General features: G+C 52.2%; 1 protein-coding gene across 2 annotated transcripts; it reads right to left on the reverse strand.

The window, feature by feature from the left end:
- Window positions 1-6089: 6089 nt before the first annotated feature.
- TUNAR (TCL1 upstream neural differentiation-associated RNA) lies at window positions 6090-51234 on the reverse strand. Of its 2 annotated transcripts, XM_066274089.1 has the most exons (3): window positions 51014-51234; window positions 50339-50659; window positions 6090-8525 (listed from the first exon to the last, which is right to left on the reverse strand). In XM_066274089.1, exons 2-3 carry the CDS (start codon window positions 50348-50350, stop codon window positions 8340-8342), a joined length of 198 nt encoding a protein of 65 aa, XP_066130186.1. In that variant the 5' UTR covers window positions 50351-50659; window positions 51014-51234; the 3' UTR covers window positions 6090-8339. The 2 variants fall into 2 exon arrangements, with proteins under 2 accessions (XP_066130186.1, XP_066130187.1); XM_066274090.1 differs by lacking the exons at window positions 50339-50659; window positions 51014-51234 and adding an exon at window positions 46459-46505.
- Between the last annotated feature and the right edge of the window lie 20257 nt (window positions 51235-71491).

Raw genomic sequence — 71491 nt, forward strand, 5'->3', positions numbered from 1 at the left:
CCAGATGCAGGCATCCAAAGAGCCCCATCTGGCTCGCGAGCCATAGGTTCCCGACCCCTGCTCTAGGGAAAGGGAAGGAAGGCTCTTTCAGGATGAGGGAATAACATGGGCAAAATCACAAAAGACTAAACTAGTGCTGTCCCTCTGCCCCATGCACACTGTATAATGGTAAAAGGAACAAATACATTCCTTACTATGTTTCAATCTCCATCCTAGGTGTTTCACATTTATAAACTTAATTCTTATAGCAACTCTACATAACAGACATTTATTATTGCCATTTGACAAACGAACAAACAAGGATAGAGATGTTAAACAACTAAGGACATGGCAGAGATGGGATTAGAACCCAGACAGCCTAGCTCCAGAAGCCGGGGACCCTATTCCTGCAGCAAATAGAACCTGGAATGGGAAGCGATCAAGAAACACCTGTCCATTCTGGGATGGTGATGGCTTCATCCAAGGCATTCAAGCAGAGTTTTAGAAATGAGGTAGGTTTGGGTTTAAATCCAGGTATTTATTTTCTCTGGTCCTCATCAGAGGATAAGAGACAACCTATTCTATAATATTAATTGAGATGGCATATAAAAAGATTATGTGGCAGGCACATAATTGCATGGGAAGTGTGATTTACCTTAGTAATTGGTCACTGCATGTTGTTGGGATGTTTGCAATAATGTATGCAAAATGTCTCACTTGGGCTGCTTAACAATCGTGCTAAAAGGTATTTATTGCTGTGCTAAGAGCTAACGTTTATTGAGTCATTTCTCTGTGCCAGACATGACTCTAAAGACCTTTCATATACAAATAGAGTTAATCATCAGAACAACACCACGAGGTTGGTCCTGTGTTGACTCTATTTTGTGGATCAGGATTCTCAGACATTTTGAGTAACTCACTTGAGGTCTACACAGCTAGGATTTGAAGCCAATGTCCTTCTTCTGGAAACTGCATTCTTAACCATCCTACTATTCTGCATCTTGCTGTTCAATATGAGTCCGACTGTTGTGACATTGTTGCTATTATATTTTCTATTATTATTCTTACTAGGATGTTTCCCATCAGTGAACACTAAACCAACAGTGATAGATTTTCAACAATAGTCTCATTGTAACTGGTATTTCCCTGAAGTTTTTTGCCTGCAATTTGGGAGTATTACCATCATGTAAGCAGCGAGAAAGGAGGAGAGTCCTTGATGGATTCTCTTCTTGGAACGCACGTGTGTTTCCTCCAACTGTAGATGCTTGCTGCAAAGATGTATCTTCTTGACATAGGACAGAGGCCTCAGCTCTCATAAAACAGGTCGGCACCACGGACAGCTCCTTCCAGCCACCACAATGGAAAAAGGGCCTGTGGTCGTTAATGGCAGTGAAATAAAAACTCTGGTTCTATCATAGTAAAAATATCAATTTATAGAATGACTTCTATGTGTCATACACTTTGTATCCTTGATATTATTTAATTCTTACAACTACTCAGCAAGGTGAGTGTTATTCCCAGTTTGCACAGAAGGACAATAGATTTCAGAGGTGAAGCAACCTATTCTTGGTCACACGGCTAGAAAGGAAGGAAGCCAGGGTTAAATTGGGTCTTTTCCTTTCAAGTCCTCTCTGCTTCTTACACTAGATCATGATGCTTCAAATTGTCCTGGGAAGGTTTCACCCTGCCCCCCTTGTGGAGAGCCACACCTATGGGAACCATCCTTAGCTATCTAAGCCAGAATGGGGTTTGCACTGGTTCTCCTGCCATTCCCATCTGGGCACTCACCTGGGCTTATCCTCAGGGACACGGTTCCCCATGAGAGCGGATCATGCATCTATGCTATTTACTGGTGTAGCCCTGGCCATGTTCCAGCATATAGCAAGGCCTCAATAAGTACTTGTTGAAGGAATAGATGAGTGAGTGAATGAATGATTTGCCTTCAAAAGCTCTTTCCCAAAGGTTTGGCCCTCAGCTTATATATATCCCACACTCTCCTCTTTCTTAGCTTTCTGACATCCTGTTTCCTTTATGGGAATACTATTCCCTCAATCACTTAGATGCTATACCTAGACAAGCTTACTCCTCCTTCAGGTAAGGAGTCAGAGAGTCAGAGAGTTCCTTCCATGGGAAAAATATCTTCTAACTTCCTGGGACCCCATGTTGCCCTTGGCCTTCCTCACCTTTCTATTTTTTCACACTCTGCAGTGTGATTTTCAGCATCCTTGTTTACATTCTCTCCAGGAGATGAGAGTGGGGCGGATGATGGTCCAGATATAGTTGATGACACTGTTCTTTCATTTTTCAGTAACTACAGTGCTCATGACTACTCAGTTGTCACCCCACAGTGTCCAGCCCCCAGCAGGGAGGTGGGATGCTTTGACTATCTGAACAAAATGTTGAGTTGTGCTGTCCCAGGTAGTGAGGTGAGGTGTGCAGACCCTTTATTACCTCACTGGGAAGACATCCATTCATGACTCTTATCTTGTTCTGCAAACGTTTCCCATGATACTCTTCTAGAAATAGTTAGCAAGCATGCCTTTTACAGAGTCTTGTCAGAGCAAATTTACATGTGTTATGTGATCTTGTCACAGCAGTATGTGGCCCTTCTTCTGCATGAGTATACACAGTTTTGTGCAACTTGTTTACAAACAATGGAAAATACTCACAGTCTATTCATTCCATCTGCTGCCCACGAGAGGAAGGAATCATTATATAGTGATGTCAGAGGATCTGCCAGCCCACAAGGGGATCTTCCTGGGGGTGTCCCAGGACAGAAGTCCTGCCTTTAGGAAGGTGGAGGTCACAGGGTCTTCCAGAAGAGCTCTCTCAAAAGAGGAATCAGAAATTTGGTCTCTACCAATGCGTGGCATGATCATAGCCAGTCTGGGCTCCTGATAGCTACTAGGAAAGTGCTTAGAGGGGCAATGGAGTCATTCTGTGTAAGAATAATGGAACGAGGGAATGGGTCAGCGGACTGGTGTTTTGCAGGCAGCTGATGGGAAAAGGGAGCCTTACAACTCAATGTGGGTGATGGAAACATTCAAAGGAAAGTGAGCTGAGGCCCTGGTGCTTAGTGGAGAGAGAGAGGGAAGAAGGGAGGGAGGGAGGGAAAGAGGGAGAGAGGGAAGGAAGGAGAAGGGGAAATGTGGGAGAGAAAGAGAGACAGACTACAAGATTTCCTCTGATCTTGCCATCCAGAGAGAGCTCACTTGTTCCCCCAGGCTTTCTGTTGGGAGCTGTGCCTGCATGGTCTCATTTGACTTTCACAGTGACCTGGATGCACACATTACTGTCAGCTTTTTGTAGTTGAGAACACCCAGGCGAAAGAGACGTGTGTTTTCTCCGAGACCATCACCTCTACTGGAGTCCCGGGGTCTCAGAATCAGGTTCCTTCTGGATCAACACTTCCAAGTCTGCCTGACTACCTGCTCCAGGGGCCTCGGAAGGTGTGTTTTTAATAAGCACCCAGGGGGTACCATCACCAGTGTGGTTTGGGAAACGGTGACTTACCTGGGTACTGTCCTCGAAGCTTATTGTAAAAAACAACCCCTCCGACCACTCTAAAGGGTCCTGAGGATGGAAAAAGCAATGCTTTGAATGCTTTAAAGAGCAAAGCCCTTTGGTCCACAGCAAATATGGACCATAACCTAAGGTCCAACAGTAAAAAAAATAGGGAAACACATAATGCTGCACAATTCAAAACACTGAAAACCAAACAGCCTTTCCGAATGCTTTGCCAAAATAGATTCATTGATATGGAAGTGTATTCATGATTGTCAATGAAAAACTATCTGTTCCTAGCATGGACATTATATGAATATTATATTGTGTAAATTATAATATCCAACATGCCGGTTATGGGGAGGTGACTGAATGTCCAGTCGAGGATGGCCATCTAGAATGTCTTTGGATGCAGCAAGTAACAGAATTGAGGGAAGCCGCCCACGATAACAGGTTACGTGGGGACAGTGACCTACAGAAGGTGCCCTGCCTGAAGGCAACAGAATTTTAAAATTCCAAGGAAAATGGTCCCACCAAGCAGATATGCAGGCCACGTGGTTTGTCATGTGCACACTACATATGAATCGTGGTTGCTTCTGGTTGGCGATATTTGAGGATTATTTTTAGTTTTTAAAAATCACATAGATTAAAAACAATTGTAACTCTTTTTTCCTGCTGTGATGATGCGTGTGTGATTTATGAAAAGACAGAATGAAAGAGGAGAAGTCAGTGCTGGGTCAATGGGGCTCTTTTCATTATTGGCCAAAAAAGAAAAGAAAAGGCCTCTGTCTGGGCCTACATGTGACAGAGGGCACCCCCAAAACTGTGCTCTTTGGAGGCAGGGTCCCACCTTCCTGCGGGGGGCGGCGGGGGCGGAGCTCCAGGTTCTGCGCTAAGACACTGGTTCTGCGTAGAAAGCCGGAAGCTCACGGGGGAAGGAGGCCTGCGGTCCCGCCCCCAACAACCACAAACCAGTGAAAAGAACTCAACGGGCTCCTTTTCCCAGACTTCCCCGAAGAGCTCCACACTACCTGGGAGGTCCTGGGACTACAGCGGGGCCTCCTAGTTGGCTGGCTGGTTAAAGCACGACAACACTGTGAGGAAAGGAGCCCCCTGCCTTGTCCACACCTTGTGCACGCCTCTCCGTCTCTGTCGGGTCTGCCTCCCTTGCATTGCACACGACACGCTTCAGGCGTTCTGTCTCCTCCAGGGAACCGCAGACCCCACGGCACTCTTTGTTTGGGGACTTACTTGTCACGCTTAGGTCGCAAAGGTGAAGAGAACAGCGCCTGGAGCCTGGGCCCCACTCCTCACCCTGTGACTTCATGGTCTGGGGCCTTTCCCCAGTCAGCTCGCCCTTCCGGGATGCATGTTCTGCATCAGGTAAGTGGGTAGAAATACCTACCTGATGGGGTGTGGGGCCACTTACAGGTGCCCCGCCACCCCCCATTACAGGCCAAGGAAGCCCACGTTCACAGAGTTGTCGTGACCTGCTCTTGGTCACCCAGATATAAAACACAGAAATCATTTGAGGCCAGGTATTTTCCGGCCATAGCGAGCACGTTGTAGCCCCAAACTACTCGACCTCACTGCCCTGGCCTGCCTGGCCCTCTGCTGCCAGGACCTGGCTCTCTGAGCCTGTTTCCCGGGGCAGAGGTGACATGCACTGACTCCACCATGCTCCCCGGGGCCAGCTGGACTGCGGTCCAGGAGAGGCAGGGGCGTGTGTGTGGGTGGGTGGGGGGGTGCTGTGCACCATGAGACTAAACTAGCCTCGTGGCTCCAGCTGAGCTCAAACCCACAGCCTGGGCCGCGCAAGATGCCAGCGGCACGTGGACCTGTGGCCAGAAGGTCTGATTCCGTGAACGTGGCAGGCAGTTAGCCTTTTTGAGCCTTTCCCCCCATCTTGTAAAGTGGGGATAAGGGTACAGGTCTAGTGAGGTTGTGGCAAAGGCCCCACATGTGAGGTAGTTGCTAGAGTCTCACACATGACGTAGTTGCTAGGGTCCCACACATGAGGTTGTTGCAAAGGTCCCGCACATGAGGCTGCGTAGGCCACGCGGGAAATGCTGGTCCTGGATCCGGGCCTGCTGCCGTTCTGGGCACTGCGATTGTTGCCACAGGGGGCCCAGCCCACGTACTCCGAAGACCCAGGGCCCCTGCAGCCTCTCCCTTCCCCGTCTGCTCAAGATGTCCCTGGACCCTGGGTTTGCCTGGTGTGCGCTCTGGGGCTCTGCTGCGTGACAACGAGATAAGTGGGGTGCGGAGCTGCGGGCAGAGGTGGCTGCCTTGCTCCGTGGCCGCTCACCGGGCAGCTCTCCTTTGGCCCGTGGTCCCGGACAACCCGGGAACTCCTCGGGGGGCTGTTCGGAGGATTGCGAGGCACTTTGTGCCCCTCCATAAATGTCAAATTAGTACATTTGGAGAACCACGGGGGCTTCCTCAAGCTGAATAAAACAGACTCAGTTTAACAGAGTCATGTTCAATTTTTTAATAAAATAAAAAACAGATATAGGCAAAGGAATGAGGCTGATGTTTTAAAATACCACAAAGTTGAAAAAAAAAGACAGTGACGATTTTTTTTCCATTGCACCTTTATTGATCACTCTGTTCACTGCTCAGAATTTCTGTACAGTCTTTCCACAGTCACATGGAACCCGTTAGCTCCTCCCCCTGACATTCCGTTTCATTTCTGACCGGCCTCCTCTTGCCCCTCGTCCTTATTTGTATGAGATTCTGCCAGTGCTGAAGGAGTTCCCGAGTTGTTTATTGCGGGGCGGGGGCGGGGGCGGGGAAGAGAGGTGTGCAGAGGTGGCCTTCAGCAAAGCCATGGGGTTTGTGGGCTGACCCCCGAGGGCCCTTTCCTGGGACGGCCCCAGGCGTCCTCTCTCTCTCTCTTCCCAGAGGCCTCCAGGCCCGCACTGGGCTATGGAAGACAGACAGTGAGTCACCACGAGGAACCACGTGATCCCAGGGAAGTTTCCTGGCCTCTCCGAGCCCTCCTTCCCTCGTCTGCAATGTGGGGAAAAAACTCCCTCTCTCACGATTACTGTGAGAATTCCATGTCTTGAAGTGGAGACTCCGAAGTGCCTGGCACGCAGCACACCCTACATGCTTGTCAACTTCCTTCCCTTCTGGTGGGGAAGACATCTGAATTTCTGTCACAACCGGGTACTCAAGGGCATTTGCTTTATAAAGAGTCTGGTCCCTTATAGGAGAGCCCAAGAAATGACTCTCTCTAATGGTGGAATTTCAGACACCAGACCTAAGTAAGGACAGATCTGGCGGCAGAGACCTCTGGGCATCAATCAAGTCCATCTAGGCACAGGGCAGGGCTGGCGCTGGAATGAGGAATTCTGACCCTCCTTTTAAGACCATGCCACCGCAGCCAAGCAGAGGCTCATCTCAGACAGCCTGGGAGCAGGGCAAACTCTTACTTATTTAACCGTCCCTGCCAAGGAGAAAGTAGCTGTATGTGGGTGTAGAGCAGGAACTTTAAAAAGCACAGCAATCCTTTAGGGCGATCATTACCTCCCTTCTAGTGCCCCTGAAAAGTCACCTATCCCACGGGTGTCCTCACAGCCTGGACTGAGCTCTCATGGTGGGGCGTCCATGTGTCACGGACGCCCCACCTACTTAGAAAAGGATCCCAGGTGGCTCACGTAGGAAGGGACTATGCACCTAATGCTGAGCTCCTCCCCTCGTCCTGTCCATCTTTCAAGGGCACACGGCCACTAAACTCAAAACCTGATCAACGAATGGTCACAAGAATGAAGTAAGAACGCCGTCGGTGAGCTGACCCGCCACACGCAGCCGCCCTCCTCCTCAGAGCTTGCCCTTGGCAATTTTTTAAGCTGATCTATCACTCAGCCTTTGTTCATGCATAATTCTCAGTAAGGGTACAGTGCATCCAAGGTCCACATGCCCACGATCATTTTATAACTCTGGCGGAACGACACGGAGCCGCTCCACGGACAATCTCAAGACATGCACCGACCAAGACCACAGCTCATATGACAGAAAAATGTCCTCCAGACCAAAGAGAGAGAGAGAGAGAGAGAGAGAGGGAAAGAGAGAGAAGGTCAAAGATTCAAGAACCGAGAAACAGGACTAGAATGACTACGCCACGGGGCGTCTGTGCTCGAGGGGGGCGAAGCAGAGAAAACCGAGGAGAGCTTGGCGAATCCGGGAGCGCCTCTCCAAACATGGGCTTCATGCTAAAAAATAGAGCACATTTATTAAAAATATATATTTATAAACCTGGATAAGAACAGATACACACGTCAAGCCAATGAGAGGGGGGAAAAAAAGAAGAAAGAAAAAGAAGTTATCTCCCCTGTATCAAACAGACACTTCGGATGAATGGGATGCCTGTCAGCTGCCCCTGTGGCTTTTCATACTCAACAGCAGCTCGTCAAGCCGAGATGAGACGCAGGTCGCGGGAGACACACCGGCGAGCCGCGTCCACCCGCCCCGTTCCTCCTTCCCAACGTCTGCGTGGCATCTCGTCAGCGACCTGAGGCTCTGAGTTTCTGCACCCATCCGCCCCCGGACAGCTCGGGAGGCTGGTCTTCCAAACACTCCTCCGGGCCCCCTGCCAGAGGCGCTGAGTTCCTTGCCGTGTGAGTGAGTTGTGTTGGATTCATTGTGCTTTAAGTGTCTGCCCCTGGCAGCAGGGTCGGTTGGTTTTTATGACCTTTGATAAAGTTCGAAGGTGCATTGGATCCACTGGGGTGTGTAGGTCAAGCCCGCTTTGCCTGCGCGACGTCAGGTCACTGGCTCGTCGGCACACGGGACTCCCGCCTCTCCTCTCGGCCACCCCGAGGCGTCGGGGGACCGGGGGACCCTCGCGCTGTTCACAGCGTGGTGTATATGTATACGAATATGATCACGACCAGGTTCAAGATGGTCCCGATAATCCCCAGCATTGCCAAGACGCTCTCCTCCTTGCTCTCTCTCTCTTGGCCTCCTCTGTCTTCATCATTTCCACTCGTGATTACCATCTTGGTTGCAAATGTCTTTATCTTCCTCCCCAGGCTAACCTGTAATCGGAAGGAGGCAGTGTCAAGGTTATCGTTCATAAGCGCCCTGTCCCTAGCCAGGCAGATCTGGTGGGGTGGTGATGTCATGCGGGAGGGAGGGAGGGCAGATGGTGGGTGGGTGCGAAAAATCACCCATGGATCTAATCTCGAGACACATTGCTCTTGGCTGTAGAGAAAGAGCAGAACATGGCGTGTCAATGTCAAGGATGAATGTCCCGACTTTGGTATAAAGAGATTAGCCCGGGAGTCTAGCCTGAGTGCCACCCACTCTATTGAGCTTGTTTATCTCTCTTCCTTGAAGCGGAAATGAAGACAGCTGCACGGCAGTCAAGCTAGAACATGTGAGCTCTCCCAGGGCAGTGGGAATTTTGGACGCATCATGTATCGGGTCACACCAGGGAATGTGCTGTCCTGCATAGGCATGAAGTGTGGAAGAGGGCGTCACCATTGCACCCGTCTGAGCATGGATTGCAATACAGGTGGGGGGGATGGGACCCATGGAGGCAATTTACTGAGACCTGGGAGGACAGTAAGGGTAGAGGAGGATACCATAATCTGTAGCAAGAGTATACACTGATACAATCATTCTGGAAAATTCCTTGGTATTACCTGGAAAAGTGAAGAATATTCTCTACCACTAGGTGGGGCACCTGCTCTCCTAGGTGTATACTCTAGAGCAGGGGTCCCCAAACTACGGCCTGTGGGCCGCATGCGGCCCACTGAGGCCATTTATCCGGCCCCCACCGCACTTCCAGAAGAGGCACCTCTTTCATTGGTGGTCAGTGAGAGGAGCATAGTTCCCATTGAAATACTGGTCAGTTTGTTGATTTAAATTTACTTGTTCTTTATTTTAAATATTGTATTTGTTCCCGTTTTGTTTTTTTACTTTAAAATAAGATATGTGCAGTGTGCATAGGGACTTGTTCATAGTTTTTTTTATAGTCTGGCCCTCCAATGGTCTGAGGGACAGTGAACTGGCCCCCTGTGTAAAAAGTTTGGGGACCCCTGCTCTAGAGAAATCCTGCACCTGCAGGCACCTGGAGACATGAACAGGAATGGTCCTACGAGCTCTGTTCATGATAGCAAAGGACAAGAAGCTATTCACACATGCACCAGGAGCCGGACTGATGGACATGTGGTGGTCTGAACAATGGACACTCCCATACTGTGGAATACTCTATAGCAGTGACGTGAGTGGACAGTTTTACTGCGGAGGGGCATTTGCTTTGCTTCCAGTTTGAGGCCATTATCCTGCTATGACCACACTTGTCCATGTCTGTTGCCAAACATACGTATATGTATGGCCCCCTGAGTTTTATATGACGTATTAAAACATACAGCAAAGCTGAAAACATTTTACAGTGAGCCCCCACACAGTCACAGTCAACCTCTAAATCCCACAGTTAACGTGTTCAATGTTAACTACACTTGCCTGATCAGATCACTCTCCATGCGTCTATCCCTCCGTCTTCTGTTTTGGGTGCATTTCAAAGTAAACTGCAAATGTTACTACTTCCCCTTAAATGTTGCAGTGTGCACACATTGTCTGGAGTTCTATATTTGTTTGCATTTTTTTTCTTTTGAAGTACAATGTATTTGGGTGCAATTTCCTACTGTCTACATCCTTCCAGGACAGAAACTGCCAGGGTGTAGGGTGTGCACGTGTTCAAGCTTTAGTAGATGCTGCCAAATAGTTTTTTGAAGTGGCTGTATCGGCTTCCCTGTTTGTGAGTGCTCAACCGACTCCCTCTTTTATTTTGGTGACTCCATAGCTTAGTATGTGCATGAACTCATAAATAGGAGTATGAACTGTAGAAATCCACCCCCTTCTCTGCTCTGCGCAGAGGTCTCTCCAAGCACCAGTTAGCTCTCTGTTGTTTCTTGTTTTCTCTCTTTAGCTAGTCTTCAAGCCCTGAGAGGGTCAGCCTTTGAATTCCCACTTCCTAGCATGGTCTCCAGCATGGGCCAGGTGCTTGGGGAAGGTATGCTGAAGAACAAATGGACTGCAGAGCGATCTGGCATCTCCCGGGCTCTGCAGGGCCGGGGAACAGATTGCCAGGGTCGGTCTAAAGAGATGCAATTACTGCTGCCCTTAAAAACCAAAGATGCTATCATCCGTCACTCAAGCGAAACAGAGCGCCTGTCAGGGAGGCAGCTTGGTTTCAAGGCTTAATGAGCCTCTCGCCTGAGTTAACCCGAGCTAACTCTGACTCAGGAGGCCACGAGAGGGAATAAGCAGGTCGACAGTGTTGGCTTTCCGGGGACTCCGCGACAAACTGAAGGGCCCAGCAGAGGACTTTGTGGACTCACCAATGAGTGGTGTGGCAATAATAATGCATTTCTAAAGTGCTTGAGTCAACTTGAGTTTCCCCCTAGAAACATGCCAGCAGCTGAAATTGCAAGAGAGCTACCGAGGGCGTCCTAGGAGAGACGGGGTTGACACATGGCTGTCTTTGAAGACAGTGGTCTGGCCAGGGTGTGGAGGATGAGGAGTAGCGGGAGCAGGAAAGAGGCTGGGAGATTAACATGCAAACCAGAGTAGTGATAGAAACAGGAGGGGAAAACAGAACCAAAATAAACTGACCAAGCAGAAGCCAGGCGGGCAATGTCAAGTGTAAAGCCCGTTGCTCAGGTGTACTCCATTCACTCACTCCTCCCCTTGCTCCTTCCGGCCAGGGGCTGGGTGGAGGGAGCAGTGGGGGCTGACCACGAATGGCAAAGGTGATACAAATTGTTCTAAATTTAGATTTCCGTGATGGTTGGACAACTCACTGAATATACTTAAGCCATTGCATTGTGCACTTTAAATAAGTGATTTGTGTGGTATGGAGATTGTATCTCATTAAAGACACTTACTTAAAAAAAAAGACAGCTTTTGCAATAGTGTCTGAAATATAAAGTAAAATAAATCTAATGAAAGTGTGCAAAACCTTTCAAAAGAATATTGGAAAACTACTAAACAGACATAAAAGTAGACCTGCATAAAAAGGGAGATATACCATCTTCATGGAGTGCAAGATTCAGTATCCTAAGCAACATCCATGCTTCCTAAAGTGATCTACAGACTCACTGCAATTCCAGTCACAGTTTATATAGGTTGATGCTAAAATGTGTCCTGGGAGAGGGGTCAAATACATGGTGACAGAAGGGGACTAGACCTTGGCAAGTGAGCAGACAATGCAATATGCAGATGATGTATTATATATACTTGACACTTAATGTAATGTTATTAACCATTACTTCATTAAATTTAATTTAAAAAACCAATAAAGATAAAAATAAAATGTATATCAAAGTGCAAAGGAATAATATTGGCCAAGATATTTACTAAACAAGAACAAGGTAAGGGGACTTGCCTTATCAGACATCAAGAACTATTATACAGCTTTAGTAATAAAACCTTAGACAACTAGGCCACAATTGCATATGCAGAGCTACACATGTGTGGGCACTGACCATCAGTGTGGGGGGGGATGGGCTGTTGGATAAATAGTGCTGAAATAACTGGGCCCACAGGGAGAAATAAATGAAACCCAATCCTCATTTCATCAATTCCTGATGGACTATAGAAAACAGTGGAAGGGAAAACTTAAGAACTTTTAGAGGACAATATAAGTGAATATCTTGATCATGTTGGGTTAGATATCTTAATAAGATAGGAAAGCTCAAGCCATAAGGGAAAATATGAATAATGTCAATAATATTAAATTGATACCTCTTTGTATAAAAAAATAAATAAAAATAGGACAGAAGTTGGGAGATAGTTACACTACACATACACATACACACACATACACGCACACACGCACACACACACACAATATGTATCATATGATCACATAAGTACCAAGTCAATAAGAAAATAAACTCCCAGTAAGAAACTGGGCAATGACTACGACCATGAACTTTTCAAACGAGTAAATAACCACAAAGAAGGGAAACCTCAGTCATCAGAGAAAAAACGTGTGTTGGATTGGCAGGAGCTAAAGATTCTATAAAAACCAGCCGAGGGGACCTGAAGATGGCAGCGGAGTAGGCAGACGCACAGACTCCCAGCTCACACCACCGAACTGGATTATAAACTAATTTATGATCCATCAGCGTGAAAAACCAGCCGTCACTGACAGAGCCTGAGCAGCAACGGGGGCGCAGGCACCAGTGGAAGGACTACAGCTTTGGTCCCTGGCGCTTGGGAAAACAGGACGACATCCTCTGGTAAAGCTGAGCACACACTCAGACGCTGGTGACCAGCCGCACACCTCGGGCTACACGCCCTAACGACCCCTGCCCCTCCCCGCGGGCTAAGTAAGCACGGTCACGGACCACAGTGTCGGTATTAGCAGCCTGCCTGGAGCTGTCCTGATGTCCGTCCACGGCAGCCGGGGTCTGCTGTCACATGTCCAGACACTGGGATTACAGATGGTGGCGGAGGGACGGAAACCTTCCACAGGCGTGTGTAAACCGTGACTACAGCCCGGAGTAAAGAGCGTCTGGCAGAAGACTGCGTCCCATGACCTTTAGAGATAGAAATGGGATAAGAGGACCAAGGAAAGCAAGAGGATAATAAACCCAGAAGCCAGGGGGGCGGCTGCAACAGAGCACAGAGGGGAGGTGGGTGAGATCGGGGAGGGGTGCTCAGGGAACCCCTGAAACACGGAAAGAATTTCCGGGGCTGGGTAGTGGGTGCACCGGTGCTTGTTCTTTGTACGTTACTAGTTTTCTAAATAGGCTTCTGTTATCTACCCAATAATCAATGAACTAATTAATGCACTAATTAACTCACTATTGCAGCGGGTGGTTTCCTTTGCTAGGCAGGAGGTTTTGTGTCCCAGCGCCCATGCCCTTTTTTATTCTGGTATCAGTGTCTTCACTTCCTCTGAAAACTACCCTGCCCGATGGATGCTGTCAATCAAGGCGCCAAGGGGGTGGGGTCTGGGTCTGGGCTGAGTCCCTCAGAAGCTCTCTCCGGAGCTCAGTCTCAGGGGGGGGGGAAACGCTGCTGATTCATCCTGGCTGTGGTGCTGAGGTGAGATTAGCAGCCACCACCTGGATGTCTAGAGCCAGACGGACTTCTGCCTTTTTTAAAGTTCAGGTCACCATTTCCTTCTACCCCATGAACGACCTCCTATCCCTGCAAAAACAGTGTGTTTTGCTGAAGGCAGTCGAAACCTATATCTTGTCAATACCTGCCCCTTGTAAGCAAAGAGCCTTGACTCAAACAGAAGGGATGGCCAAGATTATTTTGTTTGCTTCTGCATTCGACCTTTGACTTCCCCCAGCAGAGCTCCACCAGCAACCCATCAGACCCCTGGATACCTTCCGTCACTCTGGCCTTACCCCGTCAGGAGAGCTGATTCTACCTGCAAGCAGCTGAGTCAGGGAACGTCTTTGTTGTCAAACAAATTATCCTCACCGTAGCTGGCACCCACTGCAACCACTTCTATTACCAGGAGCTAAACAAGCCTTCCTCATCTTCTCCAGGCAACAGTTCGGTTGTTGGAAAAATTGATATTCAGGGGAAGAAATGGCAACGCTGGCCTCTGATACACCTGGGATCCAGTCTTGGCCCTGTGGTTTACCAGCCGTGTGCTTGGGCAAACAACTTTATATCCCTGAGTCTCAGTTTCCTCATCTGTAAAGTGGGAGTGATACTTCACTGGTAGGATTAAAAGTAATGATTGTACATTTTCTACCTCCATGACTTGGAGTTACTATGATTAAATGATGATGATGAAGATGATGATGATGATGACAACGACGATTAAGAATCATTTTTGAGGCCCCATGAGCTCACTTTTCTCCAGCTAAGCACCCCCTGGTCCCTACTTGTCCGCATAACCCGACCTAATCAGGATCCCACTCCTAAAATGCCCCTCTTGAAGTCACAGTTTGCATAAGGAAGCCATTACTCCAAGAAAGTCTTCCCCTGCCTAAAGGGGGCAGGGCTGTCCCCTTCCCTGTACTGACACAGCAGCCATCAGTGCTGCAAAGAACCACACCAGCTTTGGAGCCGCCGACCGTGCTGTGGACTCATGATGCTGCAAGGCCATCTGGCTCCCTTCCGGTGGGGCGAAGGGGGTGTTTCGGACCCAAGGACAGGACTGTGTGCTTGGAATGAATCAGCTGGTTGACGTCTATGCACACCCAGCTTCAAATAACCCACCACCTGAGTGCGCACACCTTCCACTCTGCAGATGACCCGCCGCCTGAGTACACACCTTCCACTCTGCAGGTGACCCACCACCTGAGTACACACCTTCCACTCTGCAGATGACCCACCACCTGAGTGCGCACACCTTCCACTCTGCAGATGACCCACCACCTGAGTGCGCACACCTTCCACTCTGCAGGTGACCCACCACCTGAGTGCGCACACCTTCCACTCTGCAGATGACCCACCACCTGAGTGCGCACACCTTCCACTCTGCAGGTGACCCACCACCTGAGTGCGCACACCTTCCACTCTGCAGGTGACCCACCACCTGAGTGCGCACACCTCCCACTCTGCAGATGACCCACCACCTGAGTGCGCACACCTCCCACTCTGCAGGTGACCCGCTACCTGAGTGTGCACGCCTTCCACTCTGCAGGTGACCCGCCACCTGAGTGTGCACGCCTTCCACTCTGCAGGTGACCCGCCACCTGAGTGCGCACACCTCCCACTCTGCAGATGACCCGCCACCTGAGTGTGCACGCCTTCCACTCTGCAGGTGACCCGCCACCTGAGTGTGCACGCCTTCCACTCTGCAGGTGACCCGCCACCTGAGTGCGCACCTTCCACTCTGCAGGTGACCCGCCACCTGAGTGCGCACACCTCCCACTCTGCAGATGACCCGCCACCTGAGTGTGCACACCTCCCACTCTGCAGGTGACCCGCCACCTGAGTGTGCACACCTTCCACTCTGCAGGTGACCCGCCACCTGAGTACACACCTCCCACTCTGCAGGTGACCCGCCACCTGAGTGCGCACACCTCCCACTCTGCAGATGACCCGCCACCTGAGTGTGCACACCTCCCACTCTGCAGGTGACCCGCCACCTGAGTGCGCACACCTCCCACTCTGCAGATGACCCGCCACCTGAGTGTGCACGCCTTCCACTCTGCAGGTGACCCGCCACCTGAGTGTGCACGCCTTCCACTCTGCAGGTGACCCGCCACCTGAGTGCGCACCTTCCACTCTGCAGGTGACCCACCACCTGAGTGTGCACGCCTCCCACTCTGCAGATGACCCGCCACCTGAGTACACACCTTCCACTCCGCAGGTGACCCGCCACCTGAGTATACACCTTCCACTCCTCAGATGACCCGCCACCTGAGTACACACCTCCCACTCTGCAGGTGACCCGCCACCTGAGTACACACCTTCCACTCTGCAGGTGACCCGTCACCTGAGTATACACCTTCCACTCTGCAGGTGACCCGCCACCTGAGTACACACCTTCCACTCTGCAGGTGACCCGCCACCTGAGTGCGCACACCTTCCACTCTGCAGGTGACCCGCCACCTGAGTGCGCACACCTTCCACTCTGCAGGTGACCCGCCACCTGAGTATACACCTTCCACTCTGCAGGTGACCCGCCACCTGAGTACACACCTTCCACTCTGCAGGTGACCCGCCACCTGAGTGTGCACGCCTTCCACTCTGCAGATGACCCGCCACCTGAGTGCGCACGCCTTCCACTCTGCAGGTGACCCGCCACCTGGGTGCGCACACCTCCCACTCTGCAGATGACCCGCCACCTGGGTGCGCACACCTCCCACTCTGCAGGTGACCCACCACCTGAGTGTGCACGCCTTCCACTCTGCAGATGACCCGCCACCTGAGTATACACCTTCCACTCTGCAGGTAACCCGCCACCTGAGTACACACCTTCCACTCTGCAGGTGACCCGCCACCTGAGTGCGCACGCCTTCCACTCTGCAGATGACCCGCCACCTGAGTGCGCACGCCTTCCACTCTGCAGGTGACCCGCCACCTGAGCGCGCACGCCTTCCACTCTGCAGTCTAGGTGACCCACTTCCCAATTTTTGACCAGCTCTCCAGGTTGGCTCGTTAACTGGCACCCTCCCAACATTGCCATTCTGTTGCTTGCCTTTTCCTCCAGCCCATGCTCCTCTGTCATTTCTACAAGGGGCCACCAAGGCCAGCTCTGCCAGACCAGTGACCCTGCCATAGAAGAACATGGATGAGAGGTGCCTGTTCTTGGGGACTCCCTCCGGGTCCTGGTGCCCGCTGCCCCTCTGTTCGCTTGCCAAGACCCTCTTTATTACTCCTCTACCCCAATCCCTCCAAGCCTCCAAAAGTCAGAGATCTCCCTTCAACAAGCACCCGGAGATCGATAATAAACAGGGGGTGGAAAAATTCAGGGGACCACGGCCCACCGAAGCGCGGCACGCAGTTAAGGATTATGACAACAAAGTGACGTAAAGGAAGATGCCCACTCTATGATAAGAGCAGAAAACACAGGGTATAAAATTCAGGTCCACTTAGGGTTGCAAAGACTATTTTTAAGGCCTCACTTGTTCAGGAATAGAACGTGCCTGGGGAAGAATTTTCTGCAATGTAGTTGGTCATGTTATTCTACTTTTATCACGTTCAAAACACACGCATGAGGACGCAGAACTAAGAAGACTCCAAGCACTTCTGTTTGCTGAACATCTTGGAAGCCTCAGTGCCCGAGGGGTGAGAACAGAGCCTGCGATGCCCGGTGTGCGGGGAGATGTCTCCGTCTCAGTCTCTCTGACGGCGGGGCTGGGACTCAAGGTAGAAAGGGGTCACCGCTGTGTGTGAGTGACAAGTGGTAAAGGTGTGACAAAGTCTCTGGAACACAGTGGGGATGTTCAGGCTGAGGGAGGTGGGCTTCGGTGTCAGACTCGTTTTTTAAAACAATGCCCGTCTGGGAGCGAAGCCTGGGCCCCCCGATGTGCCGAAAGGTCGCACACATTCAGGACAAGGCGGAGGGACTGGTTTGCCGGAATTCTTTCCGCTGCCCTCTCTGGGGCAGTTGTCTCAGGCTCAACTGTCCTTCCAGGTGTTTCTCCGTCTGGAGAACTCTTCCACAGTTGGAGGCGAGGAAGAGTCACAAGGATGGAAATTCAGAAATGCCAGGTGACAGATGGAATGCATGGTGTCGGAGAATCAGCTTCTCCCGGGAGACGGCGGTCCCCTAAAACACAGCATTCCCTAGAGGCCCTGCGTGGGGCCCAGGCTCCCAGTGAACACGCCCTGAGCGCCCACTCTGAGCTGCGCCCCACGCTCAGCATGGAGAGGACAGGCCTGTAGTCCTCAAGGACCTCATGGCCCAATAAAGGACAAACCCAAACAGATGCTATGGTGATGTGAGCCCAGGGCATTGTGGGAGTCCCCTCCTGCCCAGGAGGCCAGGTAGGGAACTCTCCCTGGAAGACGGGGGAGGGGAGGAGTGTAGCTGAGACCACAAAGGTTAGCAGGACTAGTGGGGCTGATGGCGGCAGAGGAAGGACACCCGAACGGGGTGCCAGGTGCCAGGCTGCACCAAGCCTGGGCCATGAAGCCACACGGCGGGTGTGGTGAGAGCTGCAGCTACAGAGGGATGAAGAGACAGCGCAGGCATTCACAGAAACCATGCAGAAGAACTTTGCAATTTATTCTTATCTATTTGGTAGATGCAACGGGCACGCAGATGTTCATTTCATATTTATTTTCCCAACGGCACAGACACACTATTTATACTCTTTTATATGCATGAGATACTTCATCATAAATTTTAAAAGCCCATTTAGCTCCTAAAAACTAGACCACAGCAAGTAAAACTTGGTAACTTTCTTGCCAAGATGAATGTTTGCAGCGGGTGGCCTCCAGCTCCCCCCACACCCCACGGGGAGGCCTCTTTCTGCGTGGCAGCCTTGCACCCAGCTGAGGGCCTTGGCAGGGGCTGGGCACGAGTTCTCCATAGGACCAGCTCCTCCACACGTGCCCATGCCCAGCCCAGGTGGCCGCAGAAGGACCCGGCTGTCATTTGGTGACCACTTACAGGAGACGGCAACCAGGACATCTTGCCCAGGAGTTCTAAAGAGCCTCGGAAGAGACAAAACACCGGTGAAGCATCCAGTCTGCCCGACAAAGGCTCACAAGTATTACTTACATCAAGTAGAGCGCTCTCTCCACTTAATCTTTGAGTTGTTGCCGGGTGTAGCTCTGCACAGGACCTGTCACGAGGTGGCCAGTAACTGCTTTTCCAACTACACATGATGGTGACAATAACAGCAGCTGACCAGTAAGTCCAGGGTATGGCCATATACGGTATCGTCACTGGGCTCAAGTAATACTGACTTAGCACCTACTCTGTGACAGACCCTATTCTAGGATGTTGGGCTACAGCAGCAGCGGCACAAAAGTAAGTGCTATTCCCATTTTAGACACAAGGAACAGAGACTCAGAACTACCAGCGAGCACCCACATTGCACCAGGCCCTGTGGTGGGTACTAGGGATAGAGCAGGAATAAAGCCAAGAACCCGTTACAAACTGGGTCCGGATGGCCCGTCTCCCGGCTGCTCGTGCAGGCCAGCACCCGGCTCCAGCCTGAAGCCCCCCACCCCCACCCCCACTGTGCTCTCTGACGGCACGGCATCTGCTCACGCCCTCTTCTTGGTTCGGACTCCTGCAGCTCACCCTCCCAGACTCAGCTCGGTTGGCACCAGCTCCAGGAACACCTTCCTGATGTCAGAGGCCTGCTGCAGACCGTGCCTAAGCATCTTCTCCCTTAGTCTGTCACCATCCCTTTATCTGGGTCCCTCCCCACGAGCCTGTGATCTCCTTCGGAGAGAGGGACGGGCCTGGGTCTGATCCGTCTCCCTGTCCCCCAGACCCTGCCCCTGGCTGGGAGGGCCCGCGGTGCTCAGATCGCTCAGTGGATGCACGCATGCACGAATGAATGGATACAAAGACGAAACTCAAGGGAGCCCGGAGGCCCGGCTTCCAGGTTGGGGGAGGGGGGCGGTGGCAGGCTGCACGTCGCCCTGACCTCGTCTAGAGCCCAGGCGAGCGTGGACCCGGATGCTGAGGTCCAGGGGCCCTGGGGTGATGTGCTCATTTTCTTTCCCACCTTGAAGTCTGATGAAAAGGAGGTTTGGTTTACTGTGTACGAAGCCAGAAAAGTTTAAAGGCCAATATCAAGAGAAAAAAAAGACAGCTCCTTGTACTAACACTTAAGGGAAATTTAATCAGCAGTTCCTCAGCTCAGAAGAGAACATATTTTTGGGTTGTGGGAAAAATGACTTACATCAGTTAGTCTCCCCCCGAGGAGCACCTGCCATCGGGCAGCTCTGTGGCCAGGCTGCTCATGCCACGCAGCGGAGACGAGACGCGGGTCTACGGGACGGTCCTCCCCCCCACCAGCAACGTCACACCCTGCCAGCCTGCTCCTTCTGCTGGTAGACCCGTCCCCAGTTCCACGACCAGCAGAAAGTAGGGAAGGAGCCCGGGACTCTGAAGAGCTGGATTTGGGCTCATGCTTGGCCCCTAATGAGTCATATCCCCTTAAACACATCATCCGCCCTCTCCCGTCCATTCTGTAACTGACTCGGGATGGACGCAGGCCGCCGACGCTCAACGAGAAACACATATGTTCCAACAGCTGAGAGGAGAGCGTACTAGAGGGAAAGTGGGCAACACCTAACAAAACCCTCTGTGCACTTACCCACCAAGCTGGCAGCCCCTCCTCGGGCTGCACCGAGGTCACCGCTAGCCCTGCAGAAATACACATGCACATCTGTTCATTGCAGCAGCATTTTTAAATGCAAAGCTATGCGTTTAGAAATGATGCCTCCACATGCCCAACACAGGAGCGGGGCTGAATAAACTCTAGAGCAGGCACCGTGGAACACTACGCAGCTGTGAAGAAGGAAGGGGGAGAGCAACGGGGACGGGTTTGGAGAGAATTCCAGGACATGCTAATGAATGGAAAGGCAGGGTGTGAAAAGCAACTCAGAGTATGCTACAGTTCACGTAAAGAGGGGGCTTTAAAATACACGATCTACTCATCTGGGCCAAAGACATGTAGGAAGAGTACACTAGAAATGAAAGGGACCGGCTCTCTAGAGGAGGCTCGTGGGGAGAGGCTGGGACCGGAGCGCAGGGACACAGAGCTAGGGACACTGTTCGGTATCTTCAGGTCCAGATCTGACTTAGAAACGTTGTGATGTTTCATATGACTTTCATATAGCCACAAAAAAAAAATGATTAAGACCAACCAAGACAGGAAGGAAACCCTAACTGGAATATAAACAGCAACAGGTGGACCAAACTATGACCAGTCAGTAGCACAAGCACACTGAAGGGGGTGGGGAAGAGCAGACCTAACGGAAGGGATTCGGAAATGGATGTTGACCGGATAGCTGAAGACAAAAGACCAGATAGAAATGTTTCGTCTCCATAATACATGTGCTTGTCACGGGGTCAACTGAGCTCAAGTACTGGTGGTTCATGTTTATTCCCTCCGTGAACTGTGTCCAGTGTGTGTCCTTGGGTGGGAGGAGGGGTTCTTTCTGAACTCCCTGTACCTCAGCTCCGAGCTCTCGCAGATCCGAAGAACCAAGCCAGCTCTCTGAGTACCGAGTCTGGTCGTCCTTCTCAAGGACAGTCCCTCTTGGCTATGCCATCATCTCACTTCCTGGTAGCCGAGTGACCTCGGACACATGGAGAGCAGTCCGCAGCACCCTAGAGTGACTGAGCACTCTCTAGGGACCAGGCAATGTCATGAGCACTTTAGATCCACTGATTATCTTAATTCTCACAACAACCGAACAGGGGGCAATGCCAGCATCACATTTTATAAATGAGCAAAGAGGGGTCGAGTGAGAAGAAGGGACGTCTCCTGGCAGGGGCTACAGCTGGTGGGGGTACGAGAGACAGGATGCAGACCCACACACACGGCCCCGAGCCCATGCTCCCCAGCGTCCCTTACAGGGCTTCCTGGCAAGCTGCCACCAGCCTCCCTCCCTTCTCTCCTCCCCGAGCCTCAGTGTCCCTGTCCACGGGGGACAGCACCACCGGAGAGCTGCTGTCAGGATGAAGTAGCTCACATCCCTCTCCCCCCTCCTCTCCACTCTTTATGGCTCAAAGGTGCAAGTAACGAACACTTACTGAGAAATGCACCTTTCTTTTACTCACCTCCCTCAACATGGAAAAAGGATAATCCTTTTAAAGGAAATCTACCTTGAAGACCTTGATCAGACCAGAAACAGAAGACACTGAAGTGAGTGCAAAGGAACATAGATCTCTTCCTGTTGGCAATATGAAGGCACCGGTCTCCATTCTTGCCCCCATGGTCCATGGTGAGAGGTCTGACTAAAAAATATGATAATTGTCCTGGCTGATTGGCTCAGCGGTAGAGCGTCAGCCTCGTATGTGGAGGTCCCGGGTTCAATTCCCAGTCAGGCACACAGGACAAGCGCCCATCTGCTTCTCCACCCCTCCCACAGGCCATGGCTTGGTTGGAGCAAATTGGCCCAGGGTGCTGACTCCATGGACTTGCCTCAGGTACTAAAATAGCTCAGTTGCCGATCAACGGAGAATGGAGCAATGGCCCCAGATGGGCAGAGCATCGCCCCATAGAAGGCCTTGCCAGGTGGATCACAGTTGGGGCACATGCAGGGGTTTGTCTCTCCACCTTCTTGCTTCTCACTTAAGAAAAGAAATATGATGAATAAGAGGTCAGGAAGTCCTTTAAGAAATGGGCTCAACACCCCCCATCTCAAGACTCCCCAGTACTTGGGCATCCCCATTTCCGAGTGCCCTGGGGAGAGCCCGGGTTTCCGAAGGGTCCAGCGTAAAGCAGGGCCTGACGCTCAGATTCCTTAGCACTCGGGTCTTGCTGCACAAACAGCTTGGCCAGCAAGTTGCAGATCAACAGCCTGATGTCATGCATATTTTTCTTTGGAGGGTTATACCCAGCAACACATCACTTACTCAGGAGCATTTGCATGTTAATGTGGGTTTTTTTCCACCTCGACCAGACAGCTGGGTGGGTTTTACCATCCACCGAGATACAAAAATCTCATCTCCGCATATGGATGGATCACTCCAAGTGTGCTTGTGGCTGTGCTGGAAATAGCCTGTGTCTGAACGATCGCTTTTTTGAAGAAACTGCTACTGACAGTGCAGAGAAAAGTCAGGGTTACAATTTTAATGCAGTAGTTGTCTAAAACTAGTATTAAAAATTTTTAAATAGGTTTTGCTATAAGGTATCACCACTGAAAAAGATATACACCATCTAGCTCCTGTGAACCTGCCCAAATCCCCCTTCTGCTCCCTTCTAATCATTCCTGCACTGACAGTAGGAACCCTTTTTCTGAAAAGACCACCCCAGGGCCTTTGCACTTCCCATTTCCCCTCACAGCACACACTTTGCCCAAACTTCTGTGCTGACTTGCTCTGTCATAGCATGTCCAGCTTTGCTCAGATACAGCATCACAGAGAAGTCTCCCAGGCCACCCCACATATCCAGGTCCCCAATTCTTGTCCACACGCACTGCTGTCTTTTCCTCAAAGCACTGATCGTTACTTGATAGTATATTCTTTTTTTTCAAGCTTTCCTCCCTACCTTGAAGATAAGCTGCCTGACAGCAATCTTGTCCTCGTCAGAGCCCCGGGCTAAGAACAACGCCACGTGCGCTGCAGAGTGAGCAAGTCCTTTCCAAAGCAATGCACAAGCACCCTGTTTTCCAGAAGAGGAAGTTGGGGCTCACTAGGGGTGATCTATGAGGAGCCAGGGGATTTTGCTCCAACACTCTTGTCCTGAGTCCCCATCCAGCTCCCAATCCATCGGGTTAACGCCTCCCTTCCACATTGACACGGCTCACACCGCCTCCCTCTCTCAATCCCAGCACGCGGCTCCCGGCATCTCCACTAACATCTACGTGGGCCCTGGAGCCCTGAACACGCTCAGCACACCCTTTCGGGTCGAGGTCTAAATGCGTGAGCAAAGTCCCCTCCCCTGACGCTCGGAGGGGGACAGGAACATTAGGCTCTTTCCGTCTGACCTCTCGCTCAGGGAATGCTCAGTCCCTCTCTAATTATTTCACCACATGGCTGCCCAGACTTCTGTTGGAACATCTTGGGATCGCAGGAACCACCACCTCCCGTAAGTGATTGCTTCTGTCGGTGCCGACAGTTGGAGAGTCCTTACACCGAGCCAGACGACAGACCTGCTTACTTCTCTGCTAACCACACGCCTTCTGGAGCTATTTCTTGGATGTCTAGCCATCTCAGACATTATGTTAAAAAAAAATAAAGCAGATCAATAATAATCTGTGAAAGTAAAAAGCAAAGAAAAGTAGGATCCTAAGAGATTGGTAAAGAAGATTAAAAAAGAAGGAATCAGAAAACACTTTAAAGACAAATGCCTCCATCTTGTCTCACTCCACGGGCGAAGTCCTCTGCTGTCCTGTGCTCCTGCCCACCGGAGTCCCAGAGCCCCAGAGCATTTGTACCTCTGGCTCCTGGCTGGCCCCAGCCATGCCCGCCCTCCTCAGAGGCTCCACTGAGTGACATTAAAATCATGCTTCATGCAGAGAGCGAGACTCAGCCGAGGACAGAGCCTCAGTCCTCCCCGTCGCCACACCCCTTGTGTTTAGCAGTCCTGTGCTTACAGACAGACTTTGTCCACGTTTTAGGACTCAACAAAAATACTGTACAGCAATAAATAAGAGCTCCTGTCAACAGCTGTCTCCATCCAGAGGGTCTGAGGCGTTCCCCAATGCGGGAAGAGGGGGGGGACACAAACTCCTTTTCAGTGATTTTATTGTTCGAAGGAGAAAGGTCTCAGTAGCAGAGAGTGAAGGCAAAATGAGCTAACATGCCTATGCTTTATGGTTATTCCACACTTTCTAATTTTGTACCCTATCCAGAGTCATAAACTCCCACAAATTCTTCCCTGTGCTGGTGGAAGCCCCAGGGCCCAGGAGTCCCGTAGGGGGCGCTGTTCCACAGGCACCGGTGGGTATACTGCCTGCACCACCACCACCACCAAGTGACACCCCCAGCGGAAGGTGTCCTTCCTGAGAGAGAGGAGCCCCAGTCGTAAGGGCCGGGGCGTGGATTCTGCTGGTCTCATCCTTGGTAAAGGACACTGGGCCAGGGAGAAGCTACCATCCCCGCATGGGACTGCACACCCTCCGACAACCGCAGAGCTCAGAAGGCACTCCAGCACATCTCCTGCGGGGGCCCGCACCAACCAGGAGTAGGAAACTTGACACCAGTCAGAAAGAAAATGAGAGCAATTGAGGGAAAACAAAGGTCTGCCTCTGCCCAGGTTGTGGGAGGGGTGCTTGCTGCCTACACCCCCCCCCCCCCCCCCCCGTCTGGTTGTTGGCCAACTGTGTGACATCGGGCAGGCCACTCCCCCTTTGCGATCTCGTTGTCCCCATCTCTCAATTGGGTTTGGGGGGGGCAAGAACCAAACCATCTCGGGCTGCTTCCACCTCCCACATCCCATGAATCAGGAGCCTCGCTGGAGTAATACACGTGTGAGTATATTACCAGAGAGCCGCCAGGATCCACCTGCAGAAAGGACTCTTCCTCCTCTGCAGAGACGCCGGGCCAGCCGCTGTCGCCGGGCACAGTACAGAGCACTCTGCATCCCGGCGAGGCGCTCTGACCATCCTCGGCCTCCCCTGCCCCTCTCTGGAGAATGAGAAATGTATTCCCTCCCTCCCGTGTTCCCAGCACGGAGCATGGGGCTTGGTGCCCCGCGGGCACACTGTGATAAATGCTTGCCGGATGGGTGGGTGGGGACTCTGGCAGATATCTCCAGGGTGGCTCACAACTCTCTCTCGGGCGGAGACTGCTCACTGTCCCCCCAAATCCGTGCTCCACTTCTCCCGGGCACACAGCCAGCCTGCCCTTCCCATCTGCCCCGCAGTGAGGTGTGGCCGTCACTTGGATGTGTGCAAGAGGATGTGTGTCGGGGCTCTGGGCGGGCGTGTGGCCACCCTGCTCTCTGTGCCTTCCCTCCAGCCTGATACAGGTGACAATGAGGTCCTAGAGGATGGTGGGGCCACACAATGGGAAGCCTGGGTCCCAGAATCACTGCAGAGAGGGGAGCTGTCCACCAGCCAGGGACACCCACCAGGGCTGTTTATAAGTGAGAGAGAAACGTCTCCTGTGTCCAACCCAGTGTGTTTTTGAACCATTTGTCACATTTTGCTTGCCTTAACTAATACATGAGCTCTGCCCTTTAAAAAATTAAAAAGGGGGTAGGTAGCAAAAAGCTGAACATATTTGTAATTTTTCTTTTGAAACGGTTGTTCCCCGGGCTTTGAAGATCAAATCGTTTGTCCTCTGGCGGACACCGTTCTTCCACAACCTGCTGCTATTTGCAGAAAATCCCAGCCTTCCTATAGCCAGCAAAGCAGGTGAATTGGGCCCAATATCAGTGAGTCACTGGAGAACGGGTTCTGAGGACCTACTGTGTGCACAGCGCTGGAATGGATGCCCACATTTACTGCCTATTTTTACAATCCCCAAGTCACGGTCTGAGAAGTGCCAGCACTGTAGCACCGTCAGAGGCAGCAGAACAGAATAACGGGTCCCTGAGAGTCCCAGCACCTCCCCGGTGCGAGGGCGCCAGAGGAGGGATGCTCAGACACGGAAGACGCAGGTCTGTTGTGCGGGCGCCCGAGTTCACTGCTAGGAGGCGTCAGCCACGCGGAGAAAGCCAGCAGCACTGAGCCACTAGGAGGCGGGGCTGTGTCCAGGGAGGAGGACCAGGTCGGATAGCAGAGATCGGGGTCCCATTATCAGCTGTGACATTTCTGCACCTGTGACCTTGGCTGATTATTCAACTTTCCTGAGCTTGCTGACTTAGTAGCGAAGGAATAAACTCACAACAGCCACTGGATTTCTCTCAACTGGACGAGCAGGCCCATGAGGAAATGAGCAATAAAAAAAAAGAGAGAGAGATCAAGAGAAACACACATGCTGACCTCGGAGGAGAGGGGAGTACGGATTGAAGCAAAAAACCAGAAGAACAATATTGCACTACTCGGCATATTGACAGCTAGAAAACAAAAACAGGTTCTAGGAAAAGGAGCAGTCAGATAATAAGGAAAAGTTCTTAGAAATTAAAAATAAGCCCTGACTGGGCAATATGCCCTAGTTCAGTTGGGAAGAGCATTGTCCTGAAGCACAGAGGTTGCCAGTTCAATCCCCAGTCAAGGCACATATAAAAAATAGATTGATGTTCTTGTTTCTCTCTCTCTCTCTCCTCATTTCTCTAAAAGTCAATAAAAGAAACATTAAAAAAAATTAAAAATATTAATGCCGAAATGTTCTTAAAAAGCGAGAAAAAAAGATGAACTGGAAAATAAAGTCAACAAAATCTGGATTGAATAGCAAGAAGGCAAAGAAGAAAGAAAACATGAGAGCCAACAAGTGAGAGACTCAGAAACGCGAAGTGAAAAAAGAAGTGGAGATTTTGTTCTTACATCACATACAGCAGAATCTCCCAGAGCTAAAGAAAGAACGAGTCTCCAAGTGTCAGGGGTCCATTGAGGCCCCAGAAGAATGAATGAATAAGGAGTATCCTTGTGTAAAATATGGATACCAAGGATGAAGAAAACTTCCTAAAAGCTGCTAGGAAAGGGGGAAAAACGGAATAGAGAGACTCTACAAAGGACCTGGAATCAGATTTTCTCATCAGCAACACGAAAAGTTGTACAAAGTCTTCCAAATTCTGAAGGAAATCATTGTGAACGTAGATATCTACCCTTGCTGTAAGTGTGAAATACAGACATTTCCAGACAATTTCCTTCCCACGTCTCTTTTGTTAGGAGGCTCCGGCCCAGGAAAGGGAGGGCGGGGGCCCAGGATGACCTCTGGGGAGAAGCCTGCAGTGGAGCCTGCCACTTTGCACAGGAAGGGAGGCTCCTGAGGGGACAACGAGCCCAAACAACCAACCAACCAACCAACCAACCAGGGTCGGGCTCCACAGAACAGGCGGTATGAAAAATGGGAGAGGATGAAAAACAGGAAGAGACGACGAAGGCAGATAAAACAAGAAGAAAATAGGAAAGGCAATGAGAAATTCCAGGAAAGAAAATACACAGGAAACAAAATCCTGCACACACATAAAAAAAAAGAATAAGAATAAGGTCATGATCCAAATGGGAAGCAAACTAAACTATGTCACGGTTTCAAGCAACAGGCAGAGTTCCAGCAAAGGGAGCCGGGTGACTCTCTACTGGGACAGTCTGCCTCGAGCAATGCAGGCGTGTGCAGCTGGCCCGGGGCGCAGGGATGGAACCCTGGCAGCCGGTTAAGCCAGCAGCAGACACTCCTGATACGGACAATGCTCCTATCAGTGGCACCTCCTGCTTCCGAGTATTACAGTCAAGCTACGGACAAAGCAACATGGCAGAGAATACAGGACAGGATGCGGCTATAAAAGACCCCGAGGTAACGCGACTCCTAACGTAGAAAGGTGCATGGTGCCAAAAGCCCGGACAAAGGCAGGAAAAATGGGCGGGCACGAACACCCTCCCCGGCCTTGCGACGTCGGGAGACAGACAGAAGCATCGTGGAAGGATGGTGGAGCCAGACGATTATTTGAAGACTAAAAAAGTAACTATTAGCACTTGAATAAAGACGGGCAAGGATAGACAGAGGAGACATCAAATCTCTTCTCCCTTCACAACATCCACAGCTCTGGCCTAACGGTGACAAACTCCCTCCCTGGATACAATGCTTGGGTCCGTGCAAAGGTGGAGAGGGTCGTGGTGAGGGTGACATGCACTCACCACCCGAATAGCATCCCCAGGACAGAGCCTGACACAAAGTAAACCCTCAAAATGGACAAGGTATCATATTATGCAACTGCCTCTATAGGCAACAATGTTTATGCATTGATTTAAAAATAAAACTCTTGAGGTTAAAGAAGAAGATATGCCAAGCAGAACTCCTGGAAGGGACACATCGAGACTGACCTGGCGTCAGGGCGGAAACTGTCAAGTCCTAATTTGGAGACCGTTAAGCCAGGCAGGGCCACCTGCACTGGGAGGTGAAGGGTGGCCCCTGGAATCCGTGAGGGGGCCTGGTGGGGAAGGTGTCCCGTCCTGGGAGGAGCCTGGAGAAGGCTCAGCTCTCCATGCTCCCAAGCCGTGCGCAGCTGTAGGGATCTCTACCCTGCATTGTGTCAGCATAACGAAGTCTTCTTTCTTTACACACAGAAAATAAGTCTCTACACCTTTCGGAGAGCCTGGCCGCCTTATAAAACAACTCCTTTCCGGTGGGATTCAGACAGCTACCACGCTGCTGACGTTATCTGCAGAGTAAGGCAAATGCTGGAGACGCTCTTGCTGTTTTCAGGAGAAGAGAAACACCCGAGGTTCAGGCCGATCCCCAGAGCGCCGGAGGGTGTGGGGTGGTTTATCAAAGCCAAACAGGGCAGGGGTGCCTCGCCCCAGGAGGTGGGGCTGGAACGAACTTTGTTGCAGAAGGCAAAAGTGTCCAGTGGGCCCCGAGCAAGGCCTGCACACTCCCCCTACTCTAATTCTGACCGTGCCTCGGTCTCCCCAGTGAGCCTGAACACCGAGGCCGTGCCCCGCCTGGCCCGCTGCTGTGCCCTCCTGGGAGACTGCACTCTGAGCCTCGTTTCTTGTGCTAACGCCTCGGGGCGGCGTGAGAAGCAGAGAGGCTGGGTGAGCAGTGGGACCCGCACAGGCGTGGAGCCAGACAGAAGCCAATGCTGCCACTCGCTGCCAGCGTGACCTTGGGAATGTTTCTTAACCTCACTGAGCTGTGGCTTTCTCAGCAATGCACTAATTTATTTAATAAAGGCTTTACTGAGCGCCTGCCTGGGGCCTGGGGCCAGGGACCAGGGGCCAGGGACCAGGGGCCAGGGGCCAGGCTAGGTGAGCCATCAAGGAACTTAGCTTGTAAAAGGCCACTGGGCGGCTGACGCTGTGATGGGCCAACACACGGGGCTACAGGAGGCCAGAGACACAGGGGCACGGCCTTTGGGGGGTGGGGGGCTTATCAGGAGAGGGTCACCTGAGGGGTGACACCTGAGCTAAGACCTGAAGAAGACACCAAAGCAAGAAAGAGTTCCAGGCTCCGTAAGGCCCTGACCACATCTTGTAAGGATTCTCAATCCCTGGGAAAATCCGGGTGACAGTTCCCACTCTGTGGAAATGTTGTGAGGTTTAGGGATCCATGAGGCTGGGGCAGGGCGCTGACCCCTGGGACCTCGTGGTACAATGTCCTGAGACCACCCTGAAAAAGCACGCTGGCTGTTTGACTTGACCACCCCACGGCCTGGATTTTAGTTTGTCTTGCCCTCCATCAACTCTGCACTCCTCTGCCCCCTGAACACACACAAACACAAGCACACACAAGCATGCACACGCACACACACACACCAGCTACAGGCACACACTACTGCTTTGCTGAAATTCAGCACACCCTCCGGACACTGAGCGAGACTGGGCTCCCAGCTCTCCATCCACCGAATGAGCCTGCATGCAAATCAGCTGGTCTGTCCCCGGGACAAGAGCCCCACCCGCCCACTGGCTCCATATGTCCCAGCAACCTTGCCCAGCACTCTCCTCCCGGGACAAGACACCGACCTATTCTCCCCTGCCGGACTGTCCTTTAGGTGGCCGACTGGACTCCTTTCAAACACGGCTCGGAGGAGCCCTCCCCAGGAATCCGCCAACCCCCGTTGGGTTTCCGTGCTGGTTCTGTGCTCCCTGCACTTACCCGGCTGGCAGGATTCATCACCATAGTCTGGAGACGCTGCTGTCTTATCTGACGCCTGTGTGGTCAGAGCCGCCGACTGTCCCTGCCCTCAGCTCCAGCCCACAGCCAGCAGGGAGGACGTGCTCGGGAGAGGTGTGTGGCGTGGGTGAACAGTCCACCGGATGGGAACGCCACACAGCGCCCTAGGCCGCGCCCTAGGCCACGCCCTGAGAACCCCCTGTGTAGGGACGCTCCGGGTGCCGGGTCTCCTGCCATCAGCGCCGTAACCTTTACTAGACCTTTACTGCACGGGTCCAGTTCCCCCCGAGGTTGCTGAGGGCGCGCAGGCCTCTCTCTTGAGATCACTGGGGGCTCCCCTGCAGCGGGAGGAAAAGCAGGCCAGCTTGCCGAGGGTGTTTTTCCTTCGGGCAGGCCTGAGGGATTTTTTTAAAATGTAGAAACCTAACGACCTATAGACCCACAGCCGGCACCTGCAGAAGGTCAGGGGCTTGATTTCAAATCTGCTTCCTCCATTGACTGGGAACAGTTTACACCAAGAGAAAACGCACTTCGGTGAGCACGGCTGCATCCAGCGGCCCAGGAGCCCGTCCCTCTCCTCATCCTGTGCCCTGGTCGGTCCTCACGGAGCTGGGGACTCGTCCCCTCCCCGCCCTCCTGCTGCCTGGGCTCAGGGCGCACCATGCTCCAACAGGGCGGGCTTTGTCTCATTTGCCTGATTCATCTAAGTGTCCCTAACCCACTGTGGCCCACGGTGAGTGTTCACGAGAGTGCGTTAATGGGAACTGCGCTGCCTCAGCCCCAAGGAGAGGACTTCTGACAAAATAGCATTTGTTTCACCAAAAAGAGACCGAGTGTGGGAGGCGAGCTTTTCCCTTCAAACCCCTCAACATCCCACGGGCCCTGTAACCAGCTATCACGGCCACTAACCCAGCTTGGGGCCTCCCGGCAGCTGCTACCATGCTTCCCTTTGCCCGAAGTCTGTCCTTTCCTTGAACTGAGAAGGCTGTCCACCCAAAGGCGCCCAAACCAGCTTTCCACCCTGGACAGAGAGCCGCGTGGGTATCTGTGTGCCAGGCACAGTGCTTAACCCGCCCCCCACATCACGTCTGCAAGGCTGCATCTTGGGCCACCTACCAGCGATATCCCATGCCCGGGGCAGAGCCACGGCCCAGCCCTGGTAGTGCATCTTGGCCCTGGACGCAGTGCCAGTGACGAGCTTTTCCAAGTCCGAGGGCCTGGGCCCCAGACAGACCAGCTGCGCCACAGTGCCAGGCGAGGGGGCCCAGCCCCAGCGTTCTCTGAACGCTCCCGTGGAGCACACCCTCACGCGTAGCCGGGGCTGAGGACTCCGCACGCAGCGTGGCCTCGGCCAGCCCGTCCTGTCCTGCTCTCCTGACCATGCACCAACTTGGCACCTGGCACTCTGCTGCTTCCTTGGGGAACATTCAGGCAGTTTGGGGAATGAGGCCGCCACACAGGGCGCGGGGATAGACAGAACCCTCAGAACTGTAAGGAGTTAGCCTGGGATGACCCCTTCTCTGTTGGCGCTGGACCACTTCAAATTCTTCTTTGCAGGAAACTTTCCTTAAAGGGTCAGACAGCCCATATTATCAGGTGCCCTGGCCCTCACAGACTCCCAGTTTGCCCCACGCTCCCTTCTCCTAAGAACCCGAGTTCCCAGGCTGTTTTCTGTGTTAAAATGGAGAAGACTGCTGCTGCCCAAGCTCCCTCGCTGCCTCCTGCCCCCTCTCCTCTTGGATCGCCTCTCGCCCTTGGCAGAAGGCCCCCAGCAGAACTCTCTAGAGGGTCCCTGTTCCCCTCTCTGGTCCCACACTTGATGACAGAACTCATCTTTCTACTTGTCCTTTTACGGGGGGGGGGCAGTCCTGGTCCAGATCCCCTCCCTTTCCTGTGAGCTGCTCCCTCCAGGGCTGCCTTGCCGCCTGCCCCGTGGCCCGAGAGCGGGGCACCATCCTCTCTCACTACGCTCAGCTCCGTAACAAGTCCAGCCACCTCCTCCTGAACCACCTCCCAGATTAGAACCGGAGCTGGCGTTTCTCGAATGCCTGGTTTTAATTAATATGCATGATCTCATCGACTCCCCCGGCAGCCCTGCAGGATGCTTGGAAAGTGAAGAGGCTTGCCCAGGGGACTCTCAGAGTCACCCAGCACCAGCCACGTGGTGACTGCATCCACAAACACGTGGCAGCTCCCAGGCATCTGAAACAATGCTGGAGGGAGGAGAGGGGTGTCCAGGTGGCCCTGCCCTGGAGATGTCTTCTCTCTGGTCAAGAAAGAAAACCAAACAAACCAGACTAGCTCAAATGCCTAAGCTCTGTGTCACCTCCTTAAACATAGCTGCCCCTGGCTGGCCCTGAGGTGTGAAAATGCCCTGACCTAGCGATGCACCAGGGGTGCCTGGAGCTCTGAGGAAGGACACCACCACCCGCCAGGGGCAGCGTGCTCCCTGGAACACACAGTGTGCCCGAGCCGCCACCCACTCACTGCCTCCAGGCGTTGGCAGCGTCCCAGCTAGATGCCACAGCGGCACAACCTGTCCCCAAGAGCTCCGAGCTGGCAGCAGCTGACTCCACGCCCATCCTGGCAGAGGAGCTGGGAGACACGGGGGCCCACTGGGGGCACGTGCAAGGGACAGGTGATATTCCCATGGACCGGATGGCACTGATGACTCACAGAGCCTTCCGATTGAGGGTGTGGCCCACCGGGGACCCACCCCTCCCCCAGCAGTCTCTCGGTGTAATGAGTTATGTCCCCTAAAACATATGTTCCAGTCCTAAGCACTGATACCTGTGACTTTATTTGGGTCTTTATAGACGTAATTGAGTTAAGATGAGGTCATACTGAATTACGTTGAGCCCTAAATCCAATGACTGGCGTCCTCCTAGGAGTAAAGAGCAGGAGGTTTGGAGTCAGGAACACAGAGGAGGCACACAGGGAGAAGGGACAGCCACGAGCCAAGGACTGCTGGCCACCACCAGAAACTAGGGAGAGGAAAGGAAGATCCTACCCTAGGATCTTCAGAACGAGCAGGGCCCTGCTGACCTTGACTTTGGACTTCTGGCCTCCAGAATACATTTCTGTTGTTTTAAGCCACCCAGTTTGTGACAGTGTCACGGTGGCCTCATGGCACTAAGGAAGGACACATCACAGCAAGACCAGAATCCCTGCCCCTGGCCCCACCTACACAAGTTGTCCATAACAGGGCTGTGAATTTGGTAATGAAAAGGTCGGGGTTAGAATGTGGCAGCAGAGGGACCTGGTCCACATTCCCGTTCCCAAGGCAGCCTGAGCCATTCCTCGCCTGTCAGTCCAGACCAGTAAGCCCCGCCCACCTCCCCTGCGGAGCAGCTGCCCTGTGCGGGTGAAAGGGCTTTATACACAAAACTCCAAGTATGAATCAGTCTTGTGGAAGTGGGTGGAAGTCACTCTAAAAGCCAGTGGTTTTCTCCAAGAACAGAATCAACATTCAAAGTAGAGTTCCCTCTCATGGCCACCCCGGAGTGGGTGGGACGGTGGGGTAGCTAGCTTCCAAACTGAAATGCGCTTTTAGCAGTCAGCCAGTTGGAGGGTTTCTGCATATGCCAACGTCTGCTCTGTTTGAAAGCGTTCACCAGCACAGATTTCTAATTTGCAAATGTTGGTCCAACCTTCACGTTATCAGTTGTCAGTACAGCTCTCTTCCTAAGTCACAGACTGGGCCATGTGACTTCCCTGCACCCCAACCTTGCCTGGCTCCCCCCACACTCCCAGACCTCCATCCAGGCCTCGGTGGATGTCCCCCACCTGGAGTGGCTCCCTCTTCCTCTGGCCAATGGCTACCTGCCTATGTTCCAAAGCCTGACCAAGTCCACACCTCTTCAGGGGAATTTCCTGAGTCCCTCCTTATAGACCCAGCAGCTTGCTCACCTCGCCGTTCTCCCACCAGTCTTTCTCACCGGAAAGGACTCCTTCTGAGCAGTCAACACTCGGAATGAATCCCACTTGTGCCCCGGCTCTCTGCGCCATGTCACCTCCACGGCCTGAGGGGGCCCAGTGTGGGCGCACAGACCATGTCCGGCCACTGACCAAAGTCTTAGTTGTCTTTGGCAAAATGAAAAATAAATCCAAAAGCAATACACATTGATTGGTTAATTAATTGAACTTAATTCAATGAACTACTTAAAAATGATTTTTTTGAAAAGATTAAAAGTCGTCCCTTGCACACCAATTCTTCAAACCAGCTTCCTCACTGTGTACCTCAACAGACTGGCAGCTGCACCCCGAAACCACGGGGCGGTTTGCAGGCAGGGTGGAGTGAGGGTGTTACTTCTGTCTCCCAGCTCTGCCTGCCCTTCCTGGGGAACCGTCACCGTTACAGCCCCAGAGAGGCAGCTCTTCCTTCCAGGGGACCCCACCCAGCGGGACCCCCGCCCAAGCTGGGCCACTCGGGAACTCAGGCCCCAAGAAGATGGAGTGAGTTGTGAGGTCACGCAGATGCAGGGTGGAGGCTGCCACGCTGCGGTGCCCCTCACTCGGCTGAGGGCTCAGAGGAGCTGAAAGAGAAGGCTGAGAGCCTGGGCCAGCAGGGGGGCATCAGATGGTGACACTGGGGCTCCAGGCAGAGAGGAAGGGAGATGTCTTGGCTGCTGCTGACCCTTCAGTGACCACCCCCCTCCATGAAGCGGACTGACTTCTTGCTGTGGTTCCAAGGCTGGTTCCATATTGAACGTCTCTCATTGCTTATGCACGTGTTGATTTTTCTGTCTCTCTGCCCCTCTACGTGGCATGAGGCCTGAGAGGCCCGATGGGTCTTGTTGGCACAGAACGATTGCTGAATAAAAAGCTTCTAGATGGATGAGAGGACGATTATGAGCTGGCTGGTGGGGGGGTTGTCTGGTTCTTGCAACCCCCATGTGCTAATCAAGGCGCACGACCCCAAGGCAGCAGCAGGAGAGCAGCTGTCTCCCTGACCTGCCACCGCTCTGCAGCCTTCAGGGAAATGGTCCCCCAGGGCGGTCCACTTCAGAGAGGAGCCGGAAAAGAGACAGAGGTGACTGCTCAGGGAGGAAGTCTCTGTGTGAGTCCCTTGTCCCGGTGAAAGCCCAGGAGTAAGAGGAGACACAGAGACCGGGGACAGGGTCCAGTCTCTGTCCTGCCCAGGGGGTGGAGACCAGAGCCTGAGGGCTCCGTCCAGGAGAGGAGAGTGGCCCATGCAGTGTGGGTGGAGTAAAGAGAGAAGAAGTGTGAGCAAAGGGAGGAGAGGAGAGGAAAGGAGGGAGGATGGGGTGAGGAGAAGAGGGGAGGGGAGGGAAGGAGGGAGGATGGGGTGAGGAGAGGAGAGGAGGGGAGGGAAGGAGGGAGGATGGGGTGAGGAGAGGAGAGGAGGGGAGGGAAGGAGAGAGGATGGGGTGAGGAGGGGAGGGAAGGGGAGGGAAGAAGGGAGGATGGGGTGAAGAGAGGAGGGGAGGGGAGGGAAAGAGGGAGGATGGGGTGAGGAGGGGAGGGGAGGGGAGGGAAGGAGGGAAGATGGGGTGAAGAGAGGAGGGGAGGGGAGGGAAGGAGGGAGGATAGGGTGAGGAGAGGAGGGGAGGGGAGGGAAGGAGGGAGGATGGGTGAGGAGAGGAGAGGAGGGGAGGGAAGGAGGGAGGATGGGGTGAGGAGAGGAGAGGAGGGGAGGGAAGGAGAGAGGATGGGGTGAGGAGGGGAGGGAAGGGGAGGGAAGAAGGGAGGATGGGGTGAAGAGAGGAGGGGAGGGGAGGGAAAGAGGGAGGATGGGGTGAGGAGGGGAGGGGAGGGGAGGGAAGGAGGGAAGATGGGGTGAAGAGAGGAGGGGAGGGGAGGGAAGGAGGGAGGATGGGGTGAGGAGAGGAGGGGAGGGGAGGGAAGAAGGGAGGATGAGTGAGGAGGGGAGGGAAGGGGAGGGAAGAAGGGAGGATGGGGTGAAGAGAGGAGGGGAGGGGAGGGAAGGAGGGAGGATGGGGTGAGGAGAGGAGGGGAGGGGAGGGAAGGAGGGAGGATGGGGTGAGGAGAGGAGGGGAGGGAAGGAGGGAGGATGGGGTGAGGAGGGGAGGGAAGGGGAGGGAAGAAGGGAGGATGGGGTGAAGAGAGGAGGGGAGGGGAGGGAAGGAGGGAGGATGGGGTGAGGAGAGGAGAGGAGGGGAGGGAAGGAGAGAGGATGTGGTGAGGAGGGGAGGGAAGGGGAGGGAAGAAGGGAGGATGGGGTGAAGAGAGGAGGGGAGGGGAGGGAAAGAGGGAGGATGGGTGAGGAGGGGAGGGGAGGGGAGGGAAGGAGGGAAGATGGGGTGAAGAGAGGAGGGGAGGGGAGGGAAGGAGGGAGGATGGGGTGAGGAGAGGAGGGGAGGGGAGGGAAGGAGGGAGGATGGGTGAGGAGGGGAGGGAAGGGGAGGGAAGAAGGGAGGATGGGGTGAAGAGAGGAGGGGAGGGGAGGGAAAGAGGGAGGATGGGGTGAAGAGGGGAAGGAAAGAGGGAGGATGGGGTGAAGAGGGGAGGGGAGGGGAGGGAAGGAGGGAAGATGGGGTGAAGAGAGGAGGGGAGGGGAGGGAAGGAGAGAGGATGGGGTGAGGAGGGGAGGGGAGGGAAGGAGGGAGGATGGGGTGAGGAGAGGAGGGAGGGGAGGGAAGGAGAGAGGATGGGGTGAAGAGAGGAGGGGAGGGGAGGGAAGGAGAGAGGATGGGGTGAGGAGAGGAGGGGAGGGGAGGGAAGGAGGGAGGATGGGGTGAGGAGAGGAGGGGAGGGGAGGGAAGGAGGGAGGATGGGGTGAGGAGAGGAGGGGAGGGGAGGGAAGGAGAGAGGATGGGGTGGGGAGGGGGGGGAGGGAAGGAGGGAGGATGGGGTGAAGAGAGGAGGGAGAGGAGGGAAGGAGGGAGGATGGGGTGAGGAGAGGAGGGGAGGGGAGGGAAGGAGGGAAGATGGGGTGAGGAGAGGAGGGGAGCAGAGAAGTTGGGTGGGGTCAGGAAGGGAGGGGAGGAGAAAGGATGAGGTAGGGAGGGAGGGGAGGGAAGGGGGAGGAGGAAAGAAGGGAGGATGGTGAGGGGAGGGGAGGGGGAGAGAGGAAGGAGGATGGGGTGAGGAAGAGAGGGGAGGAGGGAGAATGGGCTGGGGAGTGGATTGGAGAGAAGGAGGGAAGATGGGGAGGGGAGGGAAGGGGAGGGAAAGTGGGAGGATGGGGTGATGAGGGGAGGAGGCAGGGAGGGGAGGCAAAGGCAGGCCCAGTGTCTCTGTTAATGACACCATGCACAGGGCCCATGAAAGTGTTTCTACTGTATTTCTTTTAAAATCAGAAGGGAAAAAAATTAACTAGTACTTAAGAGAGAATTTTTTATCCTTTTATAATGGAGGAAGTGGTCCACAGAGGCAAAGGGCCTATGGACCCAGGCACTGAGCCTATGGCCCTGGTGAAGGGGAGGAAGGGGTGAGGGGGCCGGTGGCGTAGCGAATGTAACTGATGCTGGGGGCACGACCCTTTATTGGTGTCCCCCTCCCCCCAACTATGCTTCCACTACGCTTTTCTTGTTTGTCTGGGAGACCATTTGGCACCCCTCTGCAAGTGGCCCTGGGGCATGATAGACCCTCTTGCCCCCCTCTCGCTACGCCACTGGAGGGGGCGGCGACACCGGGGTCCACACCAGCGCCTCTCTGGACTGAACTAGCAGACCCTGGGCTCTCACAGGGCTCTGCCCGCTTCTTCGGGAGGACACCTGGGGGGTGAGCAAGGGGGCACGCATTGGGTGACAGGGCTCTGGTCTCTGTACCGCACGGGGGTCAGTGTTTAAAAATGGCAGAGGGGGGTGGGGCAAGCTCAGGACCTGACCACCTGAGTCACCGCCCACTTTACCGCCCACTACCGTCTCCCCTAAGCTTTCTGGGCTGGCTTCATTCTTCCACGTGCCTTCCACCAGTATGGGCTGCAATGTGGTGGCCATAGTGACTTGCTTTTATAGAACAGAGCATGCCAGGAGTGATCCGTTTTGATTTCTGAGGCTCGGCCACAAAAAGAGATACAGACACATGCACCTCCCCCCACCCCTCGCCCCTCTCACCTTTCTTGGGACACAGACACGGGAGCCCTGAGCCACCATGTGGGAAGTCCGACCAGCCTGGTCCCATGCTGGAAGGACTGTGTGGAGACCAAGGAGTTGCAGCTGGGTCAGCCTGCCTATGTCCCCAGCTTGCGTGCATGTTCCCAGCCTGGGTGCCAGACACGTGAGTGAGGGAGGCTTCCAGGTGGTTCCAGCCCCAGCCACATGTGAGGCTTACAGCAAGAGCAACCTAGCTGAGCCCAGGCAGCCTCTGGGCTTGTGAACAAAATAAAAGACGACTAAGTGTTTGAAGTCACCATTGGGAGGTGTTTTATATACAGTATTAAATACTCTGTGCCTTAGTTTCCCCATCTGTAAAATGGGAATAAAAATAGTAACTTCTTTATCAAGCTATTGCTCAGATGAAAGGAAATAGTCCATGGAAAATACTTCTGTAGCTCAGGGTCTCCACCCAGAGTAAGCACCAGATGTTTTAAAAGCTATGGTTATCGTTCATTATTATTACAGCCATTGCACAGAAGAGGAAACAGGGCTTAGAAACACAAACACAAATCGCCCAAGAATCACACAGTGAATCAGAGCTCTGCACAGTCTGACCCTGAGAGCAGCTCCAAGTAAAACACGCACGCCCCCCGGAAGCAGCTGTGACAGCCACCAAAACCTCCTGGAACAAGTGTCCCTCCAATCTGGCAGATGCTAGGTTCCCGACCAGAAAAACAAGAGGGACGGAGGTCAGACGCGCAAAACATCTTCCCGGTAATCGCTGCACGGCACCCACGCGTTTCCCAAAGGTTTAGCATCCCACCCCGTGAAGGTCCGTCTTCTTTCGCTAAAACCAGGGTAAATAAGGGGAGAGGGGAACCCGTGAAATTTGCCAGCAGGTAGATTACTTCTGTCCCAGGCTTCAATAACGTACGAGCCTCTCAAGCTTACCTATCCAACGTGTTTGGTAAACATACGTTTACCGGGATGGAGAGTAATAAACTGAGAAAGCTCACAAACAATTCCTACCGGCTGCGCAGGGCTGTGACGGACGCATTTTATGAATGGGAACTGTACTTAAATATCTGCCTAATAAAGCCTCAAAGGTTTTACTGTTTAGAAGTCAGCCAGCAGGACTTCAAGCAGCTTCTCACGCATTTGGGAGAACCCACTTAAGGAGACAAAAATACGGCCGGGGGAGCCAGGTCTCACTAGAAGCTCACTGGGGTACCTTCCGCGCTGCACCCCTCCTCACCAAGCCAGCCCATAGGCCCGAGGCCAAGCAAGCTCTGTCCATGGTGCTGAAACGCAGGGACCAGGCAATTGAGAGAAGACAGACACAACGATGCTGATTCCAGGAGCTTTACAGCCAGGGTGACAGGCTTCCTGGGACAACTTCTGAGGCTTTTAATGTACCCAGGTCTCCAAACAAGAGACCTCAGCTTCATTTATCTCCATGTATGAATCTTGAGTCTCCTTGTGTTAAACAGCCATTCAAACCTCAGCAATCAAAGAAATCACACACACACACACACACACACACACACACACACACACACACACAAAGGACAGAGAGCTCACAACCAGGGGATAATGCCCAGCTCCCCTCCAACTCTGGTGGCCCAGGACCCTGGCTCTGGGGCTGGCTTCCAAGAGGAAAGGAAACACAACAAAGAGAAAGCCACAGCTTTCGTGGCTGGTGGGCAGCAAGGCGGTATGAGTACAAAGTGCCCATTTCCATGGGGACTTCTGCCAACACGGTACTGGCCAGCTTCATAGATCATGACTGACTCCAGAATGATTTGATACCAGCTCAGCTGCTGCCTGCTGTGTGACCTTGGGCTAACTGCTGCACCTCTCTGGGCCTTCGTTTGTTGGCCTAGACAAGGGGCCAGTGAGAGTGGAGCTGCATTCCCTTCCCTGGCCTACATTCTGGTGCAGTAAACTCTCCAGCCAGCTGCAACTCTTCAAACTGCCCAGGCTGCTTTGCCCTTGGAACAATTTGGCAATCAGCCTGGCGGTCGAGGGTGGAGGTGGCATAACCACTAGTAACCCCTGGGACATTCTTCTCCACATCCCATGTGCCCTGCCACTCTGCAGAAGTCACCCACCCTGCCATGCATGTTCATTTCAAAGCAAATGGTCAGACACCTTGGTTCCCAACGCTGAGCCCCTTTCCTGCCCATCCTGCAGGCAGCGGGGGGAAACACAGGGAGGCCGGCCGGCAAGTGCCTGCCCTGGATTTTCTCAGCTGTGGATGTAGGTCTGGGAGCGTTGTTTTTAGGCCAGGAGCAGCCTAAATGCATTTGCAGAGGCGCAGGGAGACCCACGGCTCGGTGAATCAAGCTGGGACACTGCCCGCTCCATTTCCTATTGGCCGGAGTCCACGATGGCTGGGCAACAAGTGCCAGAGCCAGCAGCCATCTCGCTGCCCAGCCCAGCCCCGGGCAGGGTCCGCATGGCCGGGGTCTGAGCAGCAGCACCCGCCTGGAAGATCACTCAGTAGATACAGACAGGTGGAGCCGCCATGGTCAGAGGCGCAAGGCTGAGAGGTCACAGCCAGGCAGTCAACTCAGTCCTGCACAGTGCCTCTTCCTGAACATTCTACACACCTTCACTGCAACAGAGGAGATGCAGGGGGGCCACGAGACAGGACCACCTTCTCAAAGCCCGCACCGCACTCAAACACCTCCACACGGCTCCCCGATACCAGTAAGACACAGAACATGCCTCCACACGGCTCCCCGTTACCAGTAAGACACAGAACATGCCTCCACACGGCTCCCCGTTACCAGTAAGACACAGAACATGCCTCCACACGGCTCCCCGATACCAGTAAGACACAGAACATGCCTCCACACGGCTCCCCGATACCAGTAAGACACAGAACATGCCTCCACACGGCTCCCCGATACCAGTAAGACACAGAACATGCCTCCACACGGCTCCCCGTTACCAGTAAGACACAGAACATGCCTCCACACGGCTCCCCGATACCAGTAAGACACAGAACATGCCTCCACACGGCTCCCCGATACCAGTAAGACACAGAACATGCCTCCACACGGCTCCCCGATACCAGTAAGACACAGAACATGCCTCCGCACGGCATTCAAGACCCAGTCCCGTCAAGGCAGGACAGACGCGTCTGTGAGTCCCCAGCTGGGTGACAGTGACGGCAGCACCTGCTCCCCTGTCCCCAGTGCTCCGGCCTCTGCACCTCTGCTCACACTTTACTTTTTCTCGCTTGGCAAATTCCTCACTCCTCTCTCAAGGCTCGTGTCAGATGCCTCCAGCCTCCCCCTTCCAAACCCGTCTTCCCCTCCTCTGCCTTCCCCAGGCACGGCATCCACTCCAATTAGCCACAGGTAGTTACATAACACGCTGCCCCGACCGCCGGAGTCCGCCGAAGACTTGGGAACATCTTGTTTATCTCCATCCTCCACGCCACCCGGCCTGACGGCCTCTCCGGAGAAAGCTGGTCCAGGTGTCCACTGCAGGAGTCTGCGTGAAGGCCGATGCTGAGGGTGAAAACGCGCCTTCCGTCAGGAAGTTCGAGGAGGAGCGTCCGCCATGGGTGGGGCCGGAAAGGGTGAGAGGTGTTCATGGCCCTTCTCACGCCGATCTGCTGCGGGGCCGGCAGGCTTCAAATAGCGCCGCATGCTGACCGAATGTCCCGTCTACCAAACACCGTCCACCTTACGTGTCTACACCCAGTTACGCGCTCGGCTGACCTCGGAAGTAAATCCCATGAGATGCTCTCTCTCCCTCCTACTCGCTGTGAGACTGAAAGCTCTAAGTGCAGCTTGCTTGACCCGCTCCTAATACACAGGCCAGCGTGTCTCTGCCCTGGCAGAAGATGAAGGCCACAGAATCACTGCCCAGGCCCCCCTGTCCCGTCTGCATGAACACAAGCGCTGAAGTCGGGGTGAAACCACACAGAGTCCCCAGAGCCACTGCCTCTCCCTTGTACCGAGGGACCTGGGCACGGCTGGTGACCGGCACACGCTGGTGGAGGGACAGTAAGAAGAAGGGACGGTGGGGTCATTGGGATGAGCAGTGGCCACAGGCACTGTGCACCCCAAGGCGGGGATGGAAGAGGTTCAGACTGCTTCTAGAAATTTCCCCTGAAAGAGGTTTCTAAACTCATGTTGGCAAGCCAGTCCGAGGATGAGTCACCCCGTGAAATGGCACCCCTGAGATGACCCGTACGACGGTGGAGGGCGTGGCAGCTGAGATCTGCCCCAGTGAGCTCACGAGCATCATCTGCGGCCGTCTGTCTGGGTTGTCAGAGCAGCGGTGGGACAGAAAACGGCCGCTCCCCAGGGCTGTTCCGCACCCCCGAGCACCCTGGCCTGTCAGCCCCCAGGTGCCGTGGGCTCTCAGGGGGCGAACGCCTGGCTGCTGTGTGGGTTTGGGGAAGGGCACGGAGGCCATGAGGCTAGAAGGGGAAGAGAGAAGGGGAAGGAGGTAAGACAGTGGTCAGACGCAGGCCAGGTCCTGCAGGGCCCTGGGGGCTTTCTGGAGGTGCCTGAACTGCTCTCACGGGTCCTGGGTACACTGGAGAGCCCTGCGCAGAAGAGGGCTGTGATCCCCCGGAAGGTTCCCTCTCAGCGCCGCTGGACAGCAGACTGCAGAGGGTGGAGGGGAAGCAGGGAGAGTGGCTGAGAAGCAGAGAAGGTAGACTAGTGGTGGGAGGAGGTTCAGAGTGGCCAGCGTGGGACAGGGGTCGCCTTCTGAGTATTTCTGGAGCAGGAAAGGGCATTCTCATTTACCGGTGAGAGTCTGTGGTTCTCGAATTTTGGAGAGGTGAGAATTACTTGGGAGGGTATTAGAAATATGGGAGGTCAAAAAGGCTCTGAGTCAAGGGGTCTGCAACAGACCCAGGGAGGTGGACTTTTGTGAGCTTCCTGGGTGCTTTCACAGAGGTAGTCCTCAGCTCTCCCTTGTAAGGACATGGCAGTGACCCAATCCTTGCACCTGACAGTCAGGGACACCAGTGAGGGCCAGGGTGGGGCAGCAGCTTGTCCCCAGGCACCCAGGTGAGATGAAAGGGAAGGCACAGTGACCAGCAGGGCCGTTGGCTCCCAGCCCCCTGCCAGCCTCCTTGTTCCATTGCCACACCCAAGACCTCCAGATCTTTAACGGACCCTTAAAAGCAGGGGGTGACGTCCCAGGTCTACAGGCACAGGAGGCGGGCATGGACATGCTACAGCTGTCTCTTGTCCACAACTGTAACCCCAATGCCCAGAACAGAGCCGGGGGCCCGTACATGTCTGCTAGACTGTTGACAAGCACCGCCTGTTGATGGGAGGTTGATGGGAGTGGACCCCGGCGATCAGGCAGGAGCAGAGGGAGGCGCACCCCTGACGGAGGAGACGGCTTCTTGCCCGCACGGGTAGACAGAGCAGCTCTCAGACTCCCCAGGGATGTCCCAGAGCAGGTCTGAGGACAACCAGCCTTCGTGTGGTAGCGGCATCGGCCTCCATGGGGAATTTTAGGACCGAGGCCATGACGATTGTGTCTGCAAAACCGACTGAGGAAAATCTCAACGTTCCCCTTTAGAAACCGAGTGCGTTTCCCCCTCCTGCAATCCGTGCAGAGAACACAGACGCAGGCTTCTCTGTCCACCTTTGGACCTCAGTGTTGCAAAGCAGGGCTTCCTTCCTTCGCATGCAGTGCACGCCTCCCGCACATTAACAGGGACTGTATGCGTTCACACGTCACCTGGGCCTGGTGCTCTTAAGGCAACTTCACTTCATTTAGAAATATAAGGCTTGCCAATATTGTTCATTAAGAGAGGACTGTCACAATTATCCATTTTCTGTATTAAAAGGAATACAAAGATCTTTAGGGAGAATCACGTTCCAGACCAGCATGGACTTGAAAACGGTTTATCCGTGGCAGAACGGAGCTCTGCGTTGGCCGGGATCCCAGAGTTGCATATGTATAGGCTGACAACCCGGGTGAGGGGAAAATGAGAGACGCCGTGTGCTCCCCGTTCGCCCCTCTGCTTCAGGATGTTAAATGGGGCTCACGTAACAGCACACCACAGATTATTAAGAAACGGAACGGGCCAGGAACACGTCGATCCTCTCAAACACCACCATCCGACTTTTGGGCATCAGTAACACGCGTCCACAGAAGCAACGACCTTTGCAAATTCTGGGACCTGACACTCAGCCCACCAAGGGGGCTTGTGCAAGTGTAGGCTTTTAACCCTGTGTCAGCTGTCACTCACACTTGTGAGAAACCCCATAGAGACACCCACATTGGAAACATCTAAAACCCTGTGATTCTTGCCAATGGAAATGGATGTTAAATCATTTCTCCTTACCGCGTCCAAAGAACTGTTCATAGAAATCACAAATCAGAGGCCGTGACTTCAGTGCCTTCCTGCTGTCACCCCCTACACCACCCCAATGGCTCCGGACGGTACTTTGACATCTTCTGCCACTCGAGAGCCACATGTGCTGGAGATCTAGCCCAGAGCTGAAGTGCCTGGGCATCCGTTCTCTCGAGGTTAGGGGGTAATAAGAGACAGACTCCACGGGTTTCACCTGGGGACGTGGAAAGTTATTTCTGATTCACCAAACCAAAAAAAAAAAAAAAAAAACCCAAAAAACAAAAAACAAAAACGGAGCTGGCTGCTAGGGTGTTTTGGTATTTTTAGAGAGGAGAGATGAATCACGGTTGAGTTTTCCAACTGATTCTGTCTGCTTCTCCTTGTTAATCACCTATCATAACACTGGAAGCTCGCAGCATGGAAATGATTTGGTAATCCGGGACAGGTGGAGGGAGGGTCACGTCTGTGCAGACATCACTCTGGTGTCACGGGCAAGGTCAGCGTCAGGGCTAGAGAGGTGTTACATTGCCAGCCAGGAGAACCTGCTTGAGTGTCATTACGAGAATGGAAGCACGAGGGATTTCAGTGACGTCCCTTTGCTCTCTGTCCAGTGTGTGCGGCAGATGGGATTTGGGGATCTCCTGCTCTGGGCACTGTCGACCCTCCACCAGGTGCACAGGCCGACTGGGGAAGATCAGCAGCCGCTGTGCTGAGGGGCTGGGACTTCCTCAGGCCACACGCCCTGTCTGACAGGACTGCCTCTCTCTACGGGCGGCTCCAAACGGTCTTCAGAACCCACACTGCCTCCCAAGTCCTGGAAATTCTTAAGAGCTGTAGGGAAACCTTCAAGTTCTTCAATATGTTTTCTCTACTTCCCCTCTCTAGTTTGTTATTTTGGGAACAATTAACCCATGTGGCATCCCGGAGGAGGCGTCATTCTCTTTTCAAAGGCTTCTGTTATGTAACTTGGACGCCGGGGCCCTTTCTGGGACGTGCAGGCTAGCAGTGCCTTCTAGAACATCCCACTCCTGGGTTCGTCATCACTTCCCACAGAGCTGACACGGGACCTAGAGAAGGTATTTCCGCTGTTCCCCAAGCACGACCAACACTGACCCTTTTGGGGTAACAGTTGGTTTATTTCTGAACATCATTAGACTCTAATATATTTGACATAGAGTTAAAAGAAAGCTAATGTCCTTACAAAAATCTCGGTGAATTCAGCAGTCTCTCCATAACCAGATCACCTCCTTCGTTACCTCAAAGCATCAAATCTATAAGGTTTTTTTTTTCTGGACTCCATGGTGTTGCCCAGAAATTTGGGATGGAGGACACACTCTGCTCGTCAGATACATTGCGGCAGCAGGGGAGGGGCCGTGGGCTGATTGAAACCCTAGCAGAGTGCATCTGAAATCACGCTTGGTCCTGCCATTCAATAACTGTGGGAACCTGAGCAACACACGTCCACTCTCTGAGCCCGGGTTCCTCCTCTGAACAGGGAGGTAATGATCTCTACTTGGCAGAGTGGAGAGGACAAAACGTCTACGGACTGGAGGTTCCTTTCTCCCACTGCTTTCCTCTCTGCCCTCCTTCTCCGACAAGGACTGCAGCTCTGCTAGGAAGCCTTGCCCTCCACAACAGGACTATGAAAGTGTTACACGCAGCCTGCCCAGAGAACCCAGCAAAACACCCCTGCCAAATCCACACGTCTCTCCTCGTCTCTCAGCATTCAGCGTAGTTCAAGGCTCTAATTAAAGCACTTTCCATTTTCAAAACAACTGCAAACAGTAATTACACACTTCCCCCTTTACCTTCCAGGAACAGCCTGAGATGGAGGCAAAAACTCCCTGCCCCCTGGACCAGGAGCTTGACAGCGAGAACATCGTCTTTCTCCTACCTCACTGACCACATTACATAAGGGCTCTCGCAGCTTTCGCCACATGGACCCCAGAGGGTCACAGCTCCTCCTGGCCCTCTCAGACATGTGCCGAGGCTCCGCGGGGCAGGGAACTTCCCCTGATGGGAAGGCTGGAGAAGAGCTCGACTGTCACACATCCAGAGTCCCCACTTAGGGTAATAACTAGCATCTTTTACAGTGACCTGCTCCTTACTGTTTATATGGATGTCTAATTGAAAAATGTTATGTAACCTTAAAGTAAAGAGCCTTCTGGAGCTATTAATAACCAGCTGCATCTGAGGACTCTTCGAGCTTACAGTTGGAGGAGATCACCTGGTACTAATTTACACGCATGTACATAAGACACGGAGCCACATACATTGCATATATGTAAATCGAGACCTACAAGATGGGAAGAACTTGTCCTAGGTTCCAAAGTCACTTAGCAACCGAGTCAGGAATAAATGCCAGGCTTCTGGCCTCTAGAGGGTGCTCTTTTTCTCTACACCCCCACACAGGTAAGTGCCTATACCCTTAACGTTGCCCAAGTGTCTCAGCACTCGAGCTGGGTTCTCGCAGTGCTGGGCATGCCAGTTCTCATCAAAAGAGTTTACAACCTGGACTCCCCAGTCAGGAATGGGACGTCAACAAGGGCAACGTCTCATTGTTGTTACTCATGGGATGCATGTCCCTCCTGCTCTCCCCACAGCAATCGAAGGCACCTAGAAGGTACTTGAACACAAAGTTGTTCTATCTACGGTGTAGAAGAGCTCATCTTTTGAGACCATCCAGGAAAAAAGTGGGTTTAAGAGAAAGCAATATTGAAAAATTGGATCAATTCTTGATTGCACATTTTTACATCAGGGAGGGGGGCGGGGGGGGGGGGAGAATAAATGGGAGAGAACTGAGGAATTACAAACTAAACGTCAGGCCCAGAAGTGATGTTTTTACTTATTGTGCAGTCTGATGTTGGGTCTCAGTAGTATGATTCATGACATAAAAACCACCCTTTTCATGATTACAGTATCATTGCCAAAAGTAACGTAATGGAGGTTGTTTCTCTGTATTCATTCTGATGCACAACCTCACCAGGTCCTCATGAGGAGCGGAAACACACGAAGGTGAGAGACTGATATGCCCACCAAGGTGTGTAACTTGCCATCCCCAGACCCCGTGAGCTTGTCAAAACGGAAAGCGTTGCTCTGGTTTTGTGAGTTCCAAAAAGTCACAAACCCCACGGAGAGCTTCCTTCCTGGGAGAAAAGGGAGGTATGTCCATTTCATTTGGGATTTGGTAACACTTGGAAAGCTTCATTCATTCACCCACATTTTTAAGAGACCTATGACGACCCCATTAAAGGCCCACAGGTCAGGTTGATGAATTTAGTTGTTATCAACAAGCAAAGACCCCATCAGGGTCTAAACAGCCTGTGGCCCACCTTTCTTGTCATAGTCCCTTTCATTAATATACTCAGCAAACAATAAAGTGGGTTGAGAATGAAACTCACTTTAATTTACGTGCCTTTATTGTTTAACCTGTGAAGGTTTTACCTGTTCACTGTGATGGATTCTCTCTGGAAGGGACAGGCAAGCTCACCAGCTTGGAGCTTTCTGGCCAGCTGGACATCCAGCAGCAGCATTGTATTTGATCAGATCTTAGGGGCCAATGTCATCTCTCCAAATGAAATGCCTCACCTATCCCGCTGCCCCGATCTGGCACCTTGGGTCATGCATCGCCACCACGCTGCAGCCCACTGAGGAGCCACCACGCTGTGGCCCACTGAGGAACCGCCACGCTGCGGCCCACTGAGGAGCCGCCACGCTGCGGCCCACTGAGGAGCCGCCACGCTGCGGCCCACTGAGGAGCCGCCACGCTGCGGCCCACTGAGGAGCCGCCACGCTGTACCCCACTGAGGAACCGCCACGCTGTACCCCACTGAGGAGCCGCCACGCTGTACCCCACTGAGGAGCCACCACGCTGTACCCCACTGAGGAGCCACCACGCCGCGGCCCACTGAGGAGCCACCACGCCGCGGCCCACTGAGGAGCCACCACGCCGCGGCCCACTGAGGAGCCACCACGCCGCGGCCCACTGAGGAGCCACCACGCCGCGGCCCACTGAGGAGCCACCACGCCGCGGCCCACTGAGGAACCACCACGCCGCGGCCCACTGAGGAGCCACCAGAGCCCTGCTCAGGCTGCGCCTCCCTCGGCTGGAGCCTGAATCTTGGCAGCTCGCTCCCTCACACCCTCCTCTTGGAAACCAACAACCTATTCAATGCAGAGCTATTAGTTCAAATGTATGTGTCTGGTAAGCTCACACACCCAGCTCGGGCCCATAGCCCACGCCTCTCCCCCTGGCAGAACCCTGTTGTTAGAAGGCATCTGAGAGGTCATCCAACCCAACTCCGCTCCTTTTACTAGCAAGAAGACTGAGGCCCTTTATTGTTAAGGGATGTTCCCTGCACTGACACCAACACTGTAAAAATTGTGCAGACAAACCAAGCCCAACACTTGGTGACTCCACCGATTAGACAAGCCCCTCAGAACAGGACCAAACAGTTCTGCGTGGCTTCCCCCTTTCAGATCGACCTAAATGCACTCAGCAAACAGTTAAAGGCTGCAAACTAGAGAACTGGGAGCAAGCAGGAAGGTTTCCATCTCCGTTAACACCCCGTCCCTTTTTCTGCTGGGTTCTGCGAGGTCCCACAGACATGGAGGGTTGTCAAACGTGAATCAAGATCAAATTTCCGACAGGATTGACTCCTGCCCGGTGGCCATCTGGGATCAGCCCTTGAGCTGGTTAAGTAACACTCTCCAAGACTTACACAACCAGGGGCAGCTAGCCTTGGTTAGCCTTCACCCCACAGAGAGGGCTAGGACGCAGTTCTAAGGCTCAGCACGTGCGGGGCACACACAGCACGGAAGGGGCACACGACAGGAGCCACACACTGCCCTTTCCATTCTACAGGAGAGACAGCAGGCAGGGGAAGACAGCAATACACTCCCATCAAAACAGAGTAGCTTATACTCACAGTGCACATTAGGTAGGGATCAGGAGGCATGTGATGGAGGGATGGACAAAGAGTACATGCTACCAGCCATTTATTTCATCCCAGCAAATACCAGCACACAAATATTTTCTCTCTCTCACACACACACACACACACAATCTCACACATACACAATGAGTCCGGAAGGGAGCAGTTGGTGGAGGAAGTGGGACAGGTGTGTTTGTTATAAAAGGATCAGGTTGGAGAAGTAGAAAGAGTTTATCCAGGGTTCCAATCCTGGTCTCTCACTTCCTCGCCTTGTGACCTTGATTAAGTGATTCAACCAAGCTCTCTGGGCCTCAATTTCTAAATCTGAGCCATGGGAGAAGGTAACCTATTTCCTCGGGTGGTTTTGAGGCACACCTACTCAGCAGAGCCTGGACTCCCATTACACGGTCATTGTACGAGTGGTACCCACTCCAGTACACACACACACACACACACACACACACACACACACGAGTCCGAGCCGGGATGCATATACCCTCATCTTGACCAAACAGGTCTCCTGCCTGCGTGTCAAGCCCACATCTGCTTCTGGCTGGCGGAGGAAAGCACCGGGTCTAGAAGGTGCCCAGGCAATCTGGCCTCCAGGCAGGGTCTGAGGAACAGGGACATGGAGGGCTTCCATCGGAAACCTCTCAGGCTTCCGGGCTCTGGGTGGGAGCCGGGCAGGGGGCTCGGAGGCGGCCTCCGGTACGGGAGAAAGGGCTTTGTTCCCGAGGCGGAGGGCCTGGCTTACCGAGCAGCGCATCCGGAGGCGGGCGGGGGGCGCGCGGGGCACGCAGCAGAGCCACAGCCCGGTCCTGGCCCGGGGCGCCGGAGCCGGAGGACGGCGAGGAGAAGGAGGAGAGAGAAGAGGCTGCTGCCGGCTCCTGCCTCATTCTCCCGGGCAGTGCCGACCCGCTGGCTGCCGCCGGATGGGGCTGACCGCCGGGCGCGGGACCCCGTTCGCACTGCTCATGTCCCCGTCCGCCGCTGGCGAGTTGTGCACGAAGCCGGGTGGTCTCCGGGAGGCGCCGCGGGGCTCCTCATGCCCCGCGCGGGGGCTCGGAGGGAGGACCTCGGGGAGACAGCGCGGAGGGAAAGAGAGAAACAGATTGTAAGAGCGCGCAGAGCTGCGCCCGGCGGGGGCCGTGGACGCGGGGCACCCACCAGGACCGCGGCGCCCCACCCACCGCTCCGCGGCGCGCCCAGGAGGGCGCTGAGCCCCACAAACTTTAGCACATGTCCGGTCCCGCGGTGGCGGTGGCAGGAGCTGCCCGGCTCGTCGCGTGCCCCCCGCTCCCGCCACCGTCACAGCCCTGGCCCCAGAGAGCAGTTGACCGGCCGCGACAGCAACCGCGGCAATTGGGCGCCCACCGGAGTGCGCCCGGGTGGGGAAGGTGAAAAAGGCTGGCAGCGTCGGGGTACCTACAAGAAAGGGGCACCCTGGCCGCGACGATCGCGGAGGGTTAAGACGTCCTGGGAGGGGGCAGCGTGCCGCCCAGGTCTGCGGTCCAGGAGGGAGGAGGGTCCGTTCGCCCCCCGCGCCCGCCCTACGGCGGCGCGGCTGCTGACGCTGCGCGCGGGCTTCCCCAGCCCGGGGTCTGCGGAGCCAGCCCCGTTACCTAGCGACTCGCTCCGGGGAGCCCACGCTGACGCGCGCGACAAGCGGGGCTGCGGCAGAGGGGAGAGAAGGGGGAGTTTCAGGGGGAGGGCAGGCGGTGCGGTCGGAGCTCCTCCCTCCGCTGCCTCCTCGACGCAGGGGAGGGGGCCTGGGGCAGACGTGGCCTCAGTCTGGCTTTGGAAGATGGAGGGGCGGAGGGAGGTCTGCGCTGGGCGGGGGCCAATGTGGGAAGGCACGAAGATGCTCTTGCCCCCCTTAGTGGGCTGTAGCAGCAGGTGGTGGCGACGTGGCCCTCGGAGGCCCAGCGCCCACAGGCACGGAGATGGGCCCAGCCTGGGCGGGAGCTCCGCGAAGGTGCCTGTGGGCGCGTGGGTGTGTGTGATCCGCTCCCACCCACGTGGTGTACATGGGGACCTGAGAACGAAGGCGAAGGAGGAGTCTCCTTCTTCCTCTGGCATCCCTCCCTCCTTTCTGGACATTTTGCTCCTGCGCTTACTGTCTCTTCATCATGGAAACACAGGTCGCTCAGCTCTCTGCTCTGAGCTCTCCCTACCTTCCCGAGGAGGGATAGGCCCCGGGGGCTATTGGGAGCAGCTGTCTGGTGATCAACCTCCCTAACATATCCCCGCCCCGTAGCTGCGCCAGCCCACCCATCCCCATGTTCAGTTGTCCACCCAGGGAACCCCCATAACCTGCTTCCGGGAGCCATCTGTTTCTGGATTTAGTGCCTCTCAGACCAGAATTCAAATCCGTGCCTGTTCCCTAAGTTACTTAACATCTTCAGTTAAAATGGAGTATTCGTCCCCAAAGCTCATAGCACACAAAGCCCTTAACATCTATCTGCTCTAAGGTACGAAGCCTGTCTCCTGCTCATCCAGGACCTCGCCAAACAACCCCTAACAGGGCAGCAGGGCCGGGGGTGGGGGGTGGGGGGTGAACTTCCTTGCAGCAGGTGGTGACCGCTGCTGTTACCTGTGAGCAAGGAAATCTGCCCAGTGCCCGGGGCGCCCCAAAGCAGAACGGGGTCCTGAAGCAGGCCTCCTGGTTCTTACACCCCACCACTGTCTCCTCTACAACAGCTGGGTACACAGGGTCTTACTTCCCCACTCCGTAGAAGAGGTCTCGTTCCTGCTACGGAATAGGAAGTGCTTACGCTAAACAGAACCCCAGAGCTTGTATTCCGGGCCCAAACAGTATCTGGATCCCACCATTCATTCCAGGAAACAGGGCAGCCTGTGGGAAAATGTGATTTGACAACATAAGCATTCACTCACAATTCATGACAACTTGAAAAATGCTGGCTTGTGCAGTATCCAGAGCCAGCATGCTCACCCTGTCTCGTGTGTTCCCTGGGTTCCGGGTGGGGCTCCATCTTATGAGCAGGTACATTGCATTGTCGTTCTTCATGCTTTTCTCCGGGGGTGGGGGGGTGCACGAGTACTTTGGGGTTAGGGAGACCCATGCATCGCCAGGGTCATACATTTCCAGCACGCCCATCTGCAAGGCCGTGGAGGAATACCTCCCCAAATCGGTAAGGGGCATCCCCTCAAGGCGGGCACCGTGCTGGGCTCTAGGTTTGCAAAGATGACTTCATTACGGCCTCTGTCCTCTAGGCTTTCCTAGAAGCATTTATGGAGAGCTTAACCCACGCGGGGACTCCAGGCACTGAGGGGTCTATCCAAGAGCTCGCTGTAACCTCCCCAAAGCCTGGGAGGTAGGCTGGGCTCATTATCCCTTCTTAGAAGGAAGCTCACACAGGTACTCTGTGTTCCCCAAAGTCTGACCGCTGGCAAATGATGGTCTTGGGAGCTGCAGCCTGGTCTCCCTGATCCCAAAGCTCACGTTCTTACCTATTACTCTGTTCTGTCGGCCAGAACGAAGGAAAACGGAGACAATACGTATAGAAATGCCTGCCTGACATTTAAGATCACAAGGGAGATGTGTGTGTAAAGTCCCCAGGCTTGTTCCTGGAGCAGAGCTAGCTCTCCATGTAAGATAGCTGCTGTTATCGTCACCAGACCCTCGGTCTGGCTTTGAACTGATCAGCTCTGTCTTATATGGCAGCGATTTTCAACCTTTTTCATCTCATGGCACATGTAAACTACCGTATTTTTCACTCCATAAGACGCACTCCCCCTCCCCCAAAAAGTGGAGGGGGAAATGCCTGTGCATATGGTATTTTATTAAATATTTTAACAGATCATTTGGTTCAGAATTTTTTTTTCTTATTTTCCTCCTTAAAACTCTAGATGTGTCTTATGGTCAGGTGCATCTTATGGAGCAAAAAATACAGTAATTACCAAAATTCAGCAGCACACCAAAAAATATATATGCATTCTTGCCAATCTGACAAAACATAGGAATAATTTTGATTGATTTACAAAACAAACAAATAAATAATAGTAATTGTGTACCCTTTTTGCTCCACTGTGACATTAAAAAACAACAACAACCAGGTGCCTATACTTGTATATAAGGGTTTCTGGTACCAAGAATTAACCAATTGGACACAATCTTATTATGCAACCTGACCAATAAGATGCAGCTCTGTTATATGACTTATAAATCATATTTGTGGTTCAAGATGGGCATTCACACCGGACCACTATCGTTGCATCGGCGGTTGCCGTTTTTTCATTTGATAATCTAAGGTGGAGGGAGTGTCCCTGGCCAGTCGGGTGCTGCACGTTGCACGGGTTCTTGCGGCACACTGGACGGAAATCACTGTGATGCACATTGCGCGGGTTCTTGCGGCACACTGGACGGAAATCGCTGTGATGCACATTGCACGGGTTCTTGCGGCACACTGGACGGAAATCGCTGTGATGCACATTGCACGGGTTCTTGCGGCACACTGGACGGAAATCGCTGTGAGGCACATTGCACGGGTTCTTGCGGCACACTGGACGGAAATCGCTGTGACGGGGGTTACAAGTACTACTCTTGGAGACGTAGACTGAAGTGGCAACTGCAGGGCTGCAGCCAGCGACACAGAGGAAGTGGCATTGGAATTGGGTCTCCAGGCGTGAGCTAGGTGAAGAGGGAGCAGGAGAAGAACCAGGCTGATGAAGAAATACTTATGGATAGGGATGGAGCTGCCAGCAGGCGTCTTATCTGGGTAGGAGCTGAGAGACCCCGAAGAGGAGAGCCAGAGGATGGACAGGAGCCAGGGAGGCCAGGCCTCTGTCAGTGCTGGGCCCTCCCTGGAGCCGCAGACAAGACCACGTGCTGAGCCTACGTGGCGGTGGGTGGCGGAGACAGTGGACAGGGAGCCGGAGGAGAGGACCCAGCTTCCAGTCACCTCCCATCACTCACAGGGACAGCGTGGTCATGATCCCTGCCCACCTCCGCACTTTGCAGGGCCACTGTGTGAGAGGGTTTGGCAACCGGCAATGGGTGCACTGCTGGGCATGATTGGTCACCCTTTCTCAGGGTGCTTTGCTTTTGTTTTTTCCCATTCATTTGTGCACTCACTATGTGCCCAGCACCCTGACGGCTCTGGGCACTCGGCTGTGAACATGCCTCAGCCCTGGACCTCACAGTACTTGGTCTGGAAGGGAGACAGACCGGGCAGCAGGACGGGTGGGAAGACGGGGCTGGGGGCCGGGGGGGCTGCAGGCTGAGTGGCAGCATGAAGAGGGGCTCCTCCCTGGATTTGGGGGACTGGGGAAAGCCTCCTGGTGGAGAAGCTTCCGAAGATGACTGGGAATCAGCCAGTGGAGGGGAGAGGTGTCAGGGAAGGGGAGGATGCTCCATGTACAGAGACAGCATTTGCCAGGACCTGGAGGGGAATTGTGGGGAACTCCAAACACTAAAAAAATACAGCCTGCCGAGAGAATGCGCACCTAGCTGTAACTTTTAGGGAACGACTCTGTGTAGTTCAGCCAGACCAGTCTATGATGTGGGTGGGGGTGGCGGACAGGGGATCCGGGAGGGAGGGAAGAAGGGATTCCTTAGAAATGGTTCAGGAAAATTGGACACATGCTTCCTTTTTAAAAATCAGTCTCTCTCCTTGTCAACGCCTTTCTACTTTTCTTGTGTGCTTTGCAGGGTTCAAAGCCTCTCACATCCCATTTCCCACTGGCCTCGTCACATATGTGGGAAGGTGGGAGGGATGACCTCTCAGCCTCCAAGCTGATCGTTGGCAGAGCACACGACTTGTACCTGGGGCTTTCCGCCGGGTGGTCTGGTCCTGATAATCTCTAATAATTTTACTTAGCTCTTTACGGTTCACCAAACACGTCCACCTCTCTGGGTCCAGTCCACCTGGCTATGTTAGCATCTCCAGCTTCGAAGGGAGAAAACAGATGCCAGCCCAGAAAGGGGTGGCATCTACCCACAGAGCCACCCAGTCAGTCAGCAAGGGACCTGGAGCGTGAGTCCTGACTCATCCAGACAGGCTCTGGCCTCTGGGAAGGGCGGGGCTTGAACCGTTGCACTTGTGCTAACAGGACAGCCTGGACCTGTGTGGGGGTGACACAAAGAATAGGCACAATGCAGTAAAGAAGAGACTTGAACACTGTTTTAGTGTAGGAAAGGAGGTTTTAGGGTCTGAAATCTTCCTTAGCAACACCCATACTACAGTGGTTATCAAAATAAATGAGTCCAGCCAACCACACTCAGGATGGGGCAGGAGACTTGGACTCAGGACACCTGAGGACAGGTGAGGGAAATGCAGAACACAGGTGACTTGGAAGGAGGGTATCACCTTCTTCAAATGACTCGCTCAAGTTACAGGAGAGAGTTTGATTAGCTCATAAGTGTGACCCCGAACAGTTGAATTAGGCCACTAAGGAGGCGATTTTTTTTTTTTCTGGATAAGGAAGACGAACAGAGCAATGATTGGCAAACTCATGGACCCAATCCAGCCCACTGACTACTTTCGTAAATGAAGTTTTATGAAGCACCGACTGCCTGTTCATTTATGTGTTGTCTATGGTGCTTTTGTGCTAATATCTACTCCTTTGCAAAAACAGTTGGTCAATGCCCGAATTAGAACAATTCAAATACCAAATGGATTGCCTTGTCAGGTACAATCCAAGTGATAGGTATTTAAGCAAAAGCTGAATTCCCATTAAGCAGTGATGTTTCAAAGTGCCTGAGTGACCTTTAAGGTTCTTTTGAGATCTTAAGAGTCTGGCAGGTAATTACAATTATTCAAATTTCTTCACTGCCTGCCAGTCACTATAATCACTGCTATCGATAAACAATCCATCCAGAGAGTGGTCTCAGTAAGACTTCAAGCCTGTCATTTTTTTTTCTTTTCAAATGAGAGGAAGGGAGATAGAAAGACAGACTCCCACATGCACCCCGTCCAGGATCAACCCGGCAACTAGGGCCTATGCTCTGTGTATCTAGGACCATGCTTGCAACCAAGCTATTTTTAGTACCTGAAGTAAAGGCTCTATAGAGCCATCATGAGTGGCTGGGGCCGATGCACTCGAACCATGGTTGTGGGAGAGGAACAGAGAGAGAAGGGGGACGGTGAGGGGTGGAGAAGCAGATGGTTACTTCTCTTGTGTGCCCTGACTGGGAATCAAACCCAGGACATCTACACACCAGGCTGACACTCTACCATTGAGCCAACCGGCCAGGGCTCTATCATTTTTCATCACCAAACCTGCAGTCCTTCAAAAAGAGCAATGGCTTTCTCTGTTTGCTTAGTATAAGACAGGTGACATACAAATTCAGACAATCTCAAAGGTGAACATCTATTGAGAACCTTTCTACACCCAGAGCCTCCCCCTCCGGGCAAGACACACTCACATGTACACTCATTGATGAATGACCGTGAGGACCCTCTCTGGGCCACCGGTATGCCCAGGAGGCTCGCACGTTCCTGTACGTTTAGTAAGGGATCAGCCATGGGATAAGCTATTCAGCTTCATTAGTCTTCTGCTGGGGTCTCTGGGGACATCACTGAACAGGGCAGAGCACCTGCCCGCGAAGAGCTGGTCTGCTAGGCTCCGGCTAACCTGAGTAGAATGTGATGTCTGGTGAGTCCCAAAGGCAAGGAGAGACTTACTCAGCCAGGTGCATTTACCCAGCACAGCAGCATTGCTACACAGTACTATTAACAGAAATTTGTTATGTTTTGTTTTTTTCTGAATGGGATTGCAAAGGAAAACAAAATGTCCTCTTTAAAGGAAAGTTGGTGGCCATTTCGCTGTCTCTTTCTCAGTTGGATTTCATGCATGCAGGTGCAGCTTCCTCATCACAGACGGTCTTGCAAACACCGTGATGGGAACAAAAGAACATTCTCTCAGCCAGCAATCCACAGCTCGCATGCAGAAGCAAAGGTTTTCCAACCGGAAAGGAGAATGCTCCCTTGGACAGCCTCGGCCAAGGCTACACCGTTTGAACACTGTCCCTAGGGTCTGCACGAGGAAGGACGTGTCTCCGCTTCTCAGCGGCCTGTCCGCCTCTCCTCGCGGTAGCCTCCGGGTCCTGGTGCTCCTGAGGCCGGCATCGCTGCATCCGCTCATCCCTTTCCCCCATCAAAGCAAGAAGACATTGGCAGCAAACTCATTTCGCATTTTTACATTTCATGTTTCTCTGGCGGCTGCTATTGTTTTCAGGTGACAGTTAGATAATCAAGGTGGTTGGTGGCAGGTCGCCACTGGCAGGATTCCCCAGCTGAGAGACACCCCTGACGGCTCTTCCGAGAAGCATTCAGATGTTGTTCAGGCCCTGACGCATCCATTCCCAGACACTTAATCATGCTCAAAACCCATCTGAACCAAAGTTACGCTAGCTCTTCACGAGGGGAAATCTCGGTGCTTCTCTGGGTTTATGGAGAGTTTTAAAGGTCACGTTGAACAGGGCACTTCCACCCGGCCACTAGCAAAAGGAACACCATTTAAGAGGCTTCCGATGCTCCAAGCGTCACGGGAATCCCCTAAGCCAGGCATTCCTCCGTCTGCCCTTCCCGTCGGTGTCTGTGACCTGACTGTCTGACCTCGGTGCTGCGGCCTCACGTCCAGCCTCGTGTGTCTTCCGAGCCGCCGAGTGCACGGCCCTTAACTTGGTTTTATTTTTGCTGTCTCCCTTAGCTATAGCTTAGATAATGTTGTAGTCTTAAATGAGAGTTGATTCGTGTGTGTGTGTGTGTGTGTGTGTGTGTGTATGTGTGTTTACAACAACTTACAGTGCAGGGGGTAATGTAATAATAGCCTGGTTAATTACAAATAAAATGATGTGCAGATATTTCATTGATAATTACCTGGTGTCAGCGTCTTGCTTTCAGCTCCCAAGGTAAAATGGGACAGTTATTCTTAAATGATTCTCTCCCTGTTCATTCAAGAACATATTACCTCATTCCAAGGATTAATATTAATGCAGCAATTTACCTCTGGTGGGGAGATCTTTCCATAAAACAGGTATTTTCATAAAATTACTAAAAAGATGAAATTTGGTTGAAGTTACCCATTCTTCCTTAGTGTCAACTATCCATAATGGGAATTGCTCTAAAATCGGACAATTATTCTCCAGCGATGAGGAAGTCATGGAGACTGAGCAGCGACGTGCCTCAGAGCTGGTCCGTGAGCAGAGACCGGGTCCCGACAGTGCCCCCGTCCACCACACACACGCCGTTAGCCATGTTGTCTGCTAACATCAAACAGCCCATCCCTCTGTCACCTCCGCCACGTGTCGGGGAGGAGTCTCCTGACTACAGAGAAGGCATAGGGCTCCCCACATTGTCATCCGCGTCAAGGTCCTTTCTAAGACATTTTTTTTTTTGCTCCGACAAGTCGGCCGCAGGCAGATTTGGTCTGTTGGAGACACTGTAGAAAGCCAACGTCAGTTCGAGGAAGTTGGTTTCCTCACACTAGATTCTTCTAAATGAAGAAAGAGAGAGGGGCTTTGGGTCACTTATGGAAAGGCAATATCTCACAAAACATATGGATGTTAGATTGCTAGGGTGATTGCATTAAGAATCCATCCAGGAAAATTTGCAATGACGTGGCACAGAGCTCAGAAAACTTTCAATAGGAATAACCATGATATATAAATCTGTGCTGTAGTTTCTTCATCACAGTCATTATCGTCATCATTGTCATATCGCCAGCATGGAATGGACCTCTAGTCCCTGCCAGGCCCTGTCACATTTCAATTTAAAATCCACGGAAACACTACAAGTCCGTAACATTCCCCTCTCCCCATTTTACAGATAAAGAAGCAAAGGTTCCCAAAAGCCAGAGGCTATTTTTAATCTTTAAAAAATCCAAACTCAGTTGATGAATATTTCAAATTGGTAGAAGTCGTTAATGTAATGGTAATGGTACTAGTAAAATATTTATTTCTGACCAGCCAAAGGCTATATAGCTAATGAAATGCAGAAATGCAGTGTATTCCGTCACACAAAGGAACATAAATGCAGAACTTTCGAGAAATAATTTCTTCCTTTTCAAAGCAATACAACAAACCGTGCCCGAAAGACTTGCCTCTTCGCCTTCCTCATCGCAAGTATTTAAGCTACTGTTATTTCCAGAGTTTACCCATGCAAAACACTTAGTCACGGCTCCTACTTTGGAACAAAGAGAAAATGTTCTTCCATCTCTTAGCTGTTTTTTTCTAAACCATTAAGGTGTAAGTACCAACAACCTTGTTAAAACATCATGGCATTTCATTCCATTTCCAGAGATCATTGACCGTACAAGTCCAGAAGGGACCTCTCTGTGAGCTTCTAACCCACGTCTGTCTTCTTAAGTCCCTTCAAAGATCACCTTCTAACCGTGGGCTTCGCAACAGCTATTCTGTGAAAAGGGCAAGTCCTGCTGCTGGCTGGAGCAGAACGGCACAGGCGGAGACAAGTGTCATCAGCGAATCAAAATGAAAACGCGCGCATGCTTTCTCCACCCCCCAGTCAAATCGGTGCCATTTTAGAAGTGGGCGGCACCCCGTGTGCGTGAGATAAAGAGAGCGCATAGGAGCTAAACGAGGTGGCGGGAGAAGTTATAAAAGAGGAGAGACGCAAGCTACAGTACGGAACGCCGCCGGCAGTGACGGGGCTCGCCTGACGGCTTCGAGTTCTGACTCCTCCGGGGAAGATGGAACAACAACAACAACAACAACAAAAAATTCGAAAGCACAAATCCAGCAGACTCCGTCCTACGGAGTGAAAATCTGTTGGATCAGCCAAGCTGTCCTGGCAAGGCAGTACAGAATATATGTTTGCACTGTTAGTTTTAAGTATGACCACTGGACAGTGACTAATATCCAGAGGTTATACTCTCCACTGGGGTTAAGTATGACGGAGCACTGATAAAGAAAATGTGAACTTATATTTTTCTACAGTAACTTGGAAAAACGCTGCCTCAAAGAGCTAGCCAACTTTGCCCTTCTCCCCAGTCCCTGACCGCAGATAAATGAATGACTCTGTGTCACGAATCCGACCACAGCACTGAACTCAGGAATCTCTCTGGTGCAGCGTTACTGGGAAGCACGCACAGTCCCCTTCAACCTGATGAGCTGAGCAGTTTAAGGCAACTAGAGATTTTTTTTGGCCTGTATTTTTTGCCCTTTTTCTAAAGGTAAATTTCTGGGAGCAGTTCATGGGGTCATATTGATTCTTCCACAGAATGGCACACATGAAGAGCTTGAGAAAATGTATTGAGTTATTTCTCCTTCAGGCATGGTTGATGGTGATGGTTGGAGCAGCCCAGTGGCTACTGTTTATTGAACCCCTACCATTAACTTTGCAAAATGTTGGCTCTCCATCTCTTGCTTTATTGAATCCTCCTACCAAACCCGAGAGGTGGTCATGTGTTATCCTCCCTTCTAGAGAAAAAGGCCAAGGGTCAGTGATATTAAGAACATGCCTAAGGCCTGACCAGGCAGTAGCGCAGTAGATAGAGCGTCGGACTGGGATGCGGAGGACCCAGGCTCAAGACTCCGAGGTCACCAGCTTGAGCAAGCCGTTACTCAGTCTGCTGTAGCCCCACGGTCAAGGCACATATGAGAAAGCAATCAATGAACAACTAAGGTGTCGCAATGAAAAACTAATGATTGATGCTTCTCATCTCTCTCCGTTCCTGTCTGTCTGTCCCTATCTATCCCTCTCTCTGACTCTGTCTCTGTAAAAAATAAAAATAAAATAAAAATAAAAATAAAAAGAACATGCCTAAAACTGCTGCATTAGTTATCCATTGGTGCGTCACAGATTATTACACACACTCAATAACGTACAACAACACACATGTGCTATTTAACAGTTATTGTGTGTCAGAAATATGGGCTTAGTTTAGCTGGGCCCCCTGCTGTGTGGTCTCTCACAAAGCTGCAATTTGTGGGTCAGCCAGGGTGTGGGGTCTCATTTGAAAGCTCAAGTGGGAAGTCTCTGTTCTAGGCTTTTTCTCACATCATTGTTGGTAGAATTTAGTTCCTTGGAGGAAACTGGACTGAAAACCTTACTTTCTAGCTGCCTATTGGCCAGAGGCCACCCTCAGTTCCCGGCCAGGTGGGTGGGTCTGTCCAACATGGCAGCTTGCTTGCTTCACAACGTGTGGGAGCAGAGATGGCAATAGAGTGAATCGCTGGAAGGATGGAAACCACAATCTGATGTAACTTAACCACAGAAGTAACATTCCAAGGCCTTTGCTATAGTCTATAGTCTATAGGTTAAAAGCAGGTCACAGGTCCTGTTCATGCTCAAGACAAGGGCATTATTCAAGGAGAATATTCAAACTCAGGAGGCAGGGTCATGGAGGACATCTCTGAGTCTTCCCACCATATCCGCCCCTCCTCAAAAGGTCTTTCTCATCCTTGGAGGCTCTGCTGCAGCCACACTTTCCTCTAAGAAACCATCTCTGGGAATTCCAGTCTTTCTTTCTCCTCTCACCCTGGAGAACTCCTCGAACATTGATAGCAGCAGACATAATAACTGTGAACTAATCTGGTTGCAAAACACTGTTTTTGTTTGGTGTAAACTGTTTAGTGGACCTGAAGGCACACTTTAAGGGGCATCATACAACCCCAGGGTTCCGCAAAGCTCCTGAAGAAATGTTATTTTAGGGTAGAAAAGAAGAGAAGAGTTCTGAACCCAAATTCTCCCCCAACAAAACGTCCATCTTGCTCTAATCTATTTAGATCTTATTTGAAGAAAGGTTTCGTGCCAAAAAGATATTTGGAAGTCATTTGTCAGAGAAGGAACGTCACCAATGATTGGTCAGTTCCCCTAACTAGGAGCTCATCACTTGTAATATTATTTCTTCAGTAAACCATGTTTGAAAATTCAAATTTGACTCTATTCAAAGATGGGGATTCTCAATAGTCGTTAGGATGGGAGACAGGAAAGGCACGATAATATCTCAAGTGTCTTCATCTATGTAAGGGAAAGTATTTTTTATGTTTCAAAGATCCATGCAGGGGTGTCCTCTTTACTACCATTGCACCAGCTTTATTTTAGGCAATCAGACTTTCTCACCTGGGTGACTACAACAGGCTCCCACCTGATCTTTTTGCCTCCAATCCATCCTTTACCCTGTAGGCCAAGTAAGTACCCCTAAATCAGCAAGAGAACCCTGCCATTTCCCTATTTAACCCTATCAATAACATCCCCCAGGACTTGGACAGCTGTCATTCATGGGTGTCTAATACAGTATCTTTTGAACAACCTGTCTATACTTTGACAGTTTCCACACATGACTCCCACCTTCCCGTGAGTGAATGCAAGCCATCAACAGCAACACTTTTCAGGCCCCTTGTAGGTAGAATTCAGGCATGTGACCTGGGTTCTTCCAATTCAATCCCCCTCACCCATGAAAATTGGATGGAGAAGTGTTACATGAGGCAGTGGTGGTTCCAATCAGAACCTTCGAGAAGGTGGTCTTTGTCAGGCACAACAACAAAGGAATCTGATTCCTCTGGGGCAGCTTTTGGAATCCAGTCTGTGATTGGTTGGTATCACATGACAGGTATGGACAACCATGGCACTCTGGTGTGCTCAGTATTAGTCATGGCTACACAGTTTACAGCTGCATGATTTCTCAACATTGTGAGCTAACAAATGGGTGGAGTCTTTGATTTGCAAGTAAGAATCCTGACCAATACAAGGTCTTTTATATCCCACCCTCACAAATTTCTTCAGCCTCCCTCTTAGGACTTCCCCCATACTCTTTATGCTATAATCTGACTGCATTAAAATATTTGGAGTCCACCAAACACTTCATTATGTCTCAGACACATGGTACTCAAGTCTGTGTTGAAGGGCCCTCTTTGGCCTGTACTTCTGTACTGCAAGACATAGGCAACTGCACTGTCACAGGCTATTAACTCATTGACGTTTGCCTCTAGATTATGGGTATAGAATATGTTTACACTGTTCACCCTTTGAAGGAGATAGCTACTGTTCTGCATTTTCACAGGCTATTAACTCATTGACATTTACCTCTAGATTATAGGTGTGGAATATGTTTACATTGTTCATCCTTTGAAGGACATAGCTACTGTTCTGTCTGCCCATAACTGTTCTTTCTGGAAAATATTCTATCAAACTTAGTTTGCTATCTATCAAACTCCTTGCTGAGTCCCACCTCCTTGGCTACAGTGGTTAATAAGGTGGAAACCTGACACAAGCTGAGCCAATCAGAAACCTCCATGAGGACTTTGAACATAAAAGGAGAGAGAGTGCTTTGCATATCCATCCAAGTTCCGGAGCTGGAGATGTAGGCCTGGGGGCTTTAGGGTCCATGCTCCTTGTAGTGTTTCTATATTGCATAGATTGCTTAAGACAACACACATTTATTATCTCCTAGTTCCTGAGGGTCAGGAGTCTGGGCATAACTTTGCTGGATCTCATCTAAAAGCAGGTGTTGGCTGGTGCCCCTGATGCATCTCAAGCTTTGAGTAGGAAAAGACCCCCTTCTGAGTTAGTATGGTTGTTGGCAGAACTCCCGTCCTTATAGGCCATAGGAACAGGGATTTTAGTTTGTTAGTTATTGTTGGCCAAAGGCCACCTTCAGTTACTACCTGGTTGTTGGCTGGAGTCTGTCCTCAATTCCTTGCCATGTGAGCCTCCCCAGCACGTTCACTGGCTTCATCCAAGCCACCTGGAGGAAATACGCTAGCAAGAAAGACCTTATAGACTTATCTAATGTAATCACAAAAGAGGCATCCCATCACCATTGTCATATTCTGCTGGTTAGAATAAAGTCACAAGTCTTTCTCACATTCAAGGAGAAGAGATAACACAAGGTCATTAATGTTAGGAGGTTCAGGAAATTGAGGTTTATCTCACACTCTGACTACCACACACGTGCTGAGTAGAAGAACTCATTTTGGTGGAAAGCAAACAGAATGAAGAAAGGAGATCTCAGGGTTTTACAGGTCCATATTCCTATTGTGCCTTAGTCCCAGCTGTAATCCTAAAAGTCATTCAATTGTTATTACCCTTTCTCCCTACATAAGCTACTGTGGTTTGTGTCTGTTTCAACCAAAAAAGATTCTCACTAGATACCATTGCATTTTTAGTGCTTAGCACAGTATGTGAAATAGAAGACATGACCTTTAATAATTTTTTGTTGAATCATATTGAGAACCTGCAACTTGCTCAGGAATTTTGGCAATTTTAAGTCACCAAATCATAGGATGCTGGAGCTCAGAGCCATCTTGTTCAACTTGTTCATTTTACCTTTCAAAGAAATTGAGGTTGAAAGAGAATGGGTGAGTAATCTGCCCTTGATTGCACAGCTAGTCATATAATGATATTGGCAGAACAGGGTTATAAATGACCACTCTGAGTTTGGCCCTCCCAGGGTGAGCAGGAACAACCCAACACCAGGTTGAGACGGTGAGTGATTCAGTACCATGGACAGCGGCTCGCCCAGGCCGGCCCCTCTATACATTTTGGCCTTGAACACCCAATGCTTTGCTGAATCCATGAATTAAGGGAGAAAATGAAAACATCTGGTGTACTGACTAAGAACTTAGCTAGGTGAAATTATTATTTTTCATGTGATTTACTGTATATATGAATCATATAGCAGATTTTTATGACTATGGATACATAATTTTTCTTAATGCTTGTCAGACAAGGAATTTAGATTAGTTGCTATTTTTAACAGTTTCAGTAATTCTTGATAATCAATTTGTTTCAGAAAGAAATCAGCATTCTTGCAGTTCAACGATCTAAAAATATGCTCTAGGGTAAAAAAATTATTTCATAGCCTTATGCAGAATGCATGTCTTTTTGCTGAATAATGTGCTTGCTTTCTGCAGCGTCATGTGCATTTGCCACCGGTTTGGTTCGCATAGTCAAATAGTTGAAATGTTTTGCTTGCTCTTCTTAACACTTGAAGGATTTCAGTGTCCATTTTTGGCATAGACGAGAATGGCCTGCAAGGGGTTCTCCTTACAGTGATTGAAAGAGTAATACTTCACATTTGCTAGTTGTAAGAAAAAGTAAGCCAGAGCTGTTTTCCACTGAAAACTATCGCCTGACTGAAACATCTCCGAGGCTGTGGTTTTAAGGGACATTGAGAGGGAAAGTGCTTTGTAAACTTCAAAGCACTATACAAATGAGAGTTCCTTGTTAGAAATAATAATATTGTGGTGGTGGAATTTGTCATTAGGAGCCATAGGGGGAAGAGAGGCCTCTTCTGTTTGACACATACACACAAGGTAGCTGCAAATAAGGTTAACAAATCGGACTTTCATCCAAGGAGCTGGGAAAACACTGCTGTCAATCTTGCTCTGGGAGGCTCACGTTCAAGTTAGCAGTCCATCCCCCCTAGCAGATGTCGAACTCCTTGAAGCCAAGAACTGTGCTATTCATCTTTCTGTCAGCCCCTTCCCTATGCCAAGTGCCAGACTTTCAAAACATGTGTCTTGCTTTGAAATGAATGCCTTTTCACGTCAAGTTGCCCAGACTAAGCAGCGATGTGTGTTGTGTAAGGACTGAATTTGCTTTCACCACCGGATTACATCTTGTGGCCTCCCTTCCCTTTTCTCTGGCTTTTCGGTAGACTATGAGAAGTTGTGAAACTCCAGAAGGATGCTCATTAGAAGCTCGGGTAACTCACAGTTCTTTAAGATGGCAGCAGGATAATGAGACATCATAGTAAAAAAATTTGCAAATGGGTAGTTATTTTGCTATGCCATGTGGGATTAAATTAAATGCTGTTAATGGGACCACCTCTTCTAAAAGCAGAGAGCCACTGCCATAGCTGTTTTGATTGTGCCGCAATAAACTGAAATTGTTCACCCATATTGCCATTACCTGATAAGACAGGTTCAACTTCTCTGTTTTGAAGAGGGGAACAGCTCTGCACACACTTGTTCCGAGTCTTTATTCTTTCTCTTTCTCATCTTGTTGTCCGCACTGAAAAACAAAACCCCGAGAAGACCGTGAGACTGATCGGCTGGGTCCTTTACTGGCAGGGTGACCTTGGGCAAGAGCTTTAGCTAAGCTCTGGTTCTTTCATTGTGAAGTGGGAATCAGAGGTAAACTTCCACCTGTGGTGTTGAGGGGAGACTAGCTGTCCTGCAGCCCGGGCTAGCCCCTGGGAGAGCTGGGCAAGTCTCTTTCTCTTTCTGAGCCTTGGTTTCCTCACCTGCAAAATGGGGACAATAATTGCCCCTCGCAGCACATGAGATAATACTTATAAAAGTCTCGTACGTAAACCACAAAACTCTGCAAAAGTATCAGTAATTATTTTATTGTTAGTTAAGAACAAATCTAAAAACACTTAGAAAATTTAAATCCTACACTCAAAAGGGAATATGTTCAAGTTCATCCTTTCTTTTTAAAAGCATGTAACCATGGAATACCAGTGCAGAGGCTGAGAGAGGTCTATGTTCAGATAATTGGGAAGGGCGGTAATTGAATGTCATCGTGAATGAAACCGGTAATTAGGAATGTGCATTCCACTGTCATCTCTTAGAGCTATAGGGTTCCACATCTATTGCCTGGAACTGGGGCTTGGAGAAAATATATTCTGTTTCCCTCACTTGGCAAAGATGGTTTCCTGGGTCCCGTTCTTCCAGAGGGGAAAAAAAAAAGTGAGGAGAGGTTGTGTTTGGCATGCACAGGTGAACACATTCAGGTTTGGCTACTTTGGGATGACTCCTACTTTCGTGGTATGCTCTGTGGTAACTCTAGACCCCTGGGGAAAAAAAATCCAGAACTACTGAAGTCTCCCGATTCTTTTCTGTACTGGGAAATGTGAGAAAGAACAGAGAACTGAAACCCTAAACACCGGGATCTGGCCACCGCTCTCCCCCGAATTCTCAAAATGGCCATGGTCATACAACATCATGCTTTTTCAATCATGTATTTGATCAGACAGTCAGTCAATTTATTCTACTGTTAAAGTTGAGGGCCTCATGCTAGGAACGAGGGGATATATTCACCTATAAATCATGCTCTCTGTCCTTGGTTGGGACAGGCTCGTGGCAGAACAGACACACAGAAAGTACAGATGCACTACAGTGCCTGTGCTCACAGAAGGCTTGCTGAAATTGCACCTGACCTGGACGGGGTGAGGCCCAGGGAAGTCTTTACAAACGTGGTGAGGTTGAACCCTGATAATAGAGTCCAGAGGTAGAAAACAGAATCCAATCATTTATCCATTGATTCATCATCTGTTCATTTCGAGAAGACATGGTTTCTATCCCCAAGGAGCCCCGACAAGCTTGAGAAAGGGCTCCAGAGAACAGCGGGTGGCGTGGTCTGGCTGGAGCGGGGGCCGCTGTAAAGAAGCAGTCAGAAAGGAGACTGGAGATGTGGGCAGGGCCTATGCACCATGAGCGACCTTAGAAAGCACCATAGGTTGGTCATGTATCTGGATGACGAGGGGGAAGGTTCGTGGGAAGGGGGGAACAGAGCATGGTATCACCCCATTTGAATTTTTAGAAGATCTGTCTGGTTAAGAAATGAAGAATGAATGGGAATGAGGAAGAAGGGGCCAGAACCAAGGAGACAGATTAAGAGGCTGTTGCTGACATCTGAGGAGCTGTTGTGGTGGCCTGGACAAGTGCAAAGGCAGAAGAGATAGAACCCTACTGAGCAGGAATCCCCAAACTGTGCTTTATATGCTCTTATATGCCCATGTTGGCAAAGAAAAAGGGGGGCTTGTCCCTGGTCATGACCCTGCTCAGAATTGTCCTGCTCAACCCATGATGCCCAGTCTCAGGACAACTGGACCCCACATGAAGCCCACTGCTGGCCAGAGAAGCCAGTCCCTCCGTGCTGGGCCTGTTTCTTCATAGTCACGCCAGGCTTCTGAGCCAAGCTTCCTCTGGCCTGGGCTCTGTGACTGACTGTGTCTACATGCTGAGTGCTGACAACTGATGCTCACTGCATCCGATTTTACAAGGACATTTAGGGTCTCATTACTTGGGCAGTGTTAATAGCCTGGCTTCTGGGCAGAGGGGGCTAGATGGCAGAGCGTGGTGAGCACTGGGGTCATCTGGGAAGCCATCTGCAGAGGCGGTGGGCACATGGGATTCAGAAATGGGGAGGGGTCTAGCTAGGAGGAAGAAGCTACCACCTGGGTACAGAGCAAGGCTGCACATGGTGGCCGATGGCTGTCTTGATTAGTCAGGTTGGCTGGCAAACATGGTGACTAGTGTCCTTGAGTGTAACCAGTAAGCTGGCGACCTCCCTTGCTAAGGCATCTTCTCTGACAGGAGAGGAAGGAGAAGTTAGAAAGCAAGAGGCCGTGGAGCAGGCACCAGATGAGTCTGACCATGGAGGTCTTGAGTGCCGAACAGAAGGCATGGGCACGGGGTCTGCAGCCGACCTTCTCCCTGCTCCCCGAAACCGTGATGCTGACGGTACGCTTCAGTGCTTGAGCGTGCTGGGCTGTCTCTCCGTTCCCAGGTCTAGCCCCAACATGGGGCAAGTTTCTCCACCTCGCTCTGCCGCGGCTTACCCACCAGTAACACGGGGTCAGTAATAATAGTGCCGGCACGCTGTGCTCTGCTGAGGTGGGGAAAGGAGATATGAGGTGGGGAAAGGAGATACGGTGTGCAAGCCCCTCAGCCGGCACTTGGTATGCAGCGCGTGCTCCGTGCAGGTCGGCCGCGTCTCAGAGAGGTCCCCCGGGTCCCCGGCTTCCCGGCCTGTCTGGCGTGTGGCATGCTGAACGTCTGCACATGGTTCTTTCATCCTCACCACTGCTGGTCCCCTCAGAATCCTGAGCCACCCCTCAACCAGCCACGTGATTCTTTTCTTCTACAAGACTCCTGTCAAGTTTCATGCATTTTGCATGACCCCCTCCTTTAGAAAGTGGGTGTTCAAAAAATAAACACAATTTAGAATGACATACTTTCCCCTGGCTGGCTACAATTCCACAAGCTGCGTGCGTGCGGCTGAAAGGGAAATCAGTTAGGGGTTCTCCTTGGGCTATAAATAGAGTGTGTGTGCACTGATGCGCGTGCGTGTGTGTGTGTGTGTGTGTGTGTGTGTGTAGTATGATAGACTCACATTCTCTAATCATAAAGATCCAAGGCTTCTATTTATAGCCACAGTGTTGCTCACTACTACTGAGGGACTTTAAAAATAGGCTTCAGGAAATAGCGTGTGATTGGCCAGCTCCCTCAGGATGGAGGCAGCAGAAGGAGCTTGGAGATTTGGGACCAGGACTTGGGGTCTCCGCATTAACCCCATGCTGTCTCCCAGCCGTCCTTGGTCCCAAGATCCCTCAGGCCTTGTAACTTCAACATGCATTACATCTGCTCCGGTGAAGAGATTTAGTCATCCCTTCATGGAGAACTGGCTCTGAGTCAGCCATGACAGTGCGCTCTCGGAAAATAAACAGAATGCTGCCACCATTACAGCCTCGTGGGGGGCACTGCCCTGCAAATCCGTGCAGGAGTCCACGGTGAGGCTGGTAAACACCACAGCATGGCTGTAAATAAAGGCCTGGGAAGCACAGAGAAGGTACATTTAATTCTATCCCGGCCGCCAGGAGAGCCCCATCTGGCACGCTGAATAACTGCCCCCAAAGATGCCGAGCGTGTGTGGACGCTCCCTTCTGTGGCACGGGGCTTTGCAGGTGTGGTTAAGCTAAGGGTCCTGAGATGGGGAGATTAATCTGGTCTCTAGGGAAGCAATATAAATACAGGGGTCCTTGTAAGGGAGAGGCAGGAGGTCCAGGTGAGAGAGAGGGAGAGAGAAGAAGGCCATGTGACCACAGAAGCAAGGAGAGCCTCCAGGGAGCTGGGCTGCTGGCTTTGAAGACGGAGGAAGGGCTCGGGGCCAGGGAGTGCAGCTCTGAGAGCTGGAGAAGGCGAGGGAAAGGATTCCTCCTGGCAGCTGCAGGGGGGAGGGTCCTGCCGACTCCTTGGTTTCAGCCCAGTGAAACTGAATTCGGACCTGTGGCCTCCAGATCTGTCCTGTCTCAAGCCATCAAGGTGGTGGGGATGTGCTCCAGCGGCCATCAGGAACTGGTATAGCTCCCAAGGCCGCACTTCTGCTGGACCCCTGGGTGGGCATTTGATGCTGGAGGCCTCCCAGTGCCCGTTCTCTCTGGCGGGTACCCGGACCCCGGTTGTCCTCACCAGCGCCCAGTCCGCCCTGCTCTGCTGCAGCAGTACAGGCCCAGCTCCGGCTCTACAAGGAACCCCGAGCTCCTCGGCACAATTCACGCCCCCCAGCCGTGTAACGGGCTCAGGGTGGAGCGTAGGACATGCGTTGATGTTGAAAAAAGTTGCTTTCTGGTCACAGCCCAGCTCTGGGATGAACGAGAAAGCGTGGAGCCCCAGAGAGAGTCTGGGGCCATTTGGGATCCCCGAGGCAGGACCGTCCTCGAAGGAGGCCAACCCCAAGCAGGTGGAACCCAGAGGCGCTGGAACCTGCAGGATCCGGGCTGTGTGCTCTGAGCTGCTGGACTTCTCCGCTGCGCAGACCAACCACGTTTCTGTGACGATTACTTTTACGGCCAGCTTGGCTGGGCAGCAGGGTGCCCAGGTCCTGGGTTAAACCTGACCTCTGGATGGGTCTGTGAGGGTGTGTCCAGAAGAGAACCGGATTTGACTCGGTGAACTGAGCAGGGCAGACGGCCCTCCTCAAGGTGACTGGGTCTCATCCACCTGCTGGAAGCCTAAGTAGAACAAAAACGCTGAGTGAGGGCCGTCTGCTCTCTCTGCCTGACTGTCTCTGAGCTGGGACATTAAACTCAGAGATGTCTTCTCCACCTTCGGTCGTGGACTCAGCCTGGAACTCACACCGCGGCTTTGCTGAGTCTCCAGTGTATCGACAGCAGACCGTGGACTTCTCAGCGTCCAGGACCATGTGAGCCAGTTCCTTATAGGACATCTCTGTAAACATACCTCCTATGTGTG

Source organism: Saccopteryx bilineata, chromosome 4 (genome assembly GCF_036850765.1).
Source record: "Saccopteryx bilineata isolate mSacBil1 chromosome 4, mSacBil1_pri_phased_curated, whole genome shotgun sequence".
NCBI classification, from domain to species: domain Eukaryota; kingdom Metazoa; phylum Chordata; class Mammalia; order Chiroptera; family Emballonuridae; genus Saccopteryx; species Saccopteryx bilineata.